Genomic DNA, 67,868 nt, shown 5'->3' on the forward strand with positions numbered 1-67,868 from the left:
GTTTCATGGAACTGCTCGGCTTTCGTTATTAGATAATAAAAGTCTAATTCTTGGATTCACAGGCTCCAGTTTCTTGTGAGATATGTTTGAGTTGACTACTTTCGAGTCATATATATTTCTACGACATATTTGGCGAGCTTTGCCAGGAGTTGATAACAGGGGCCATAGACGGTGTACATCTGCAGTTATGAAACGGCTTGGACGGACCATACAAACAAAAGCGGCCGCATTTAATAGGTAAGCCAAGTTCTTACTTATATAGTATAAAGTTGTATGGTTCGATCCGGGGCCCGGCCTCAGCAGCAGAATCCCAAGTAGGTCTCTCCAAATTTAAGAACCTGAAAATAAGAGACTGGAGCTTTTGGATTTAAGAATACATGTCGATGTCACTCTGTTGTTCGTCTGAACCGTTTGTTCAAATCATATGATTCATTTGTTCATTCCGTCTGTTCGATTCAGTCGACTCATTTGATTAATCTTGCTGATCGCTCTGTCTGGGTCATTTCGGCACGGGCGGCTGTCTAGCTGGTTGAGCGATCAGACAATAACATGTTAAAAAGACGTACAGATACCGCTCTAGACGTGTAGTGGAGGTGAATCGTCTTGAGGACTGCTTAGGTAGGCGAAATCCTGTACAATAACGCTCTTTCTCTGTGTCGTGGAAGTGTATCAGAGAAAGAGGGCCGAATTTACAGGTCGCTTAGGAAAGCGTAGTAGAAGTCCAGGTGTGTAGAGGAAGTGTAACACCTAGGGGGCTAAATAAATAGAAATCCTGTGGATACCGCTTTGGAGAGCTAAAATTAGCGCTCCAGAGGGCTGAACGGGCAGGTGGCTAGCTAAATTTGGAACCTACGGTTACCGCTCTAATGAGGAATTCATTGTTAGAGGTCTGCTCGGGTAGGTGGGGCATCATCCTGTGTTGTGGTGATGCCAAAGTTAGACAGGGTCGATTAGGTAAAAAAGTTAGGTCATCCTGAGTAGGTGAACGGGTTAAATAGCCACAAGGGCTTCAGAATATAGAGAAAGTGATAAATAGAGTAGGTCTGCTCATCTTGTGTGGGTGAATGGTTTGATTGGGCGGCTGTGAGTCATTCAACTGTCTGATTCATTTAGGCACAAGTGGCTGCTCATCTGTGTGAGTGAGAATAATAAGAAATCCTGCAAGTAAATAGCCTTTCTGTAAGGAAAGGAAATATATTTGAGGTCGTTTGAAGCTTCTGTCTGATGGAGAAAGTGCGTGCCGAATCTCACATTAGGAAAGAGAAGAATAAACGGTGCGTGGATATTCATTGACAAACTAAGCGTAGAAAATTCACGTTACCAGGAGGCGTAGAATAAATCCTGTTGGAGGAGCAGGTCACATGTACCGGTGTGATCATATGACATCTTTGCATTGTATTCTGATCAATCTTTTAGGGTATGTTTCTGACATTATATTTGGAAACTTTAGAGGTGATGTAATATTATGATAAATTGACTACAGTAAAATAATAACTGGGATAGGGTTAATATTCCAAATTTAGGCCCTCTGATAGAATAAAATATTCCTGTAGGTTATACAAATAGTAATTAAGCGCGTTTGAGAATAACATTGTATAAATATGGAATAAGAGTGGTATAAATGGTGTAAGTGAGTCGCACTCTGAAGTTTGAATGATGAGATATAGAGGTGTGTAAGATAATTATATATACGGTGGAATAATAAGCTATTCTTGTAAATTATATCTTGGAGTTTCGTGCAACAATGCCTGTCATAGAATTTTGTAAGATTAGGGAATAGTGACCAGCATATACGATTCTGGGAGGATTCTATGACTGAGAGGAAGGATTTGGGTAATTTGTTGTTCGTTCCGCTGAGACTAGATTGTGATTAATTGATTTGTGGCAATAAAGAATCATTAGAAACATTAATGGTTTGGTAGATGTGAATATATTAGAATATAATGAATTTTATGGGAGTGTAATTTATTACGAGGGATTGGATAAAATTGTAGGTGTTGACTTGTACGCCCAAACACGTAGACTTACGTGGAGATGAGAGAAAGTACATAGGGCATGTGGTAGAATTAAGCATTATAATAAGTTATCTATTATTTCAGAAGCAGAGGTGATATAGTCAAGGAATTTAGTATATTAGGGGGAAAATATAATTCATTTGGTTAGGTTATTAGATCTGTTTCCAAATCAATGAATGTGGGTTTGACTCGTTGACTGCTAAGTTGTTTACGTTGAGCGTGTGAGATATGTGTCCTTCAAAGCTATTTTCTGATAAAGTGTGGTATGTGCCAGATACTAAAACTACTGACCATTATCATTGGAATAAAGGAGGATTAACTTGTCATTTCAATAAAGCATAGATTCTGCATCGCTGATTAGAGTCTAGGTTTTTAAGTATAGTTAAACTATGGTTGTGGGTTGTTTAGATTGACGGAACAGTCAGGATAAGAATGGACAATTTAGCAGCCTGGGTCTTTTCAGACTGAAGGACTCACTTATTCAACGGGAAAGAGGGAGGAGTGACTATAGTCTAATCAGAAAGGACAGTTACATACATTTGAATAGCGGACTGGCAATTGCGATAGAGTTATGGCCATGATTTGAATTGTTTAGGTAGTGTAGTGTATGGAGAATTATGACTTTGCTAATGTTTTTAAGTGGAACCTGAGAGGATGTTTATTCAGTTTCAGAGGGAGCCGTTTTAGAGTAACACCTCATAGAACAGAGGGAGTCTGTTTGTTGGAGACAGGTGATTGGACAGTAGAGGGAGCCACCCATATTTTGGGAAAGATTATAAGTACTGGGTTTGAACAAAGAACATTAGAGCAGACATATTCTTTTCGGACACTGCTCTCCGGATGATCTTGACATCTGTAAACTTATGCTGAAATCTTGTGATATGAATAAAACTTATGATCAAAGCTCAGTATAAGCGGACTCCTTTGTTTCAGAGCATAATTAGCAACATTAACTCGACACTACAGTAGACTGGAATAAAAGTAAGGCCTTTTATTAATATGAATATAAATATACTATTAGTTATTGTTGGGTTGTGAATATACTTTTGTAAAGCCATGATCTTGTTCTCGGGTGGAGGAGAGTCGTGCTTGCTTGACCGTGTCGAGCTGAAGGAGATGTTTGAAGCGGGTTTGGGTAGTTGGATGGAGGACATTTGTGTGACAGGTTCTGGTTGTTGTTGCTTTGTTCTGTGGTTTGCGTGACACCAGTGATGGTGAATTCTAGAACGATAATTTATTTTCGTTACGTGAACCAGGGGATGCAAGGAGCTTTGGGTATTATGCTGAGGGAATAGCACCAACTTATAGTGGGTTCTAGATTTGTTGAATAAACAAACGTATATTTTAAACTAAAGTAATGCAATAGGCTACAATTATAACATTATCAGTAAAAGGCACTATACTGTGGTCCTGTGGTCCTCTGTAGCTCAGCTGGTAGAGCATGGCGCTTGTAACGCCAGGGTAGTGGGTTCGATCCCCGAGACCACCCATATACAAAAGTGTATGCATGCATGACTGTAAGTTGCTTTGGATAAAAGTGTCTGCTAAATGGCATGTTATTATTATTACTATCTGGAAAATGCAAATTTAAGACACAGAAGGACAATTTTTTTTTTAAACAGAAAAATAATGGATACTAGGGATGCCCAGAGAATCCTAGAGGGGAGGGTCAGCTAGTGGCAGTAACTATGCAGGCTGATGAAGAACCTATGCTGCAGGTTCAGGTGAATAATAGAGGCACACCCATGATGATAGATACTGGAGCAATTTACTCATGTGTAAATCCAAATTATGCCTCTCACCAACCCCATGTCAGGCAAAGATGCACAGCCAGTAGAATTTTCATGACAAACGTAGGTAATACATATGACAGTTCCAGTAGAATAAAAAGCAGGAAAAAGCTACGTGTACATATATTAGTGTCAGAACAAATTCCAGTTAATTTAGTAGGAAGAGATACACTGTGTAGAATTGGGGTCCAGATTAAATGCAGATCAGAGGGACTAATAATAGTTAAGGAAGGGGTATGTCCACAGAAGGTAATGGGGAAACCATCATCACATTAGTAAACTATTTTGGTAGAAGGGCTGCGACTTTTGTGGAGCGACGGGTAACGGTGCTTCGAGGGTGACTGTTGTCGATGTGTGCAGAGGGTCCCTGGTTCGAGCCCAGGTAGGGGCGAGGAGAGGGACGGAAGCAACATTGATGCTGTTGACCCTGATCGCTGGTTGCTGCGGAAAAGGAGGAGGTCAAAAGGGGGGTGAGTGTAACCGGTGTGAAATGGCTAGCTAGTTAGCGGTGCGCGCTGGTGGCATTTCGATCGGTGACGTCACTCGCTCTGAGATCTTGAAGTAGTTGTTTCCCTTGCTCTGCTAGGGCCACAGGCATGTGGGAAAGTAAAACAAACGAGGCAAGGGACAGCATATTTGAGTTTTCGATGTCACAAAGCATGTTGGAGTGATTAAGTGGTAGCAGTGCGGCTAAGGAAAAGCCTAGGGGTTTAAATCTTATGGGATTTTATTTCGTTTTATGTGCGATGAATTGTGGAATTCACCGGAGAAGGGAGCAGTCACAAGTGATGTTCTTGAGGGTTTTCGGAAAGGAGGGATCAGGAGATGTGGCAAGACAGTGATAATTTCGAAACCAACTAAATTTGTACTTTTTCTTCCAGAAAAAAGGGGGAAGTGATTCTCTTTTCTTAGAAATATTTTCTGAGACTATAAATAAGGCCTGGCCATTTTTTGTTTGTTTATTGTTTTACTATATGGTGTTCAAATAACCACAAACAAACTACTTCGTATGAAATGTTAGCTGTATAGGATTTTTATTTCTATTTTCGTTTTTTTGATGGGATGGAAGTGAAATATCTTAAAGGGGCATACACATGTAATGTGGTTTTTATTTACTGAGGGATAAGTAAATATGTGTGATTTATTTTGAAAAGAGCTGTACTAAGGACTTACTGTACACTCGGGATACAACATTTATCCAATTATCTTGATGGTTGTTAAGAGTAGTATACTATTGGATGGAACAATTCATTGAATGATTTCAATGACCTCTGAAATCTGTCCTGGCTTTATAGTGTGACCTGATCACCGCACTGTAAATTCTAGAGGCATGCTGAATTAGGGGGTTAGATATAATAAGGATAATTGTAAAGAAGTATATAATTTGCAAAAAATCCTATATATAAATTAGTCCAAACAGGACAAGGATGAAGTGAGAGAGTTAGTCCTGAAGGAGAGGTATTCCTTGAATAGTGATATGGGATACAGTTCAGTAAAGATATGCTCAAGGGTTGTTATTTTAAGTTTAGTTATTATTTTTGGTTTAACAAGCAGTGTTGTTGTTCTTTTGTTTTTTGAACACATGAATCACGATGTGATGCATGTGTCCAAAGGGGGGAAGGTGTTAACTATTTTGTTTTTTGGGTTTACAGGGGTTTTAAAGGTGTTTTAATATTTGTTGGGTTTACAGGAGTTTTAATGGTTTAATGTTTTTAATGTTTTTGTGGTAAGATATGCAAATTGTATTAAGGATATGAGCAGTAGTAATAATATGTTATGGGTTAGGTTAAATCTTTTTTGTTTTTGTGATGGGAGGCAGGGTGTAGAGGAGGTCTGTCTACAACAAGCTGGAAGCAGGTGTGCTTCATAATCTCAAGGCTTCTCTTGACGGATGAGAGGACATAAGTAGCATACTGTGTCTCACCTAACCTAACAATGCTCCTAAGATTTTATTTTCATGGGTGAAGATAACTCTGCCCAACTGAGTAGGAGAGTCTGAGCATTCTCTGCGCCTTGGAGACTATGTGATGGCAAAATACTACAGAAGAAAGAGCTGGAAAGACCCTATGTGGAGGGGCCTGTACCAGGTGTTGTTGGTTACCTTAATGATGGTAAAAGTGGTGGAGACAGATACTTAGATCCATGTTTTCACTATAGGAGTGTTCCAACCTCAGCCATTGGGTAGCATTGTTGTCTTGTGTGTGTGTCTGTGCTTGTATGTCTTTGCAGCAGTAACTCCGAGCTTCCCTATGGGTAGGCTGGTAGAAGGACACTCTTCGCAGACCGATGTTGATAGACTGAGAGGGACTCTGGCTGATCCGGAGACCCTAGTGACGGGGAAAGGTTAACAACTGAAGTGACCATACATCGTTGTCCAGGTTACACCAACGACGGTACGGATAGAGGGGAGCGTGATCGGGTATCATCTAAACCATTGTACCAGAGTGAGGGAGCTGATGATTAAGAGAGATTCCAGACCACCGAGAGATTCCAGATCACCGAGAGATTCCAGACCTCCAAGACGCACCAGATATCCTTATCATTGATTTCTCTACACTTGACTAGTTCCCTGAGAATAAGGGGAATGGGGTACTGATAATAGTAGAGAGCAGAAGAACAAGACATAGAAGGGATATAGACAGGATTAGAATGTATATTCTTGCACAGGCAGGAACCATAACTAAAATGCAGGAAGGGATCACTATTAAAATACAAGGGTTAAAATATTATTGGTGTGTGAGGAACCAGCACAAAGAGTATGGGGAAGTCACATGGGGTAGTGTGACCTTAAGATAATGAAAGAAAGAGACAGGTGAATCATGGACATAAGGAGAACAGTCCAAGACTTAGATAAACAATTTGATGTAGTATTTGGTGTTAGATTTCCAGGGGGAAGTGTTATTGGAGTAGTTATTCCTTGGGAAAGTGCACTAAACCCTGTACATGTTAGAGCTATACCAAATACAGAAGAAAGGGAATTGAAGGAGCCGTTAAACAATGATTGATATAGATGAGTACAATATATTATATTACAATTAAATAAAGAAAATAGTCTAATATGCACCACATCTCCGTTTAAAGAATTAACAGTAGTTCAAAATCTTCACAGTTACTAGGACTGTGTTATGATTCAACTACAACTTATGTCATATAAGGAACTCGGAAAGACCATATTGGCCAGCAGAATGTTTGTAATATTTAGGAAATCCTAAATATAAACAATTTTATGATCAACCAGGATGAGGAGAGAAGTGTAAGCAATTGTTAGAATAGGATCAAGGAAAGGGAAACACCAGAGTAATGTCAAATAGAGTATGAACAAAAATATAGGAATATTACAATAAAACAGTTGGGTTATATAATTTGGGAGAATTCAAGGGAGAATGTGAAACTAGGGGGTGTTTAAACAGATAGCCTTTGGAATACAGGGACCCCTCAAAGGAAAATATATCAGGCATTAGATAGAAATGGGTATAAGAATGAGTGATGAAACATAATGATTTGTCATGTAGACAATGTTAATAGGGATGTTTTGGATTGGAAATTAACTCAACTGAACTGTTATGATCTGTCCTTTCCTGAGGTTACTACGGATGGTGTCGTAATGCATAAACAGAGATAATTCGGTCCAGAACAGTGTAAACCTCAATAAAAACCAAAAACCCTCTACCCGGCTGAAGAGGAACAACAAAGGCGTTGAAGACGTTCCTGTCTGACACCACCTCTGCCAGGAGACCTGAATCCAGCATCAAATCAAAGCAATCAATTGCCTTCTCTTTTGTGCATTTTCTCTCAAGAATGTGACAGGAGTCCATGTGGAGTGAGCAGGAGGAGAGTGGTCAATGCAAATGCAACGTTCTTTGTAGTTTGGGTATACTGGTTTGCAAATGAACAAAACAGAATGATGGTGGAGGTGGGGAGGCTCAGGTGTGATATTGGAATTGGGGCATTGCCATGGGCAATCCAATATGAACTATGAAGCTATCTGAAGAACATAATGAAGACGCCAGAAGATTGAGTGCCGGTAGAGGAAGGGAGTGTTAGTTGAGGTAGTATGTTGATTAAGGAGGTATTATACACTGCTACATTTATAGTAATTTAGACTAGGAATGCATTGGGATACTGATCTGTTGTAATTCTTGTTATGAGGAAGTTAATGCTAGAATTCTGATAATATAAATATACATTCTGCCAGTGTCAATATGTGCCAATGTGAGAGGTTTAACTTTGAATGATGGAACCAAGGTGACTAATTAAGAATTGTCATTCTAAAGTTGTTTTGGGTAATACATTTGATTATGATTATAAATTATAAGTGGACTAATTGATCTGAATAAGTTATTAATATTAATGCCTAGTGATGTTGACATTGCAATTAATGGATTAGATATTGATATTGATTATTTTGATGGTTATAATACTTGTGATATGGGTGAAAAAATATTATGTAAGCTAAAGATGTTGACACCATTCTTAACATGTCCTAGATATTATTGTTAAGATAAAGTTGCATATGTTGATATGTTAGGATACTAATACATATATGGGAAATGCTACAATTAAACAGAAGTGGGGAGCAATGTTTACAAAGATGGCAATCATGATAGGCATAGCACTTGTAGTAATGGGAATGGTTTTTTGCTGTATACTACCTCTGTTAAAATCGTTTGTTGATCCAAACCACAGTAAAACAAATAACTGTACAGATCATTGTTACTAGTTCAGCCAAAGAAATGCACCCAGTTCAGGGAGCTCCAGGACAGTATGTAAATGAATATGGGAAATTTTGTAAACGTTAAGGGAGGACCAATGGATTGTCCTTTTGGGAATTTTGAATGTTTTTTTATGGAGTTGTTCCTGGGGGTGGATGGGCTTGCCATGGTTACAAAGCCAGATAGAAAAATTTGGAGGTTAATTTAGAGGAAAACCTTCTAGACTTGTAATCAATACCTGACTGGGCTCTGGGTCCTCATCAGGATGAGTCAAGTAATGAGGAAGATATATTGGTTTAAATATATGCACGTAAAATGTAGCCACATATGGCAAGGTTAGGAATAAGTAAATGCACATGCTTATATTCATTTTTACAATTAATCTTTGTATTGTTGGGACATTGTTGGAATGTCCCAAAGGGGGGATTATATGGTATTATTTTATGTATCATTAAGGCAAATATAGGGAGAGGTCAAAGGTAAAATAATAATATTAGTAATAAACATGACTATGTTTAAATGAATGTATGTGCTCTGTCACAGGGGCTCTCAAACTGTGGCCCATGGGCTTATTATGGACACATTGTATGCATTACCTTAGTTCTTTTTTAAGAAGGGGCCTAGGCCACGCAGCCAATAGAATGATAGAATGAGAGGCTTCATATAGAAAAAAGCATTCATGACCTTTTGGAGTGGAGATTGTGTGACAGCTGGATGTTGAAAAAGAAGGGAGGTGCAGAACTAAAATAAGTTAGGAATTTGCCATAAGGGGGTAACTGAATATGCCATGGAGGTATGTTTGTGCATTTGTGTATGTGTATAAAAGGGAGCTCTAAGCCAAAGAGAGACAGCCGTTTCATGGAACTGCTCGGCTTTCGTTATTAGATAATAAAAGTCTAATTCTTGGATTCACAGGCTCCAGTTTCTTGTGAGATATGTTTGAGTTGACTACTTTCGAGTCATATATATTTCTACGACACTGTCCCGAGGGAGGGTATTTCCATAGAGAAGGTGCTTTGTATTGGCAGCTCATGCTTCAGTGCTCTGGGAGTGTTTATAGCCCTGGGAGTTTCAGACTGCAGGACTGAGAGCGCTCCTTCAACACAACAGAAACCACGACAACCATGACTCTGATCACCATCTTCATCTGGACACTGGTCTGCTGCTGCCTCAAAGGTCTGTTGTTTTCTAACTCTTACAATGGAAAAAGGACATATTGTTGAGTACCTTGTATAATCATTGAAATGGCTATCATTAAATACAATGAAATATAAATTATTACTTATTCATTGATCAATTTATATTTTTCCTCTTCAGGATCCAGAGGTCAGGTGACTGTGACTCAGCCTCCTGTAGTGACATTCCCTCCAGGAGACCCCGTCACTCTGACCTGTACAACCAACCCTAAAGTGTACAAACGGAGTGATGGAGATGAGTGTGCGTTCTGGTATCAACAGACCTGGAGAAGCTCCCAAACTCCTGATAAAATATGCAAAGAAACTGCTAGATGGGATTCCTGCTAGATTCAGTGGCAGTGGGTCTGAGAGTGACTTCACTCTGACCATCAGTGGAGTCCAGGCTGAAGATGCAGCAGTTTACTACTGTCAGAGTTACCACAGTGGTGGTGTGTTCACACAGTGATTTAGAGCCGTACAAAAACCTCCTGCATGAAATGACATACATCACTGGTCCACTGAACACACAACTAAGGGTCTTGTTATATGACATCAGCAAGTTTAACCACTTTACTAACTCACAGAAATAATGGTTACAAACTAGTATCATAACCCTCCCTACCTCCCATGGCTACAAATATCCTCCTTATCAGAAAGATACAGGTGAAATAGTCCTATTGAGGATTAATAATCCATATCATGTCAACATAAAGTAATGTGTGTAGCTTCAGGGAAGCAGTTCAGTGTGTGTGTTTGTGTGTGTGTGTGTGTGTGTGTTGTTTGTGTGTGTTTGTGTGCATGCGACAGAGAGAGAGCACTGTGAAACAGAAACATATATTTGCATGCCCCCTCTCCCAGAATAGAGCAGTACACTCCCCAGATGTTCCCCCATCCTTAACACCACACCAGAACTAGACCAGAGGAGGTTGGCCAGTGGACATCAGACTGGTAGAGGTCAAAGATCAAAGTCAGAGGTCAGATGTCAGTCAGTTCACTAGAATTGTGGTGTGGTGTGGAAAGGGTTGGGCACCGGAAGTCAGCCAGACTGGTTGAGCTCAAAGGTCAAAAGGTCAGAGGCAGTGACGTACCGCAGTTTGGCAGGCCCTCGTCAAGGGGGGGTGGAGCTACCTTCCTACAATTCTACATATTTTGCCATGGGGCACAGAGAGAAAATGTGCAGTTTTATTGCTTATCTCATGCTATTCTACACATTTTGCCATGAGGATGAGAGAAAATTTTGCTGTTTTAAAGCTAATTTCCTGCAACTCTACACATACAGTGCCATGCAAAGGTATTCAGACCCCTTGGATTTCTTCACATTTTATTGTGTTACAAAGTGGAATTAAGATTTTAAAAATCAAACTAAAATATAATTGATGCGTAAGTATTCATCCCCTTTGTTTAGTCAAGCATAAATTAGTTCAGGGGTAAAATGTCGCTCAACAAATCACATAATAAGTTACGTGGACTCACTCTGTGTGAAATAACAGGGGTTGACAAGATTTTTAATGATTAACTCTTCCTCTGTCCCCATACATACATATTAGTCATTTAGCAGACGCTCTTATCCAGAGCGCCTTACAGGAGCAATTAGGGTTATGTGCCTTGCACAAGGGCACATCAACAGATATTTCACCTAGTCGGCCCTGGGATTCAAACCAGCAACCTTTCAGTTACTGGCCCAACGCTCTTAAGTGCTAGGTTACCTGTCGCTCAGCTGTAAGACCCCTTAATCAAGTATTGAATTTCATGCACAGATTCAACTACAAAGACCAGGAAGCTTATCTAAAGCCTCATAAAGAAGGGCAGTAATTGATAGATGGGTATCAATAACAAATCAGACATTAATTATCTCTTTAAGCGTGGTCAAGTTAATAATTATGCTGTGGATTATGTATTAAACCACCCAGACACATCAAAGATACAGTCGTCTTTCTGAACTGTGTTGAAGGACAGGAATGAAACTGCTCAGGGATTTTACCATGAGGACATTGGTGATTTTAAAACAGCTACAGAGTTCAGTGGTTGTGATGGGAGAGAATTGAGGAAGGATCCACAACATTGTAGTGACTCCACAATAATGACCTAAATGACAGAGTGAAAAGAAGAATGCTAATATGCAAAAATATGCAAAAACATGCATCTTGTATGCAACAAGGCTCTATAGTAACACTGCAAAATGAACACACCAAAGGAATACCCTTTTTGGCCAAAGTGCATAGGCTTATGTTTGGGGCAAATCCAACAAAACACATCACTGAGTAACTGCCTGCTTATTTTCAGGAAAACCTGCTTAAGTCTGCTTTACACCAGAGACTGGGAGAGGAATTCACCTTTCAATAGGACAATAACCTACAACACAAGGCCAAATCTACACTGGATTTGCTTACCAAGAAGACAATGAATGTTCCTGAATGGCCAAGTTACAGTTTTGACTTAAATCTGCTTGAAAATCTATGGCAAGTTTAGAAAATTGCTGTATAGCCATGATCCCCAACATCTTGACAGAACTTGAAGAATTTGGAAAAGAATGATGTGCAAATATTGCACAATGCAGGTGTGGAAAGCTCTTAGAGACTTACCTAAGAAGACTCATAGCTGTAATCGATGCCAAAGGTGTTTGTAACTCAGGCAGCTGAATACTTATGCAACGACTATATTTTAGTTTTTAAATTGTAGTAATCTTTACAAAATATTAAAATGTTCTTGCACTTTGTGTAGATTGTTGACAACAACATTTCAATTAAATCCATTTGAAACCACTTTGTAGTACAATAACATTTAAAGAAATCCAAGGCGTCTGAATACTTTTGCAAGACACTGTATTGCCATTGGGCAGAGAGGAACATTTGCAGTTTATAGCTAATCTCATGCTATTCTACACATTTTGCAATGAGGCTGAGAGAATATGGCATTTTGAAAGCTAATTTCCTGTCATTCTAAACATTTTTGCCATGGGTTATGATGTGTTTATATCCTATCTGAGGAGGGTGGGGCGACCATAGAGCTTGGTTCAAAATATACAGGTTAAGACAAGAGGATTCTAATATCCCATAACTCTTTGCAATTCATGGGACCAGCGTTGCTAGTTAGCAATGGCGCTAGTAGTTATAAATGGAACTGGTCCCATTAATTAGTTTACGCTTCCGCATGGAATTACTTAATTGTCTTAAACTTCCCATCTTCAACCTAGCCATAGAGAACCTATTACATTACTAGAGGGGCTATGTCATAAACCCTCAAAGTTCCAGAATGGGGTGAAAATGGCAACCATTGTGGTCATGGAGAAATCCAAACCAGTCAAATTGGAATTAATGGTAGTAGAGGCATAATCCTGGTTTTACATATATAGGAAAATAAAAGTAAGGTATGTGATATGTTGGAAATTGTGTAACAGAATTACTGTCAACCTAAATTATTGTCATATAATCATAAATACTGTTTATATGGGTTTTATACAAGTTCTGTACAAGTAGCCTCTAAAATATATGTAAACAAGACCATAAATGTCTAAATTGTTGTTTTCTTGGAAAGCTGAGAGTGCTATTATATGATACAATATCAGTACTTGTTGCATTTACAACTTGTCTGTCCTATCATCAACTGATTTCAGCCGGTGTATGGCTGTGGATTGACTGGATTGTTTAAATGGACTGTGGGCATATTGGCAGTTAATTTGAACAATTAATGCAATCATTCCTTTAAAACTGTCTGGCTAGCTAGCTAACAAAAATACAGTGTAGATAAATTCTACAAATTCATTATTTTACACAAAATCTTATCACAGCACTGGCAAGCCATGGTTGACCAACTCCCTGACCAAAATGTCAAACCTTCATCCCTTCATAAGAAGGTTCATGTCATAGAGAATGATAGAGGTCTCTAGTGGCTAAAATAACATGTTAGCATGGGCAGCGCCATGGAGGGTTTCCACCATCCCTCCGCCATTTTAAAGTAGTCAAAGTAGTCAACTGGGTGTAGCCTGAATGGCACTGCCCATGCTGTCACATATGATACAATGGCACAAATATAAAGATGAGTCCTCTATCTGTCTGTATGGTTCATGTCCGTTCAAGTGAAACTTCCCAGTCAGAACTCCTTACTTTTGATAACTCTGACAGCATGTGTACACCCCACTAGTTAAAGCAACAAGTGATGAAATTCACTTTTTATTGCCAGCAGTCAAATTCAGTTAACCAGTATGCTACTAATATCTGGTGACGTTGATACTTTTCTGTCATTGCACACCTATTAATAATGCAATAAACAGTTTGCAGGCCCGGTCTGTAATTCCACCAACAGCCCGACCCTGACACTGTTTAATAAATAACTATTTATTCTCTGTCTGAACTGATCATCAGCATTACGCCATTTTAGCACAAGAGGGAGCCAACAACCTGAAAATATCAGAGCCATTAATTTACTGTGGATAGTAAGGCTCCAGCAAGCATCCCCTGTATCCATTGGTCTAGTCTTGGACCACGGCTATTAACATTAGTGGAACAGCAGAGCAGTGTGAGGTTCATCCTGAAATCAAATGAAATTTGAGCTCAGCTTGACATAACACGCTTTGGATGTAATACAATGTCTGACACATTTTTATTTGGGAGTGAACCTACCCTTTAATACACAATACACAATACACTAATTTCCTACTGTTTCCATTTCAGAGTCATCTGCACAACGTATCCTGAATCAAGATAATTAATCAACATCTGTTGCAGGAGATTACTATGGTATGGGTTACTATGGCAGCCCAGAGCGTTTCACACAGTGATTTAGAGTTGTACAAAAACCTCCCTCAGTCAGATTGCACAGAGACTGTACTTCTGCAACTGGGACCTACTGCAGGTGTTGAGGAGCAACAGACTCTGACATGAAACACACAGCTTTAGACAGTCCCACACCAGGACAACGTTACTCTGGTTACATCATGACAGGACCATAGTTCACCAAACCACCTCCTCTACACAACCATAACCATTACTTCACCTCCATATAGAAACCACCACTTTACTACCACACCAATGACCTTCACCTCTGGAACGTTCAGATATAAATTAATTGTATAGAACAGACATCATTATCTGTCAAATAGAACATGGAATGTTAGCTCTATTCATTGTATTTCTATCTTTAACGTTCAAAACGTTTCACCTCACTGAATGCAGCCCTGATATGCATGGTCCGGGTGGGACGGTTTTGCCTCTCCTAGAATAGAGCAACTCTGTCCCCAGGGTGTCAGAGAAGAGAGAGAGAGAGAGAGAGAGAGAGAGAGAGAGAGAGAGAGAGAGAGAGAGAGAGAGAGAGAGAGAGAGAGAGAGAGAGAGAGAGAGAGAGAGAAAGAGAAGGAGAGGGAGACAGAAAATGAAACAGCAGAACACCTACAACAAACAGTCACTATAGGACAGATGACATATTTTACTCACACTTGGAGGAGAAATATAGTTATGACAAAAACTACAACCTAGCTGTAGCTACATTTCCATTCGTTGTCACGGTAAATAAATGAGTCAACTAATCCATCATGTTATTTTCCAAATCAAACTTTATTAGAACTGAGGCAGATAGCAACATCACAGTAACAGTCTGAGTAGAGAACACATAGAAGTCTCCTCTACTCTATACAATACACATTACTACCCAGACAATGGTCTCCCCAGCAGTACTAGAGTTTACTCAGGACACTACTCTACCACTCCAACACACTACTACTGCTCCAACCAGGCCCCAGCCCAGACCAGAGCCTCTTGTCTATTCTCCTGCTTCCCCAGACAGAGCTCCTGTTGTGGGCCTCCCGTACACCCTAGCCCAGACACTGGCTCCTGCGAAGGGGGGAGGCCTGGGTGTGTTGGAAGTGGGAGACCCTGCAATTGTAGACCTCTCCCTGCTCCCAGCCTGCCTTGCTCAGTGTCATGGTGCTGCTGCGTCTGTAAAGGCCTTCCTTCTCTTCTTCTGGACTGGTCACGACCCCCTTGCTCACCTCCACCTTAGTCATTTAGCAGACACTCTTATCCAGAGCATCTTCGTGCATTCCTTTTAAGATAGCTCGGTGGGACAACCACAATAATGAAGCACTTTATGTACCTATAGCATACTTTGATTAATGAAGTCACTGATTTGAGCCTCTTCAATGTCTCTTCACCCAAATTCATTGCAAAATGTTTTTTCATCCAATGATGTCATATGGTATCATATTGCATATGGGCAGAGTGAGACATTGTCATTTGCTGCAAATATCAATATTGACAATTGTGCCATTTTACTGTCTTCAACAGAAATATAAAGCAATTCACATGATTATTATTTGCAGATTCATCATCTGTCCTGAGGTAGGGTATTTCCATAGAGAAGGTGCTTTGCATTGGCAGCTCATGCTTCAGTGCTCTGGGAGTGTTTATAGCCCTGGGAGTTTCAGACTGCAGGACTGAGAGCGCTCCTTCAACACAACAGAAACCACGACAACCATGACTCTGATCACCATCTTCATCTGGACACTGGTCTGCTGCTGCCTCAAAGGTCTGTTGTTTTCTAACTCTTACAATGGAAAAAGGACATATTGTGGAGTACCTTGTATAATCATTGAAATGGCTCTCAATTAATAAATGTCCCTGCATTAAATATAATGAAATATAAATTATCTCTTATTTATATTCATTGATCAATGTATATTTTTCCTCTTCAGGATCCAGAGGTCAGGTGACTGTGACTCAGCCTCCTGTAGTGACATTCTCTCCAGGAGACCCCGTCACTCTGACCTGTACAACCAACCCTAAAGTGTACAGAGACAGTGATGAAGATGAGGTTATGTTCTGGTATCAACAGAGACCTGGAGAAGCTCCCAAACTCCTGATAATATATGGAACCACACTGTTAGATGGGATTCCTGCTAGATTCAGTGGCAGTGGGTCTGAGAGTGACTTCACTCTGACCATCAGTGGAGTCCAGGCTGAAGATGCAGCAGTTTACTACTGTCAGAGTTACCGTGAGCTCAATGGTGAAGATGTGTTCACACAGTGATTTAGAGCCATACAAAAACCTTGTGTACAAAATGACACACATCACTGGTCCACTGAACACAGAACTAAGGGTCTTGTTATACGACATCAGCAAGTATAGCCACTTTACTAACTCACAGAAATAATGGTTACAAACTAGTTTCATAACCCTCCCTACCTCCCATGGCTACAAATATCCTCCTTATCAGAAAGATACAGGTGAGATAGTCCCATTGAGGGATGAATAATCGATTTCATGTCCATATAAAATCATGTGTGAAGCGTAAAAGTTGGTGTGCCTCAATGCTTGGTTGATCAACCAGACATACAGCTGGCCAACACTTCTGTGGAGCAGTATAGTGTGTGTGTGTGTGTGTAAGTACATGTGTGTGTTCGACAGAGAGAGAGCCCTGTGAAACAGAAACTTAGATTTCCCAGAATAGAGCAGTACACTCCCCAGATGTTCCCCCATCCTTAACACCACACCAGAACTAGACCAGAGGAGGTTGGCCAGTGGACATCCGACAGACTGGCAGAGGGTAAAAGTTCAACGTCATAAGTCAGACTTCAGTTACAGGTCATTTTATAGGTCACTGCACTAATCTTGTGTGGTGTCGACAGGAAGAGGTTGGCCAGCGGACGTCAGCCAGACTGGTAGAGGTCAAAGATAAAAAGGTCAGAGGTCAGTTCCCCAGGGAAGAGAGTCAGTCCAACCCCAACATGCCACCAGACTGCCTGTCACTTTATTGTAGTCAGCTTTTAGTTTTCTTGACAAAGAGACTAGATGAAGAGAGCACCATTATCTAAGGTCAGATTTTACATCCCTGGTGCCCACTAGAATGGCATGAGGAAGTATTAGATAACTAGTGATGTATATCTGAAGATTCATCAGGAATTCATCAGGAATCAGCACTGAGCCAGATTCATCAGGAATTCATCAGGAATCAGCACTGAGCCAGATTCATCATGAATTCATCAGGAATCAGCACTGAGCCAGATTCATCATGAATTCATCAGGAATCAGCACTGAGACAGATTCATCATGAATTAATCAGGAATCAGCCCTGAGACAGATTCATCATGAATTCATCAGGAATCAACACTGAGCCAGTTTCATCATCAATTCATCAGGAATCAGCACTGAGCCAGATTCATTATGATTTCATCAGGAATCAACACAGACAGATGGCAGTCTAGAATACCTCCAGGGTCACTGAAAGGTCAGCAAGTGGCAGAGGTCAACAGTTCCAAAGTCACACGCTCAGACAAACACACAACCTCCTAATGCCTCCACCAGGACCTGTCCTGTACCGCACTGCAGCATCTCCCAGACCTAATCCTGAGTAAACTAGACTGGACATCAGTCAGAGGATAACAGTAACCTCCAGGTGATATGTCTGACCTAACAAGGTCATAGGTCAGATATGAAAGGTTGCACCTTGCCTCTGTGCCAGTACGTTTAGGACATTACAGCACATAACCATTCCTTACATCACTGGAGTCTGAAGCGGTGTATGTTCTCTGTATCCCAGCTATCTCCTCCATCACAACTAGGAGATCTGTCACAATGTTATTTTCATTCAGAAAAGCCTAATAATGGTTATGAAGTTGGGCAAACAATGTTGTAGTGGCGCGGTGTTGAACTTGTTGATTTTTGTCAGTGTAGCCTACACAAACTTAAACCAAAACAAAATGTTATTGTCAAGTAAACAAGCGATAAAGGTAAAAATATTTTGTTTGGTTAAAGCTTGTTGTATTATCCACGTGTGCCTACAAGCTGCTGGGCATATGGTTCCAGGCGAAGAGAAGCGAAAGAGCGAGTGGGAGGAGTTTGATTAAGATACAACCAATCAGAAAACTATTTTGTTGCCACCTAGTTGAAGCAACAGATGATGACATTCACTCTTTATTGCCCGCAGTAAAATTCAGTTAACCATTATGCTACTAATATCTGGTGACTTTGAAACTGTTCTGTCATTGCACACCTATCTAGATATGAATGTCAAAAGCGATAAAAGAGCTTGCTGGCCCAGTCTGTAATCCAACCAACAGCTGACCCTGAAACTGTTTGACTAATAACTCTTTATTTTCTGTCTGAACCATAGACTTAGATAAACAACAACATTATTGTATCTGTCCCAGTATGGCGTCTGTGAGAGCACAGGCAGTACCATTGAGGCCATCTCCATTGTGAAGTCATCCATTTTCTTCCTCTACTACTTCTGAGATGGTTAACCAACTAAAAGTGTACATACTGCCACCTGTACTGTGTTGTTTGAACAGGTATAAAGCCAAGGATGGCAATTTACTGCCACCTGAAGTAATGGAATGTTTCCTCATTAGTATAATTCATTGGCTGATCCCTCCTGATGACCAGGATGGATTTATGTGATCCTTCCTTAATCCACAGGAAGTCCCACCCAGTTGACTACTTAAAAATGGTGGAATCCCTCAATGGCAATGTCCATGCAAAAACGGTTATATCCATCTGAGGCCTCAATAATTTTTTATGGTCTGAACTGAACTTCAGCATGATGCCATTTTAGCACAAGGCCCACCCATGCTGAACCACTTCCCAGTCATGTGAAATCCGTAGATTAGGGCCTAATTTATTCACTTCAATTAACCGATTTCCTTATATGAACTGCAACTCAGTAAAATCATTGAAATTGTTGAGTGTTGTGTTTATATTTTAGTTTAGTATAGAATTGTCAAAGACTCCATCCACCCAAGTCATAGACTGTTCTCTCTGCTATCGCATGGCAAGCGGTACCGGAGCGCCAAGTCTATGTCCAAAAGGCTCCTTAACAGCTTCTACCCCCAAGCCATAAGACTGCTAGACTGCTGAACAATTAATAAAATGGCCACCTGGCCCCCCTTGTTTTTACACTGCAGCTACTTGCTGTTTATTATCTATGCATAGTCACTTTACCCCTACCTACATGTACAAATTACCTCGACTAACCTGTACCCCCGTACATTGACTCGGTACCGGTACCCCCTGTATCTAGCCTCGTTATTGTTATTTTATTGTGTTACTTTTTATTTTATTTTATTTTTTACTTTAGTCAATTTAGTAAATATTTTCTTAACTCTGTTTTCTTATAACTGCATTGTTGGTTAATGGCTTGTAAGTAAGCATTTCACGGTAAGGTCTACACCTGTTGTATTCGGCGCATGTGACCAATTCAATTTGATTTTATTTCATTTCAATAGCAATACACTAGTATTGAATGAAAACACATACATGTAACTAAATACTATGGTCAATTCCAGGCCTTCCACAGATGTATTAAGCTATTGTATTCCACGTTTAAGATTAATGTGTTTATGTCATTGTATGAACAGTTTCATCATCTGTCCTGAGGAAGGGTATTTCCATAGAGAAGGTGCTTTGCATTGGCAGCTCATGCTTCAGTGCTCTGGGAGTGTTTATAGCCCTGGGAGTTTCAGACTGCAGAACTGAGATCTGTCTTGACACTTTAAGACTGCAGTGTTATTATCGTTGGGTCCAGTCTGTTCAGTCTTCTCAGAGCCACAGATGATGATGAAGATGATGAAGTCAATATCACTGATTCCACTGCTGATCATGCTGGGGTTCCTGACTCAGGGTGAGAAACTCTCAGCATCTCTCCCTGTGGTCTACTGGTTTGAAAAGGTTTTAATGGGCTTGTACATGGAAAAAGTTTCCAATGCCTTTTATGTGGATTTTTAAGACTAATCAAAGCTAATTTCCCCGTTTCAATTTCAGAGTCCTCTGCACAACGTGTCCTGAATCAAGCTAATGAATCAAAGTCAGTTTGTCTGGGAGAGAATGTGTCTATCAAGGTTGTTGCAAGTTCAACTGGTATTGATGATGACATGAGCTGGTACCTGCTGAAACCTGGACAGGCTCCTAAACTCCTCATCTATAGAGTAAATACACTTCAGTCTGGAACACCATCTAGATTCAGTGGCAGTAGATCAACATGTCCCTGACTGAGTCTGTAATACCAACATGTTTCAAGCAGACCACCATAGTCCCCGTGCCCAAGAACTCTAAGATAACCTGCCTAAATGACTACCGACCCGTAGCACTGACGTCTGTAGCCATGAAGTGCTTTGAAAGACTGGTCATAGCTCACATCAACAGCATAATCCCAGAAACCCTAGACCCACTCCAATTTGCATACCGCCCCAACAGATCCACAGATGATGCAATCTCTATCGCACTCCACACTGCCCTTTCCCACCTGGACAAGAGGAACACCTACGTGAGAATGCTATTCATTGACTACAGCTCAGCATTCAACACCATAGTGCCCTCTAAGCTCATCACTAAGCTAAGGATCCTGGGACTAAACACCTCCCTCTGCAACTGGATCCTGGACTTCCTGACGGGCCGCCCCCAGGTGGTAAGGGTAGGTAACAACACATCTGCCACACTGATCCTCAACACGGGGGCCCCTCAGGGGTGCGTGCTCAGTCCCCTCCTGTACTCTCTGTTCACCCATGACTGCATGGCCAGGCACGACTCCAACACCATCATTAAGTTTGCCGACGACACAACAGTGGTAGGCCTGATCACCGACAACGATGAGACAGCCTATAGGGAGGAGGTCAGAGATCTGGCCGTGTGGTGCCAGGACAACAACCTCTCCCTCAACGTGACCAAGACAAAGGAGATGATTGTGGACTACAGGAAAAAAAAGAGGACTGAGCACGCCCCCATTCTCATCGACGGGGCTGTAGTGGAACAGGTTGAGAGCTTCAAGTTCCTTGGTGTCCACATCACCAACGAACTATCATGGTCCAAACACACCAAGACAGTCGTGAAGAGGGCACGACAAAGCCTATTCCCCCTCAGGAGACTAAAAAGATTTGGCATGGGTCCTCAGATCCTCAAAAAATTATACAGCTGCACCATCGAGAGCATCCTGACTGGTTGCATCACCGCCTGGTATGGCAACTGCTTGGCCTCTGACCGCAAGGCACTACAGAGGGTAGTGCGTACGGCCCAGTACATCCCTGGGGCAAAGCTTCCTGCCATCCAGGACCTCTATACCAGGCGGTGTCAGAGGAAGGCCCTCAAAATTGTCAAAGACTCCAGCCACCCTAGTCATAGACTGTTCTCTCTGCTACCGCACGGCAAGCGGTACCGGAGTGCCAAGTCTAGGTCCAAAAGACTCCTCAACAGCTTCTACCCCCAAGCCATAAGACTCCTGAACAGCTAATCATGGCTACCCGGACTATTTGCACTGCCCCCCCACCCCATCCTTTTTACGCTGCTGCTACTCTGTTAAGTATTTATGCATAGTCACTTTAACTCTACCCACATGTACATATTACCTCAACTACCTCAACTAGCCAGTGCCCCCGCACATTGACTCTGCAACGGTACCCCCCTTTATATATAGCCTCCCTACTGTCACTTTATTTTACTTATGCTCTTTTTTTCTCAACACTTTTTTTTGTTGTTTTTTTGTTTTGTTTTATTCTTACTTTTTTTGTTTAAAATAAATGCACTGTTGGTTAAGGGCTGTAAGTAAGCATTTCACTGTAATGTCTGCACCTGTTGTCAGTGGCGGCTCCTGAAAAAATTCTCAGGAGGGGCAATTTTTCTGATGATTTAGGTGACCTACACACATTTTAAAAAAGATATGTCCAGCAACAACATGAAGACAGGGGCAGCATATAAGTCAATACCAGAAGCATTTATTGACTGATCTGGGGAGATGGATTCCAGTTTCTGTGACAGATTATAAATAATCTCTGATGCCTTTGTTATATTAGCTTTTGGTTGAATGTACTGTCGTAGTAAATATATAATGTTATAGCTTGGTCTGACTAAAATCTTGTGCATGACCCATTTTGTGTTGGGCGTTTGTTTTCAATCAATGCTGTTCCTATCCTATAACAATGGACAAAAGAGTCCTATCTTGTCAGCCTTGTCAGCAGGTGGCCAAGGACAACACCCACGCCATAGGTCTCTCAGTTCTTCCAACTCACGAGTTCTTGCTCTGAGGACACACACACACACACACACACACATCATCACTGATAACACACACACACACACACATCATCACTGTTAAACACACACACACACACACACAAAAATCCCCTCTCTTTAGGCTGAACATTTGAAGACAGAGAACCCGACTCAGAGCCAATGCAACAGTGGAGGGGACCTCGCCCAACTCATCAGGACCAATCAGAAGATCAGAACTACTAGATTCAACCTACATCATTTATTGTATAAAATGTCTGCACACAATGTTTTCGGGGCTCTCTTCAGATAGCTCCCTAAGAGTTTGACGAACGAGTCCGTGCACGCGATTCCAGATATCTTTACCTCTGAATAAACTGCCTTTATTATACCATATCCACCCTGTCCAAAGTCTCTACTTGGTCTCAGTTCTCCAGTAAACTTGTGATTATCAACAGTACACAACGGTAACAAACAATTGGGGGAACTCACGGGGCGGATAGTAAGGTCGCAGTGACACAGAAAGCAGTTCAATGTCGGGGGTACAGAGTCGCTCTCTTACCAGGATCGATTTTCCCTGTGACTGTGTCAGATCGCGGTCCGCTCTGACCAGGGTGAAGCCGGCCGGCTCCACTTCTCTGTCCGGGACTCTGTCATCCAGCCAAGTCTCCCAGCTGTATTGGATTCCGCTGCCAGCAGCGTTTTCATTATTTAGTCCGTTCGTAGCGGGTATGTACACGATCAACAAGATCAGTCCAAAACCCACCACTGGAAATCCATGGTTGGCAGAATGTTTGTAAACTAAGTGTACAAATTAAAAACATAAAATAACGCCACTAAGTGTACAAATTAAAAACATAAGATAACGCCACACTGCAGGTCGCAACAGAGACGCTGCTAGCCGCTATTTTCTTAGTTACGTTCATGGTTACGTCACGTATGACGAAAGCGCGTAAGTGCAAGCCCACAGACACTCATAGAGATTGTATTGAAAGATTTGAAATTTGAAAAAAATAGATTTTACATGGGAGTCTATGACAGACTTCTGGGCGATTTTCAACATGACTGAAATCGCCCCAAAAACGGGCGGGGCCATTTGAAGCACGACTTTAGCCTGATTTGACATTTAGTGGCAGTCAGATCAGATTACAACACTGATAACTACTGTTGCCGTGATATAATTGATTAGAAAAAAAATCCCTTCCTTTTCCCGTTTGGCAGTGCGTCGCCCATATCGCCCTATTGAACACACCGCCCCTGCCTGTTGTATTCGGCGCATGTGACCAATAAAATTTGATTTGATTTGATTTGATTTGATTTCGAGTACACTCTTACAATCACTGGTGAAGAGCTGAAGATGCAGGAGATTACTATGGTATGGGTAATTATGGAGGCAGAGAGCGTTTCACACAGTGATTTAGAGTCGTACAAAAACCTCCCTCAGTCAGACTGTACTGCTGCAGCTGGGACCTACTGCAGGTGTTGAGGAGCAACAGACTATGACATGAAACACTGGTTTACTGAACACACACCTCAAGTCCTGGTTATATGACATCAACAAGCATAAATAACCACTACATTACCACCATACAGAACATCTGGTTACAACTCAAATACACCAAATAGTTTAGTCATGATAAAAACCAACAGCTATATCCCATAACCCCCTTCCATGTCTATAATGGTCAGATGATGTGGTTCTGCTCATGTCCCCAGATATTCACTGTCCCAAGGGGGTCTTCCCAGTACCCACCCTCCCTCACCCCCTATCAACCTTCTAATGTTCATTTTGAAACAGAGCAGTTTAGTCTTTGTTTAACAACCACAAGGGCACAGATATTCACAATTATATTCATAATAAAAATCAGGGACACCTTGTTGGACATTAATACAAAGTATTTTATTTTGTTAACATTTCCAATCTAAAAGCAATAAAACTACACATACAGATTTAAAGATTCAGAAACACAAATTGATGACCAAAGCTGAAGCTATAGATAGATATTTAGAATGATAGAATGACAGACAGATAGGTGTTCTCTGTGTACAGGGGGTCTACTGGGAGCAGTGGTGTGGCTCCAGTGTGTGAGTGACGGGGGTCTGGTCCTTTAGGGTGGCCTCACAGGTGACTGAGCCAGCATTCCTCCACTGGTCAGTGGGGAGGGTGAGGCTGCTGCTCCAGCTGTAGTGACCGTCCTTCTCCAGGACCTCCAGACTCTGGCTGCCCTGCAAGGCTCCCCCGGCCCCCAGCCTCCAACCCAGCTTCCAGCCCCCTGGGAAGCCTCTGTTGGCCAGGCACACTAGGGCAACATTCCCCTGGTCCTGCTCCTCACTGGAGGGGAGTAGGACGGTCAGGGAGGGACGTACCACACCCACTAGGAGAGAGAAGGGGAGGGGGGAAAGGAGAGATGACATGTAAGGGTTAAACTGGACAAGAACCTTGAAGAACTTTCAACAACTTTAACATGAAGAAACAAATCTGATATTTGTATTATATAAAATAGTTTGTGAAAATGACAGGTTATCTATAAATATATACTACACACTCTTTTACTTCCCTCTAATAACATCTATGAAGCATGAACACACACTAAGTTCAGTGATGCGTTAAAGTACAGTACATAAACAAAACTTACGTGCTTACAATGAAAATGTTTTTATAATGCTGCTGAACTGTTTTTGTGTATTTAAAGACATCGAACACATCAAACTATTATTTTCTAATGGTGGATATTTGGTATATGAAGTTTCTGTCCTTGAATGATCATTACAGTATATATAAACATTGCAACTAATAGGTATAAAATAAATTAAACATTCAAAACGACAACTATTTAACAATTTTGACTTTTTGTGATTTTATAAATGTTCAATTGAATGTATTATAAAAAGGAATGAACCTCTTGTACTTACAGTCAATGATGAGTTTGGTACCGCCACCGAAAGTCCACCACAGTGATACAGACTCATTGAACGGCCGTACAAAAACCTCCTGCACTTTATACACACCAGTAACTCTCTACACAACACACATTCAACCCTACCACTGATAGTCAGTCGAAAAACACCATATACAGGTCATAACATTCAAATTAATTTGTTAGATTTTTCAGATTATACATTTTAGCTGATTTCCCCCATGACTTTAAAATATAAATGTTGGAGATATCAAATATCTCTGACAAACTCACTAAGTACAATAAGGCAGCCATATAGAACAGCAAAACACTAGTATTTAATTATATGTATTTAAAAACTATGGTCAAGTCCTTCCACAGATTTAGGTAAGCTCTTTCCTTCCATGTTCAAGATTATTATTGTGTTGCATTAACAGTTTCATCATCTGTCCTGAGGGAGGGTATTTCCATAGAGAAGGTGCTTTGCATTGTCAGCTCATGCTTCAGTGCTCTGGGAGTGTTTATAGCCCTGGGAGTTTCAGACTGCAGGACTGAGATCTGTCCTGACACTTTAAGACTGCAGTGTTATTATCGTTGGGTTCAGTCTGTTCAGTCTTCTCAGAGCCACAGATGATGATGAAGATGATGAAGTCAATATCACTGATTCCACTGCTGATTATGCTGGGGTTCCTGACTCAGGGTGAGAAACTCTCAGCATCTCTCCCTGTGGTCTACTGGTTTTAACAGGTTTTAATGGGCTTGTACATGGAAAAAGTTTCAAATTCCTTTTATGTGGATTTTTAAGACTACTCAAAGCTAATTTCCCCGTTTCAATTTCAGAGTCCTCTGCACAACGTGTCCTGAATCAAGCTGATGAATCGAAGTCAGTTCGTCTGGGAGAGAATGTGTCTATCAAAGCTGTTGCAAGTTCAACAGGTATTGATGATGACATGAGCTGGTACCTGCAGAAACCTGGACAGGCTCCTAAACTCCTCATCTATAAAGTAAATAGACTTCAGTCTGGAACACCATCTAGATTCAGTGGCAGTAGATCAGGTACTGAGTACACTCTTACAATCACTGGTGTCCAAGCTGAAGATGCAGGAGATTACTATGGTATGGGTGTACTATGGCAGCCCAGAGGTTTTCACACAGTGATTTAGAGTCGTACAAAAACCTCCCTCAGTCAGACTGAACAGAGACTGTACTGCTGCAGCTGGGATCTACTGCAGGTGTTGAGGAGCAACAGACTCAGACATGAATCACTGGTTTACTGAACACACACCTCAAGTCCTGGTTATATGACATCACCAAGCATAAATAACCACTACTTTACCACCATACAGAACATCTGGGTCCAACTCAAATACACCAAATAGTTTAGTCATGATAAAACCAACAGCTATATCCCATAACCCCCTTCCATGTCTATAATGGTCAGATGATGTGGTTCTGCTCCTGTCCCCCAGATATTTACTGTCCCAAGGGGTCTACCCAGTACCCACCCTCCCTCACCCCCTATCAACCTGCTAATGTTCATTTTGTTACAGAGCAGTTTACTCTTTGTTTAACAACCACAAGTCCACAGATATTCACAATTATATTGATAATAAAAATCAGGGACACCTTCTTTGACATTAATACAAAGTACTTTATTTTGTTAACATTTCCAATCTAAAAGCAATACAACCACACGTACAGATGTAAAGATGCAGAAACACAAATTGATGACCAAAGCTGAAGCTATAGATAGATATTTAGAATGATGGAATGACAGACAGATAGGTGTTCTCTGTGTACAGGGGGTCTACTGGGAGCAGTGGCGTGGCTCCAGTGTGTGAGTGACGGGGGTCTGGTCCTTTAGGGTGGCCTCACAGGTGAATGAGCCAGCATTCTTCCACTGGTCAGTGGGGAGGGTGAGGCTGCTGCTCCAGCTGTAGTGACCGTCCTTCTCCAGGACCTCCAGGCTCTGGCTGCCCTGCAAGGCCCCCCCATCCCCCAGCCTCCAACCCAGCTTCCAGCCCCCCGGGAAGCCCCTGTTGGCCAGGCACACTAGGGCAACATTCCCCTTGTCCTGCTCCTCACTGGAGGGGAGTAGGACGGTCAGGGAGGGACGTACCACACCCACTAGGAGAGAGAAGGGGAGGGGGAAAGGAAAGATGACATGTAAGGGTTAAACTGGACAAGAACCTTGAAGAACTTTCAACAACTTTAACATGAAGAAACAAATCTGATACTTTAAAAAAACATTTTTTATTTTTATTTCACCTTTATTTAACCATGTAAGCCAGTTGAGAACAAGTTCTCATTTACAACAGCGACCTGGCCAAGATAAAGCAAAGCAGTGCGATAAAAACAACACAGAGTTACATATGGGGTAAAAAAACATAAAGTCAAAAATACAACAGAAAATATATATACAGTGTGTGCAAATGTAGCAAGTTATGGAGGTAAGGCAATAAATAGGCTATAGTGCAAAATAATTACAATAGTATTAACACTGGAATGCTAGATGTGCAAGAGATTATGTGCAAATAGAGATACTGGGGTGCAAAAGAGCAAAATAAATAACAATATAGGGATGAGGTAGTTGGGTGGGCTAATTTCAGATGGGCTGTGTACAGGTGCAGTGATCGGTAAGGTGCTCTGACAACTGATGCTTAAAGTTAGTGAGGGAGATAAGAGTCTCCAGCTTCAGAGATTTTTGCAATTCGTTCCAGTCATTGGCAGCAGAGAACTGGAAGGAATGGCGGCCAAAGGAGGTGTTGGCTTTGGGAATGACCAGTGAGATATACCTGCTGGAGCGCAGACTACGGGTGGGTGCTGCTATGGTGACCAATGAGCTAAGATAAGGCGGGGATTTGCCTAGCAGTGATTTATAGATGGCCTGGAGCCAGTGGGTTTGACGACGAACATGTAGTGAGGACCAGCCAACAAGAGCGTACAGGTCACAGTGGTGGGTAGTGTATGGGGCTTTGGAGACAAAACGGATGGCACTGTGATAGACTACATCCAGTTTGCTGAGTAGAGTGTTGGAGGCTATTTTGTAAATGACATCGCCGAAGTCAAGGATCGGTAGGATAGTCAGTTTTACGAGGGCATGTTTGGCAGCATGAGTGAAGGAGGCTTTGTTGCGAAATAGGAAGCCGATTCTAGATTTAACTTTGGATTGGAGATTCTTTATGTGAGTCTGGAAGGAGAGTTTACAGTCTAACCAGACACCTAGGTATTTGTAGTTGTCCACATACTCTAGGTCAGACCCGTCGAGAGTGGTGATTCTAGTCGGGTGGGCGGGTGCCAGCAGCGTTCGATTGAAAAGCATGCATTTAGTTTTACTGGTGTTTAAGAGCAGTTGGAGGCTACTGAAGGAGTGTTGTATGGCATTGAAGCTCGTTTGGAGGTTTGTTAACACAGTGTCCAATGAAGGGCCAGATGTATACAAAATGGTGTTGTCTGCGTAGAGGTGGATCTGAGAGTCACCAGCAGCAAGAGCGACATCATTGATATACACGGAGAAAAGTGTCGGCCCAAGAATTGAACCCTGTGGCACCCCCATAGAGACTGCCATAGGTCCAGACAACAGGCCCCCCGATTTGACACACTGAACTCTATCTGAGAAGTAGTTGGTGAACCAGGCGAGGCAGTCATTTGAGAAACCAAGGCTATTTAGTCTGCCAATAAGAATGCGGTGGTTGACAGAGTCGAAGGCCTTGGCCAGGTCGATGAAGACGGCTGCACAGTACTGTCTATTATCAATCGCGGTTATAATATCGTTTGGGACCTTGAGCGTGGCTGAAGTGCACCCATGACCAGCTCGGAAACCGGATTGCATAGCGGAGAAGGTACGGTGGTATTCGAAATGGTCGGTGATCTGTTTGTTAACTTGGCTTTCAAATACTTTCGAAAGGCAGGGCAGGATGGATATAGGTCTGTAGCAGTTTGGATCTAGAGTGTCACCCCCTTTGAAGAGGGGGATGACCGCGGCAGCTTTCCAATCTCTGGGGATCTCAGACGTTATGAAAGAGAGGTTGAACAGACTAGTAATAGGGGTTGCGACAATTTCGGCGGCTAGTTTTAGAAAGAAAGGGTCCAGATTGTCTAGCCCAGCTGATTTGTAGGGGTCCAGATTTTGCAGCTCTTTCAGAACATCAGCTGTCTGAATTTGTGTGAAGGAGAAGCGGGGGGGGGGGCATGGGCAAGTTGCAGCGGAGGGTGCAGAGTTGGTGGCCGGGGTAGTGGTAGCCAGATGGAAAGCATGGCCAGCTGTAGCAAAATGCTTGTTGAAATTCTCGATTATTGTAGATTTATCGGTGGTGATAGTGTTTCCTGGCAGGTTATCTATATTAATATTAATTAATATGCCATTTAGCAGACGCTTTTATCCAAAGCGACTTACAGTCATGCGTGCATACATTTTTGTGTATGGGTGGTCCCGGGGATCGAACCCACTACCTTGGCGTTTCAAGCGCCGTGCTCTACCAGCTGAGCTACAGAGGACCACATATATATATCTTCTACAGACTGTTTCACTTACCTTCTGTCACGATCGTTAGAGTGAGTGGACCAAGGTGCAGCGTGATGAACGAACATACTTTATTTAAAGAGAGTAAACACTCGAAACAAAACAATAAACGATACCGTGACGTCCAAAGGTACAACCCAAAAGGAACAAACCAACTGGAACAAGATCCCACAACTATTGTGGGAAAACAGCCTGTATAAATATGGCTCCCAATCAGAGACAACCAGCAACAGCTGACACCCGTTGCCTCTGATTGGGAACCACTCAGGCCAACACAGAAATACAATGCATAGAATATACACACCCTGGCTCAACATATAGAGTCCCAGAGCCAGGGTGTGACAGTACCCCCCCCTAAAGGCGCGGACTGCGACCGCGCCTAAACATAAACAAACCAGGGGAGGGCTGGGTGGGCATTCCTCCTCGGAGGCGGTTCCGGCTCCGGGCTTGCCCACCACCCTCCAATAATCCCCCCGTAGCGCCCCTGATCCGGTCTGGCCCCACTGGCTGGAGCTGGACTGGACATCGTAGGAGCGGATTGCTTAAGCTCCGGTGTGGAGCAGCTGACCGGTACCTGACCAGGCACCGGTGACCCAGGCACGGGTTGTGCCGGACTGACGACGCGCACCCCTGGCTTGGTGCGTGGAGCAGGAACGGGCCGGACCGGGCTGACGATGCGCACCCCTGGCTTGGTGCGTGGAGCAGCAACGGGCCGGACCGGGCTGACGATGCGCACCCCTGGCTTGGTGCGTGGAGCAGCAATGGGCCGGACCGGGCTGACGATGCGCACCCCTGGCTTGGTGCGTGGAGCAGGAACGGGCCGGACCGGGCTGACGATGCGCACCCCTGGCTTGGTGCGTGGAGCAGGAACGGGCCGGACCGGGCTGACGATGCGCACCCCTGGCTTGGTGCGTGGAGCAGGAACGGGCCGGACCGGGCTGACGACTCGCACCCCTGGCTTGGTGCGTGGAGCAGGAACGGGCCGGACCGGGCTAACGATGCACACCCCTGGCCTGGTGCGTGGAGCAGGAACGGGCCGGACCGGGCTGACGATGCGCACCCCTGGCTTGGTGCGTGGAGCAGCAACGGGCCGGACCGGGCTGACGATGCGCACCCCTGGCTTGGTGCGTGGAGCAGGAACGGGCCGGACCGGGCTGACGATGCGCACCCCTGGCTTGGTGCGTGGAGCAGGAACGGGCCGGACCGGGCTGACGATGCGCACCCCTGGCTTGGTGCGTGGAGCAGGAACGGGCCGGACCGGGCTGACGACTCGCACCCCTGGCTTGGTGCGTGGAGCAGGGACGGGCCGGACCGGGCTAACGATGCGCACCCCTGGCCTGGTGCGTGGAGCAGGAACGGGCCGGACCGGGCTGACGATGCGCACCCCTGGCTTGGTGCGTGGAGCAGGAACGGGCTGGACCGGGCTGACGACTCGCACCCCTGGCTTGGTGCGTGGAGCAGGAACGGGCCGGACTGGGCTAACGATGCGCACCCCTGGCCTGGTGCGTGGAGCAGGAACGGGCCAGACCGGGCTGCCGACGCGCACCGTAGGCTTGGTGCGAGGAACAGGAACAGGCCGAGCCGGGCTGGCGACGCGCACCGTAGGCTTGGTGCGAGGAGCAGGAACAGGCCGGGCCGGGCTGGCGACGCACACCGTAGGCTTGGTGCGAAGGGCAGGAACAGGCCGGGCCGGGCTGGCGACGCGCACCGTAGGCTTGGTGCGAGGAGCAGGAACAGGCCGGGCCGGGCTGGCGATGCACACCGTAGGCTTGGTGCGAAGGGCAGGAACAGGCCGGGCCGGGCTGGCGACGCGCACCGTAGGCTTGGTGCGAGGAGCAGGAACAGGCCGGGCCGGGCTGGCGACGCACACCGTAGGCTTGGTGCGAGGGGCAGGGACAGGCCGGGCTGGGCTGGCGACGCGCACCGTAGGCTTGGTGCGAGGAGCAGGAACAGGCCGAGCCGGGCTGGCGACGCGCACCGTAGGCTTGGTGCGAGGAGCAGGAACAGGCCGGGCCGGCGATGCACACCGTAGGCTTGGTGCGAAGGGTAGGAACAGGCCGGGCCGGGCTGGCGACGCGCACTGTAGGCTTGATGCGAGGAGCAGGAACAGGCCGGGCCGGGCTGGCGACGCACACCACTTGCTTGGTGTGAGGAGCGGGACTGGGATTCGTCATAACCCTCCGCTCCCTCAGCTGCCTACACAGATCCTCTCGCCGTGCCTCTACTCTCACCTTCTCCCTTATCGCCTCCAGTAGCTCCACCCTCTGCACCACTAACTCCTGCTCCCTCTGCACCAATAGCCCCCTTAACCTGGTGGCCTCCTCACCTAACCTCCTAATACGCCCTGTAGCTGCCTCCTGCTGCCCCGTCGCCCATGCCGTGTGCCCCCCCCTAAAAATTTTTTGGGGTTGCCTCTCGTCCGTCCGACGACGACCCTGTTGACGCCGTTGCTCCTCTCTCCGTCGCGCCTCTACCGTCTCCCTCCATGGACGGCGATCCATCCCGGCCTGGATTTCCTCCCAGGTCCAGGACCCCTGCCCGTCCATTATCTGCTCCCACGTCCAGGCTGCCTGCTCCTGGACACGCTGCTTGGTCCTGGTATGGTGGGATCTTCTGTCACGATCGTTAGAGTGAGTGGACCAAGGCGCAGCGTGATGAACGAACATACTTCATTTAAAGTGAGTAAACACTCGAAACAAAACAATAAACGATACTGTGACGTCCAAAGGTACAACCCAAAAGGAACAAACCAACTGGAACAAGATCCCACAACTATTGTGGGAAAACAGCCTGTATAAATATGGCTCCCAATCAGAGACAACCAGCAACAGCTGACACCCGTTGCCTCTGATTGGGAACCACTCAGGCCAACACAGAAATACAATGCATAGAATATACACACCCTGGCTCAACATATAGAGTCCCAGAGCCAGGGTGTGACACCTTCAAGAACATCTATGAAGCAAGACCACACACTATAGTCAGTGGTGTGTTAAATTACTGTACATATATGAAACTTAGATGCTTACAATATAAAAAGTTGAATAATGCAGCTGAACTGGTTTAGTGTACTTAAAGACATCAACCACTAAAACTATCCTTTTCTGTTCACAGATGTTTGGTACATGAAGTTCTTGAAAGATTATCAGAGCATATGGAAACATTGCAAATAATCTGAAGTAAATAAATTAAACATCCAGAACTACAACTTTTTCTTAACGATCACTTTTTGGGACTTTATTAATGTTAAAATGTATGTATTATAAAAAGGAATGAACCTCTTGTACTTACAGTCAATGATGAGTTTGGTGCCGCCACCAAAAGTCCACCACAGTGATACAGACTCATTGAACGGCCGTACAAAAACCTCCTGCACTTTATACACACCAGTAACTCTCTATACAACACACATTCAACCCTACCACTGATTGTCAGTCAAAAACACCACATGTAGGTCATAACTTTTGAATTATTTTATGTTTGATATTTTAGATTATTAATTTTAGTTGATTTCCCCCATTAATATAAAATAAAAATGTTGGAGATGTCAAATATCTCTGACAAACTCACTAAGTACAAGTCGGCAGCCATATAGAATAGCAATACACTAGTATTGAATGAAAACACTTACAGTGAGGGAAAAAAGTATTTGATCCCCTGCTGATTTTGTACGTTTGCCCACTGACAAAGAAATGATCAGTCTATAATTTTAATGGTAGGTTTATTTGAACAGTGAGAGACAGAATAACAACAACAAAAATCCAGAAAAACGCATGTCAAAAATTTTATAAATTGATTGCATTTTAATGAGGGAAATAAGTATTTGACCCCCTCTCAGTCAGAAAGATTTCTGACTCCCAGGTGTCTTTTATACAGGTAACGAGCTGAGATTAGGAGCACACTCTTAAAGGGAGTGCTCCTAATCTCAGTTTGTTACCTGTATAAAAGACACCTGTCCACAGAAGCAATCAATCAATCAGATTCCAAACTCTCCACCATGGCCAAGACCAAAGAGCTCTCCAATGATGTCAGGGACAAGATTGTAGACCTACACAAGGCTGGAATGGGCTACAAGACCATCGCCAAGCAGCTTGGTGAGAAGGTGACAACAGTTGGTGTGATTATTCGCAAATGGAAGAAACACAAAAGAACTGTCAATCTCCCTCGGCCTGGGGCTCCATGCAAGATCTCACCTCGTGGAGTTGCAATGATCATGAGAACGGTGAGGAATCAGAGCCCAGAACTACTCGAGAGGATCTTGTCAATGATCTCAAGGCAGCTGGGACCATAGTCACCAACAAAACAATTGGTAACACACTACGCCGTGAAGGACTGAAATCCTGCAGCGCCCGCTTTTTTGTTGTTATTCTGTCTCTCACTGTTCAAATAAACCTACCATATAAATTATAGACTGATCATGTCTTTGTCAGTGGGCAAACGTACAAAATCAGCAGGGGATCAAATACTTTTTTCCCTCACTGTACATGTAACTAAATACTATAGTAAAGACTATAGTCCCCTGTAGCTCAGTTGGTAGAGCATGGGTGAACATGGGTTCATTTCACACGGGGGTTCAGTATGAAAAAAATGTATGCACTCACTTACTGTAAGTTGCTCTGGATAAGAGTGTCTGCTAAATGACTAAAATGTAAAGTCCTTCCAGGAATTTAGGTAAGATATTTCCTTCCATGTTTCTGTCATTGCATTAACAGTTTCATAATCTGTCCTGAGGTAGGGTATTTCCATAGAGAAGGTGCTTTGCATTGGCAGCTCATGCTTCAGTGCTCTGGAAGTGTTTATAGCCCTGTGAGTTTCAGACTGCAGGACTGAGAGCGCTCCTTCAACACAACAGAAACAACGGCAACCATGACTCTGATCACCATCTTCATCTGGACACTGGTCTGCAGCTGCCTCAAAGGTCTGTTGTTTTCTAACACTTACAATGGAAAAATGACATATTGTTGAGTACCTTGTATAATCATTGAAATGGCTCACAATTAATAAATGTCCCTGCATTAAATATAATGAATTATAAATGATCTCTTATTTATATTCATTGATCAATTTATATTTTTCCTCTTCAGGATCCAGAGGTCAGGTGACTGTGACTCAGCCTCCTGTAGTGACATTTTCTCCAGGAGACCCCGTCACTCTGACCTGTAAAACCAACCCTAAAGTGTACAAATGGAGTGATGGAGATGAGGGTGCGTTCTGGTATCAACAGAGACCTGGAGAAGCTCCCAAACTCCTGATAAAATATGCAAAGAAACTGCTAGATGGGATTCCTGCTAGATTCAGTGGCAGTGGGTCTGAGAGTGACTTCACTCTGACCATCAGTGGAGTCCAGGCTGAAGATGCAGCAGTTTACTACTGTAAGAGTTTCCACCAACTCAATAGTAAAAATGTGTTCACACAGTGATTTAGAGCCGTACAAAAACCTCCTGCATGAAATGACACACATCACTGGTCCACTGAACACAGAACTAAGGGTCTTGTGATATGACATCACCAAGTATAACCACTTTACTAACTCACAGAAATAATGGTTACAAACTAGTTTCATAACACTCCCTACCTCCCATGGCTACAAATATCCTCCTTATCAGAAAGATACAGGTGAAATAGTCTCATTGAGGGATGAATAATCCATATCATGTCCACATAAAATCATGTGTGAAGCGTAAAAGTTGGTGTGCCTCAATGCTTGGTAGATCAACCAGACACACACAGCTGGCCAACACTTCTGTGGAGCAGTATAGTGTGTGTGTGTGTAAGTACATGTGTTTGACAGAGGGAGAGTCCTGTGAAACAGAAACTGAGATTTGCGTGGTCCCTCTCCCAGAATAGAGCAGTACACTCCCCAGATGTTCCCCCATCCTTAACACCACACCAGAACTAGACCAGAGGAGGTTGGCCAGTGGACATCAGACAGACTGGCAGAGGGTAAAAGTTCAACGTCATAAGTCAGACTTCAGTTACAGGTCATTTTATAGGTCACTGCACTAATCTTGTGTGGTGTCGACAGGAAGAGGTTGGCCACCGGACGTCAGCCAGACTGGTAGAGGTCAAAGATAAAAAGGTCAGAGGTCAGTTCCCCAGGGAAGAGAGTCAGTCCAACCCCAACATGCCACCAGACTGCCTGTCACTTTATTGTAGTCAGCTTTTAGTTATCTTGACAAAGAGACTAGATGAAGAGAGCACCATTATCTAAGGTCAGATTTTACATCCCCGGTGCCCACTAGAATGGCATGAGGAAGTATTGGATAACTAGTGATGTACATCTGAAGATTCATCAGGAATTCATCAGGAATCAGCACTGAGCCAGATTCATCATGAATTCATCAGGAATCATCCCTGAGCCAGATTCATCATGAATTCATCAGGAATCATCCCTGAGCCAGATTCATCATGAATTCATCAGGAATCATCCCTGAGCCAGATTAATCAGGAATTCATCAGGAATCAACACTGAGACAGTTTCATCATCAATTCATCAGGAATCAGCACTGAGCCAGTTTCATCATCAATTCATCAGGAATCAGCACTGAGCCAGTTTCATCATCAATTCATCAGGAATCAGCACTGAGCCAGATTCATTAAGAATTCATCAGGAATCAACACAGACAGATTCATCATGAATTCATCAGGAATCAGCACTGAGCCAGGTGGAAGTCCGTCATCCCAGTCTAGAATACCTCCAGGGTCACTGACAGGTCAGCAAGGGTCAGAGGTCAACAGTTCCAAAGTCACACGCTCAGACAAACACACAACCTCCTAATGCCTCCACCAGTACTTGTCCTGTATCGCACTGCAGCATCTCCCAGACCTAATCCTGAGTAAACTAGACTGGACATCAGTCAGAGGATAACAGTAACCTCCAGCTGATATGTCTGACCTAGCAAGGTCATAGGTCAGATATGAAAGGTTGCACCTTGCCTCTGTGCCAGTACGTTTAGGACATTACAGAACATAACCATTCCTTACATCACTGGAGTGTGAAGCGGTGTATGTTCTCTGTATCCCAGCTATCTCCTCCATCGTAACTAGGAGATCTGTCACAAAGTTATTTTCATTCAGAAAAGCCTCATAATGGTTATGAAGTTGGGCAAACAATGTTGTAGTGGCGCCGTGTTGAACTTGTTGATTTTCGGCTGTGTAGCCTACACAAACACAAATCAAAACAAAATGTTATCGTCAAGTAAACAAGCGATAAAACGTAAAAATATTTTGTTTGGTTAAAGCTTGTTGTATTATCTGTGTGTGCCTACAAGCTGCTGGGCATATGGTTCCATGCGAAGAGAAGCGAAAGAGCGAGTGGGAGGAGTTTGATTAAGATACAACCAATCAGAAAACTATTTTGTTGCCACCTAGTTGAAGCAACAGATGATGAAATTCACTTTTTATTGCCAGCAGTAAAATTCAGTTAACCATTATGCTACTAATATCTAGTGACTTTGATACTGTTCTGTCATTGCACACCTGTCTAGATATGAATGTCAAAAGCAATAAAAGAGCTTGCTGGCCCAGTCTGTAATCCAACCAACAGCTGACCCTGAAACTGTTTGACTAATAACTCTTTATTTTCTGTCTGAACCATAGACTTAGATAGACAACATCATTATTGTATCTGTCCCATTATGGTGTCTGTGAGAGCAGAGCCATCTCCATTGTGAAGTCGTCCATTTTCTTCCTCTACTACTTCTACTGGTAAACAAACTAAAAGGGTACATACTGCCACCTAGAATGTGTTGTTTGAACAGGTATAAAGACAAGGCTGGCGATTTACTGCCTCCTGCAGTAATGATATCTTTCCTCATTAGTATAATTAATTGGCTGATCCCTCCTGATGACCAGGATGGATTTATGTGATCCTTCCTTAATCCACAGGAAGTACCACGCAGTTGACTACTTCAAAATGGTGGAATCCCTCAATGGCAATGTCCATGCAAAAACGGTTATATCCATCTGAGGCCTCAATAATTCTTTATGGTCTGAACTGAACTTCAGCATGATGCCATTTTAGCACAAGGCCCACCCATGCTGCACCAATTCCCAGTCATGTAAAATCCGTAGATTAGGGCCTAATTTATTTATTTCAAATGACTGATTTCCTTATATGAACTGTAACTCAGTAAAATCGTTGAAATTGTTGCATGCTGTGTATATATTTTAGTTTAGTATAGAATTGTCAAAACTCTAGTCACCCAAGTCATAGACTGTTCTCTCTGCTATCGCATGGCAAGCGGTACTGGAGCGCCAAGTCTATGTCCAAAAGGCTCCTTAACAGCTTCTACCCCCAAGCCATAAGACTGCTAGACTGCTGAACAATTAATAAAATGGCCACCCTGCCCCCCTTGTTTTTACACTGCAGCTACTTCCTGTTTATTATCTATGCATAGTCACTTTACTCCTACCTACATGTACAAATTACTTCGACTAACCTGTACCCCCGTACATTGACTCGGTACCGGTACCCACTGTATATAGCCTCGCTATTGTTATTTTGTTGTGTTACTTTATATTTTATTTACTTTAGTTAATTTAGTAAATATTTTCTTAACTCTATTTTCTTATAACTGCATTGTTGGTTAATGCTTGTAAGTAAGCATTTCACTTTGTATTCGGCGCATGTGACCAATTGTATTTTATTTTATTTTATTTTATTTGGATAGCAATACACTAGTATTGAATGAAAACACTTACATGTAACTAAATACTATGGTCAATTACAGGCCTTCCACAGATGTATTAAGCTATTGTATTCCACGTTTAAGATTAATGTGTTTATGTCATTGCATTAACAGTTTCATCATCTGTCCTGAGGGAGGGTATTTCCATAGAGAAGGTGCTTTGCATTGGCAGCTCATGCTTCAGTGCTCTGGGAGTGTTTATAGCCCTGTGAGTTTCAGACTGCAGGACTGAGATCTGTCCTGACACTTTAAGACTGCAGTGTTATTATCGTTGGGTTCAGTCTGTTCAGTCTTCTCAGAGCCACAGATGATGATGAAGATGATGAAGTCGATATCACTGATTCCACTGCTGATCACAGTGGGGTTCCTGACTCAGGGTGAGAAACTCTCAGCATCTCTCCCTGTGGTCTGCTGGTTTTAACAGGTTTTAATGGGCTTGTACATGTTTGTACATGGAAAAAGTTTCCAATGCCTTTTATGTGGATTTTTAAGACTACTCAAAACTAATTTCCCCTTTTCAATTTCAGAGTCCTCTGCACAACGTGTCCTGAATCAAGCTGATGAATCGAAGTCAGTTCGTCTGGGAGAGAATGTGTCTATCAAAGCTGTTGCAAGTTCAACAGGTATTGATGATGACATGAGCTGGTACCTGCAGAAACCTGGACAGGCTCCTAAACTCCACATCTATAAAGTAAATACACTTCAGTCTGGAACACCATCTAGATTCAGTGGCAGTAGATCAGGTACTGAGTACACTCTTACAATCACTGGTGTCCAAGCTGAAGATGCAGGAGATTACTATGGTATGGGTAATTTTGGCAGCCCAGAGGTTTTCACACAGTGATTTAGAGTCGTACAAAAACCTCCATCAGTCAGACTGAACAGAGACTGTACTGCTGCAGCTGGGATCTACTGCAGGTGTTGAGGAGCAACAGACTATGACATGAAACACTGGTTTACTGAACACACACCTCAAGTCCTGGTTATATGACATCACCAAGCATAAATAACCACTACTTTACCACCATACAGAACATCTGGTTACAACTGAAATACACCAAATAGTTTAGTCATGATCAAAACCAACAGCTATATCCCATAACCCCCTTCCATGTCTATAATGGTCAGATGATGTGGTTCTGCTCCTGTCCCCAGATATTCACTGTCCCAAGGGGTCTACCCAGTACCCACCCTCCCTCACCCCCTATCAACCTGCTAATGTTCACTTTGTTACAGAGCAGTTTACTCTTTGTTTAACAACCACAAGTCCACAGATATTCACAATTATATTCATAATAAAAATCAGGGACACCTTCTTTGACATTAATACAAAGTACTTTATTTTGTTAACATTTCCAATCTAAAAGCAATACAACCACACGTATAGATGTAAAGATGCAGAAACACAAATTAATGACCAAAGCTGAAGCTATAGATAGATATTTAGAATGATGGAATGACAGACATATAGGTGTTCTCTGTGTACAGGGGGTCTACTGGGAGCAGTGGCGTGGCTCCAGTGTGTGAGTGACAGGGGTCTGGTCCTTTAGGGTGGCCTCACAGGTGACTGAGCCAGCATTCCTCCACTGGTCAGTGGGGAGGGTGAGGCTGCTGCTCCAGCTGTAGTGACCGTCCTTCTCCAGGACCTCCAGACTCTGGCTGCCCTGCAAGGCTCCCCCGGCCCCCAGCCTCCAACCCAGCTTCCAGCCCCCTGGGAAGCCCCTGTTGGCCAGGCACACTAGGGCAACATTCCCCTTGTCCTGCTCCTCACTGGAGGGGAGTAGGACGGTCAGGGAGGGACGTACCACACCCACTAGGAGAGAGAAGGGGAGGGGGGACAGGAGAGATGACATGTAAGGGGTAAACTGGACAAGAACCTTGAAGAACTTTCAACAACTTTAACATGAAGAAACAAATCTGATATTTGTATTATATAAAATAGTTAGTGAAAATGACAGGTTATCTATAAATATATACTACACACTCTTTTACTTCCCTCCAATAACATCTATGAAGCATGAGCACACACTAAGTTCAGTGATGCGTTAAAGTACAGTACATAAACAAAACTTACGTGCTTACAATGAAAACATTTTTATAATGCTGCTGAACTGTTTTTGTGTATTTAAAGACATCGAACACATCAAACTATTATTTTCTAATGGTGGATATTTGGTATATGAAGTTTCTGTCCTTGAATGATCATTACAGTATATAGAAACATTGCAACTAATAGGTATAAAATAAATTAAACATTCAAAACGACAACTATTTAACAATTTTGACTTTTTGTGATTTTATAAATGTTATATTGAATGTATTATAAAAAGGAATGAACCTCTTGTACTTACAGTCAATGATGAGTTTGGTACCGCCACCGAAAGTCCTCCACAGTGATACAGACTCATTGAACGGCCGTACAAAAACCTCCTGCACTTTATACACACCAGTAACTCTCTACACAACACACATTCAACCCTACCACTGATAGTCAGTCAAAAACACCATATACAGGTCATAACATTCAAATTAATTTGTTTGATTTTTCAGATTATACATTTTAGCTGATTTCCCCCATGACTTTAAAATATAAATGTTGGAGATGTCAAATATCTCTGACAAACTCACTAAGTACAATAAGGCAGCCATATAGAACAGCAAAACCCTAGTATTTAATTATATGTATTTAAAAACTATGGTCAAGTCCTTCCACAGATTTAGGTAAGCTCTTTCCTTCCATGTTCAAGATTATTGTTGTGTTGCATTAACAGTTTCATCATCTGTCCTGAGGGAGGGTATTTCCATAGAGAAGGTGCTTTGCATTGTCAGCTCATGCTTCAGTGCTCTGAGAGTGTTTATAGCCCTGTGAGTTTCAGACTGCAGAACTGAGATCTGTCTTGACACTTTAAGACTGCAGTGTTATTATCGTTGAGTTCAGTCTGTTCAGACTTCTCAGAGCCACAGATGATGATGAAGATGATGAAGTCGATATCACTGATTCCACTGCTGATCACAGTGGGGTTCCTGATTCAGGGTGAGAAACTCTCAGCATCTCTCCCTGTGGTCTACTGGTTTTAACAGGTTTTAATGGGCTTGTACATGGAAAAAGTTTCAAATTCCTTTTATGTGGATTTTTAAGACTACTCAAAGCTAATTTCCCCGTTTCAATTTCAGAGTCCTCTGCACAACGTGTCCTGAATCAAGCTGATGAATCGAAGTCAGTTTGTCTGGGAGAGAATGTGTCTATCAAAGCTGTTGCAGGTTCAACAGGTATTGGTGATGACATGAGCTGGTACCTGCTGAAACCTGGACAGGCTCCTAAACTCCTCATCTATAAAGTAAATAGACTTCAGTCTGGAACACCATCTAGATTCAGTGGCAGTAGATCAGGTACTGAGTACACTCTTACAATCACTGGTGTCCAAGCTGAAGATGCAGGAGATTACTATGGTATGGGTTACTATGGCAGCCCAGAGGTTTTCACGCAGTGATTTAGAGTCGTACAAAAACCTCCATCAGTCAGACTGAACAGAGACTGTACTGCTGCAGCTGGGATCTACTGCAGGTGTTGAGGAGCAACAGACTCAGACATGAAACACTGGTTCACTGAACTCACAACTCAAGTCCTGGTTATACGACATCACCAAGCATAAATAACCACTACATTACCACCATACAGAACATCTGGTTACAACTGAAATACACCAAATAGTTTAGTCATGATCAAAACCAACAGCTATATCCCATAACCCCCTTCCATGTCTATAATGGTCAGATGATGTGGTTCTGCTCCTGTCCCCAGATATTCACTGTCCCAAGGGGTCTACCCACTACCCACCCTCCCTCACCCCCTATCAACCTGCTAATGTTCATTTTGTTACAGAGCAGTTTAGTCTTTGTTTAACAACCACAAGTCCACAGATATTCACAATTATATTCATAATAAAAATCAGGGACACCTTCTTTGACATTAATACAAAGTACTTTATTTTGTTAACATTTCCAATCTAAAAGCAATACAACCACACGTACAGATTTAAAGATGCAGAAACACAAATTGATGACCAAAGCTGAAGCTATAGATAGATATTTAGAATGATGGAATGACAGACAGATAGGTGTTCTCTGTGTACAGGGGGTCTACTGGGAGCAGTGGCGTGGCTCCAGTGTGTGAGTGACGGGGGTCTGGTCCTTTAGGGTGGCCTCACAGGTGACTGAGCCAGCATTCTTCCACTGGTCAGTGGGGAGGGTGAGGCTGCTGCTCCAGCTGTAGTGACCGTCCTTCTCCAGGACCTCCAGACTCTGGCTGCCCTGCAAGGCTCCCCCGGCCCCCAGCCTCCAACCCAGCTTCCAGCCCCCCGGGAAGCCCCTGTTGGCCAGGCACACTAGGGCAACATTCCCCTGGTCCTGCTCCTCACTGGAGGGGAGTAGGACGGTCAGGGAGGGACGTACCACACCCACTACAAGAGAGAAGGGGAGGGGGGACAGGAGAGATGACATGTAAGGGGTAAACTGGACAAGAACCTTGAAGAACTTTCAACAACTTTAACATGAAGAAACAAATCTGATACTTTTTAAAATAGGACAGGGTCTGTGAAAATGGCAGGTTATGTATATATATTCTACAGACTTTCACTTCCCTCCAATAACATCTATGAAGCAAGACCACACACTACAATCAGTGATGTGTTAAATTACAGTACAGATATTAAACTTAGATGCTTACAATATAAAAAGTTGAATAATGCATCTTAACTGGTTTAGTGTACTTAAAGACATCAAACACTAAAACTATCCTTTTCTGTTCACAGATGTTTGGTATATGACATTTTTATCCTTGAAGGATCATTAGATAATATGGAAACAATAATAGGAATTAAATCAATTAAACATCAACAAATACAACTATTTCTCAAGAATGACTTTTTGTGACTTTTTAAATGTTTAAAACGAATTTATTATAAAAATGATAAATCTCAAGGTACTTACAGTCAACGATGAGTTTGGTGCCGCCACCAAAAGTGTACCACAGTGATACAGACTCATTGAACGGCCGTACAAAAACCTCCTGCACTTTATACACACCAGTAACTCTCTACACAACACACATTCAACCCTACCACTGATTGTCAGACAAAAACAGCATATGTAGGTCATAACCTTTCAAATAAATGTTTTGATATTTTTAGATGAATTATTTTAGCTTGCTATAAAATATGACTATAAAATATAAATGTTGGAGATTTCAAATAATTATCTCTGACAAACTCACTATGTACAAGAAGGCAGCCGTATAGAATAGCAATACACTAGTATTGAATGAATACACTTACATGTAACTAAATACTATGGTCAATTCCAGGCCTTCCACAGATGTATTAAGCTATTGTATTCCACGTATAAGATTAATGTGTTTATGTCATTGCATTAACAGGTTCATCATCTGTCCTGAGGTTGGGTATTTCCATAGAGAAGGTGCTTTGCATTGGCAGCTCATGCTTCAGTGCTCTGGGAGTGTTTATAGCCCTGGGAGTTTCAGACTGCAGGACTGAGATCTGTCTTCACACTTTATTACTGCAGTGTTATCATCGTTGGGTTCAGTCTGTTGTCTTCTCAGAGCCACAGATGATGATGAACAATATGAAGATAAAAATACAGCTGATTCCAATGCTGGTCACATTGGGGCTCCTGACTCAGGGTGAGAAACTCACAGCATCTCTCACTGTGGTCTGCTAGTTAATAGGTTTGAATGGGTCTCCTCTCTGACCACCCCAAGCTGTCGTTTCAGACAGGATCTGTAAAGAGACAGAGAAGCTTTGAGAACGTTAAGATAGTTTGAGAAACCTCTATGCTACTGTTTGTGCGTGTGTGGTGTTTACAATGCTTCTATTTTGATTATTATGACTAATCAATGCTGTTTCCATTTCAGAGTCATCTGCAAATAATTTCCTGAATCAAGCTGATAAATCGAAATCTGTTATTCTGGGAAAGACTGTATCTATCAGAGCAACAGGAGGTTCAGGTATTGGTAGTGACATGAGCTGGTACCTGCTGAAATCTGGACAGGCTCCTAAACTCCTCATCTATAGAGTAAATACACTTCAGTCTGGATCACCATCTAGATTCAGTGGCAGTAGATCAGGTACTGAGTACACTCTTACAATCACTGGTGTCCAAGCTGAAGATGCAGGAGATTACTATGGTATGGGTTACTATGGCAGCCCAGAGGTTTTCACACAGTGATTTAGAGTCGTACAAAAACCTCCCTCAGTCAGACTGAACAGAGACTGTACTGCTGCAGCTGGGACCTACTGCAGGTGTTGAGGAGCAACAGACTCTGACATGAAACACACAGCGTTAGACAGTCCCACACCAGGACAACGTTACTCTGGTTACATCATGACAGGACCATAGTTCACCAAACCACCTCCTCTACACAACCATAACCATTACTTCACCTCCATATAGAAACCACCACTTTACTACCACACCATTGACCTTCACCTCTGGAATGTTCAGATATAAATTAATTGTGTAGAACAGACATCATTATCTGTCAAATAGAACATGGAGTGTTAGCTCTATTCATTGTATTTCTATCTTTAACGTTCGAAACGTTTCACCTCACTGAATGCAGCCCTGATTTGCATGGTCATGGTGGGATGGTTTTGCGTCTCCCAGAATATAGCAGCTCTGTCCCCAGGGGGTCAGAGAAAGAGAGAGAGCGAGAGAGAGAGAGAGAGAGAGAGAGAGAGAGAGAGAGAGAGAGAGAGAGAGAGAGAGAGAGAGAGAGAGAGAGAGAGAGAGAGAGAGAGAGAGAGAGAGAGAGAGAGAGAGAGAGAGAGAGGAGAGAGGGAGACTGAGCATGAAACAGCAGAACACCTACAACAAACAAACAGTCACTATAGGACAGATGACATATCTTACTCACACTTGGAGGAGAAATATAGTTATGACAAAAACTACAACCTAGCTGTAGCTACATTTCCATTCGTTGTCACAGTAAATAAATGAGTCAACTAATCCATCATGTTATTTTCCAAATCAAGCTTTATTAGAACTGAGGCAGATAGCAACATCACAGTAACAGTCTGAGTAGAGAACACATAGAAGTCTCCTCTACTCTATACAATACACATTACTACCCAGACTGTGGTCTCCCCAGCATACTAGAGTTTACTCAGGACACTACTCTAACACTCCAACACACTACTACTGCTCCAACCAGGCCCCAGCCCAGACCAGAGCCTCGTCTACTCCTGCTTCCCCAGACAGAGCTCCTGTTGTGGGCCTCCGGTAGACCCTAGCCCAGACACTGGCTCCTGCGAAGGGGGGAGGCCTGGGTGTGTTGGAAGTGGGAGACCCTGCAGGTGTAGAGCTCTCCCTGCTCCCAGCCTGCCTTGCTCAGGGTCAAGGTGCTGCTGCGTCTGTAAAGGCCTTCCTTCTCTTCTTCTGGACTGGTCACGACCCCCTGGCTCACCTCCAGCCCGTCCACCTCCCAGCTCACCAGCGCCCCCTGAGGGGAGTAGCCAGTCAGCAGGCAGGCCAGTGTGGCAGAGCCCCCAGAGAGCTGCTCAGAGGAGGGGGGGAGCAGAGACACTGTGGGACTGACAGTAGGACCAGCTGGAAAGGAGAGAACGTTTTAATGTTACATTCCATAGGAGAGAGAAATAGAGTGCTCTATAAAATACATAACTTATTAAGGTTCACAGAGAACACAACACCAACCAACTCAACAACAATTACATAAATGCACAATAAAGTACATCACCGTTGCTCTTTTTTTTTTTGTCATGCATTTGCTCAGCCTATGAAATATCTTTGCTGTAAAAGGTACATGGACCCCATTCATTAAGCAATCTTATCGCCCAATATCACTGCTAAATGCAGATATGAAGTAACTTAATACTCTGCTGTGCGTTGTGGTGCACCTTCCGTGTTCCATACTTCACTAACGCGTTTGTGCCATTTAAAGGGGCAATCTGCTGTTCAAACAACAACAAAGAAGCCAACCCCACCGGTGTTTTTGGTAAACAGCTGAGGGATGGAGCTTGAGAAATGTAACCTCTCTCAAATCCATAGACAGAGCTATGGATGCAAGGACTGACCATCCATAAGATAAAAAATATCACTTCAACCATGATTTGAGGCTATATAGTGTTTGTTTAAAATTACATTGTTCACAAACAATTGAGTAAAGCATGATTCTATTTTGGGTTCTGATAAGAGTATGGCAGTTGAACTAAGCTCATGAGGCATGTACAAAAATAGTTATATTCTTCAAGAATAAATGGGTATATATCATTAATTTAAAAGTCACAAAATGGATTTTGGAATCGCAGATTGCTCTTTTAAAGTCGGTCTACTTTACTATAATATCAGACAAGAAAACAAGGTTTGCTAGGGACCAGATCTTTTTCTGTTATATTCATAAGATTCTCTGTGTAATTCACTTGTCATAGCAGGGAACTTAACCTAATTTTAGCTCTTCCAATAAAACATCTGTTTCTTTTGTATAACTTTTTCAAAGACATGTTGTGTGACTGCATAACTGAAAGTCTCCCACTGGCTGTAGATAGTATTATGCATTCAAACCCTCCATTGTAAAATAAATACTAATAGTCTGGTGTTGAGTATTTCTATATTCTGTAGTGTTTTGTAAGAAGTAGTTAATTAAAAAACACTTACTTTTCAGCAGCAGTTTGGTCCCTCCACCGAACGTGTTCCACGGTGAGACAGTCTAGTTAAGACGCCTTACAAAAACCTCCTTCACACAAGAGTGAGCACACCCTGAACAGAACCACTCATATAGCTCCACACAGCTTTGTAGAACTTTGCTATACTCATAAAGCCTTACACATCTTTACACACAATTACAGTATCAGTATTTGAATCTCTTAACATAGGAAATATTATAGCAAGTAATTAGCATGTTTTATCATTTACATTTACATTACATTTGAGTCATTTAGCAGACACTCTTATCCAGAGAATTTTAATGCATTAATCTTAAGATAGCTAGGTGGGACAACCACAATAATTAAGCACTTTATGTACCTATAGCATACTCTGATTAATGAAGTCACTGATTTGAGCCTCTTCAATGTCTCTTCACCCAAATTCACTGCAAAATGTTTTTTTATCCAATGATGTCATATGTTATCATATTGCATATGGGCAGAGTGAGACATTGTCATTTGCGGCAAATATCAATATTGACAATTATGCCATTTTACTGTCAACATCAGAAATATAAAGCAATTCACATGATTATTATTTGCAGATTCATCATCTGTCCTGAGGCAGGGTATTTCCATAGAGAAGGTGCTTTGCATTGGCAGCTCATGCTTCAGTGCTCTGGGAGTGTTTAAAGCCCTGGGAGTTTCAGACTGCAGGACTGAGAGCGCTCCTTCAACACAACAGAAACCACGACAACCATGACTCTGATCACCATCTTCATCTGGACACTGGTCTGCTGCTGCCTCAAAGGTCTGTTGTTTTCTAACTCTTACAATGGAAAAATGACATATTGTTGAGTACCTTGTATAATCATTGAAATGGCTCTCAATTACTAAATGTCCCTGCATTAAATATGATGAAATATAAATGATTTCTTATTTATACTCGTTGATCATTATATATTTTTTCTCTTCAGGATCCAGAGGTCAGGTGACTGTGACTCAGCCTCCTGTAGTGACATTTTCTCCAGGAGACCCCGTCACTCTGACCTGTAAAACCAACCCTAAAGTGCGAAAATGGGATAATGGAAATGAGGGTGCGTTCTGGTATCAACAGAGACCTGGAGAAGCTCCCAAACTCCTGATAAAATATGCAAAGAAACTGCTAGATGGGATTCCTGCTAGATTCAGTGGCAGTGGGTCTGAGAGTGACTTCACTCTGACCATCAGTGGAGCCCAGGCTGAAGATGCAGCAGTTTACTACTGTCAGAGTTACCACTTTCTCAATAGTAAACGTTTGTTCACACAGTGATTTAGAGCCGTACAAAAACCTCCTGCATGAAATGACACACATCACTGGTCCACTGAACACAGAACTAAGGGTCTTGTTATATGACATCAGCAAGTATAACCACTTTACTAACTCACAGAAATAATGGTTACAAACTAGTTTCATAACCCTCCCTACCTCCCATGGCTACAAATATCCTCCTTATCAGAAAGATACAGGTGAAATAGTCTCATTGAGGGATGAATAATCCATATCATGTCCACATAAAATCATGTGTGAAGCGTAAAAGTTGGTGTGCCTCAATGCTTGGTAGATCAACCAGACACACAGCTGGCCAACACTTCTGTGGAGCAGTATAGTGTGTGTAAGTACATGTGTGTGACAGAGAGAGAGCCCTGTGAAACAGAAACTTATATTTGCATGGCCCCTCTCCCAGAATAGAGCAGTACACTCCCCAGATGTTCCCCCATCCTTAACACCACACCAGAACTAGACCAGAGGAGGTTGGCCAGTGGACATCCGACAGACTGGCAGAGGGTAAAAGTTCAACGTCATAAGTCAGACTTCAGTTACAGGTCATTTTATAGGTCACTGCACTAATCTTGTGTGGTGTCGACAGGAAGAGGTTGGCCACCGGACGTCAGCCAGACTGGTAGAGGTCAAAGATAAAAAGGTCAGAGGTCAGTTCCCCAGGGAAGAGAGTCAGTCCAACCCCAACATGCCACCAGACTGCCTGTCACTTTATTGTAGTCAGCTTTTGGTTGTCTTGACAAAGAGACTAGATGAAGGGATTTACATCCCTGGTGCCCACTAGAATGGCATGAGGAAGTATTAGATAACTAGTGATGTTCATCTGAAGATTCATCAGGAATTCATCAGGAATCAGCACTGAGCCAGATTCATCATGAATTCATCAGGAATCAGCCCTGAGACAGATTCATCATGAATTCATCAGGAATCAGCACTGAGCCAGATTCATTAAGAATTCATCAGGAATCAACACAGACAGATTCATCATGAATTCATCAGGAATCAGCACTGAGCCAGGTGGAAGTCCGTCATCCCAGTCTAGAATACCTCCAGGGTCACTGACAGGTCAGCAAGTGTCAGAGGTCAACAGTTCCAAAGTCACACGCTCAGACAAACACACAACCTCCTAATGCCTCCACCAGGACCTGTCCTGTACCGCACTGCAGCATCTCCCAGACCTAATCCTGAGTAAACTAGACTGGACATCAGTCAGAGGATAACAGTAACCTCCAGGTGATATGTCTGACCTAACAAGGTCATAGGTCAGATATGAAAGGTTGCACCTTGCTTCTATGCCAGTACGTTTATGACATTACAGAACATAACCATTCCTTACATCACTGGAGTCTGAAGTGGTGTATGTTCTCTGTATCCCAGCTTTCTCATCCATCGTAACTATGAGATCTGTCACAACGTTATTTTCATTCAGAAAAGCCTCATAGCGGTTATGAAGTTGGGCAAACAATGTTGTAGTGGCGCCGTGTTGAACTTGTTAATTTCCGGCTGTGTAGCCTACACCAACACAAATCAAAACAAAATGTTATCGTCAAGTAAACAAGCGATAAAACATACAAATATTTTGTTTGGTAAAGCTTGTTGCATTATCCACGTGCGCCTACAAGCTGCTGGGCATATGGTTCCAGGCAAAGAGAAGCGAAAGAGCGAGTGGGAGGAGTTTGATTAAGATACAACCAATCAGAAAACTATTTTGTTGCCACTTAGTTGAAGCAACAGATGATGACATTCACTTTTTATTGCCAGCAGTAAAATTCAGTTAACCATTATGCTACTAATATCTGTTGACTTTGATACTGTTCTGTCATTGCACACCTGTCTAGATATGAATGTCAAAAGCAATAAAAGAGCTTGCAGGCCCAGTCTGTAATCCAATCAACAGCTGACCCTGAAACTGTTTGACTAATAACTCTTTATTTTCTGTCTGAACCATAGACTTAGATAGACAACATCATTATTGTATCTGTCCCATTATGGCGTCTGTGAGAGCACAGAAGGTACCATTGAGGCATCTCCATTGTGAAGTCGTCCATTTTCTTCCTCTAATACTTCTACTGGTATACAAACTAAAAGGGTACATACTGCCACCTAGAATGTGTTGTTTGAACAGGTATAAAGCCAAGGCTGGCGATTTACTGCCACCTGCAGTAATGACATCTTTCCTCATTAGTATAATTCATTGGCTGATCCCTCCTGATGACCAGGATGGATTTATGTGATCCTTATTTAATCGATAGGAAATCCCACCCAGTTGACTACTTCAAAATGGTGGAATCACTCAATGGCGCTGGCCATGCTAAAACGGTTATATCCATCTGAGGCCTCAATAATTTGTTATGGTCTGAACTGAACTTCAGCATGATGCCATTTTAGCACAAGGCCCACCCATGCTGCACCAATTCCCAGCCATGTGAAAAGCGTAGATTGGGCCTAATTTAATTTATTTAAATTGACTGATTTCCTTATATGAATTGTAACTCAGTAAAATCGTTGAAATTGTTGCGTGCTGTGTTTATATTTTAGTTTAGTATAGAATTGTCAAAGACTCCAGTCACCCAAGTCATAGACTGTTCTCTCTGCTATCGCACAGCAAGCGGTACCGGAGCGCCAAGTCTATGTCCAAAAGGCTCCTTAACAGCTTCTACCCCCAAGCCATAAGACTGCTAGACTGCTGAACAATTAATAAAATGGCCACCTGGCCCCCCTTGTTTTTACACTGCAGCTACTTCCTGTTTATTATCTATGCATAGTCACTTTACCCCTACCTACATGTACAAATTACTTCGACTAACCTGTACCCCCGTACATTGACTCGGTACCGGTACCCCCTGTATATAGCCTCGCTATTGTTATTTTGTTGTGTTACTTTATATTTTATTTACTTTAGTTAATTTAGTAAATATTTTCTTAACTCTATTTTCTTATAACTGCATTGTTGGTTAATGCTTGTAAGTAAGCATTTCACTTTGTATTCGGCGCATGTGACCAATTTTATTTTATTTTATTTTATTTTATTTGGATAGCAATACACTAGTATTGAATGAAAACACTTACATGTAACTAAATACTATGGTCAATTACAGGCCTTCCACAGATGTATTAAGCTATTGTATTCCACGTTTAAGATTAATGTGTTTATGTCATTGCATTAACAGTTTCATCATCTGTCCTGAGGTAGGGTATTTCCATAGAGAAGGTGCTTTGCATTGGCAGCTCATGCTTCAGTGCTCTGGGAGTGTTTATAGCCCTGGGAGTTTCAGACTGCAGGACTGAGATCTGTCTTGACACTTTAAGACTGCAGTGTTATCATCGTTGGGTTCAGTCTGTTCAGTCTTCTCAGAGCCACAGATGATGATGAAGATGATGAAGTCGATATCACTGATTCCACTGCTGATCACGCTGGGGTTCCTGACTCAGGGTGAGAAACTCTCAGCATCTCTCCCTGTGGTCTGCTGGTTTTAACAGGTTTTAATGGGCTTGTACATGTTTGTACATGGAAAAAGTTTCCAATGCCTTTTATGTGGATTTTTAAGACTACTCAAAACTAATTTCCCCTTTTCAATTTCAGAGTCCTCTGCACAACGTGTCCTGAATCAAGCTGATGAATCAAAGTCAGTTCGTCTGGGAGAGAATGTGTCTATCAAAGCTGTTGCAAGTTCAACTGGTGTTGATGATGACATGAGCTGGTACCTGCTGAAACCTGGACAGGCTCCTAAACTCCTCATCTATAAAGTAAATAGACTTCAGTCTGGAACACCATCTAGATTCAGTGGCAGTAGATCAGGTACTGAGTACACTCTTACAATCACTGGTGTCCAAGCTGAAGATGCAGGAGATTACTATGGTATGGGTGTATATGGCAGCCCAGTGCATTTCACACAGTGATTTAGAGTCGTACAAAAACCTCCCTCAGTCAGACTGCACAGAGACTGTACTGCTGCAGCTGGGATCTACTGCAGGTGTTGAGGAGCAACAGACTATGACATGAAACACTGGTTCACTGAATACACACCTCAAGTCCTGGTTATATGACATCACCAAGCATAAATAACCACTACTTTACCACCATACAGAACATCTGGGTACAACTGAAATACACCAAATAGTTTAGTCATGATCAAAACCAACAGCTATATCCCATAACCCCCTTCCATGTCTATAATGGTCAGATGATGTGGTTCTGCTCCTGTCCCCAGATATTCACTGTCCCAAGGGGTCTACCCACTACCCACCCTCCCTCACCCCCTATCAACCTGCTAATGTTCATTTTGTTACAGAGCAGTTTACTCTTTGTTTAACAACCACAAGTCCACAGATATTCACAATTATATTCATAATAAAAATCAGGGACACCTTCTTTGACATTAATACAAAGTACTTTATTTTGTTAACATTTCCAATCTAAAAGCAATACAACCACACGTACAGATGTAAAGATGCAGAAACACAAATTGATGACCAAAGCTGAAGCTATAGATAGATATTTAGAATGATGGAATGACAGACAGATAGGTGTTCTCTGTGTACAAGGGGTCTACTGGGAGCAGTGGCGTGGCTCCAGTGTGTGAATGACAGGGGTCTGGTCCTTTAGGGTGGCCTCACAGGTGACTGAGCCAGCATTCTTCCACTGGTCAGTGGGGAGGGTGAGGCTGCTGCTCCAGCTGTAGTGACCGTCCTTCTCCAGGACCTCCAGGCTCTGGCTGCCCTGCAAGGCTCCCCCGGCCCCCAGCCTCCAACCCAGCTTCCAGCCCCCCGGGAAGCCTCTGTTGGCCAGGCACACTAGGGCAACATTCCCCTTGTCCTGCTCCTCACTGGAGGGGAGTAGGACGGTCAGGGAGGGACGTACCACACCCACTACAAGAGAGAAGGGGAGGGGGGACAGGAGAGATGACATGTAAGGGGTAAACTGGACAAGAACCTTGAAGAACTTTCAACAACTTTAACATGAAGAAACAAATCTGATACTTTTTAAAATAGGACAGGGTCTGTGAAAATGGCAGGTTATGTATATATCTTCTACAGACTTTCACTTCCCTCCAATAATATCTATGAAGCAAGACCACACACTACAGTCAGTGATGTGTTAAATTACAATACAGATATCGAACTTACACGCTTACAATATAAAAAGTTGAATAATGCATCTTAACTGGTTTAGTGTACTTAAAGACATCAAACACTAAAACTATCCTTTTCTGTTCACAGATGTTTGGTATATGACATTTTTATCCTTGAAGGATCATTAGATAATATGGAAACATTGTACATAATTGGAATTAAATCAATTAAACATCAACAAATACAACTATTTCTAAATAATGACTTTTTGTGACTTTTTAAATGTTTAAAACGAATGTATTATAAAAAGGAATTGACCTCTTGTACTTACAGTCAATGATGAGTTTGGTGCCGCCACCAAAAGTGTACCACAGTGATACAGACTCATTGAACGGCCGTACAAAAACCTCCTGCACTTTACACACACCAGTAACTCTCTACACAACACACATTCAACCCTACCACTGATAGTCAGTCAAAAACAGCATATGTAGGTCATAACCTTTCAAATAAATGTTTTGATATTTTTAGATGATTTATTTTAGCTTACTATAAAATATTACTATAAAATATAAATGTTGGAGATTTCAAATAATTATCTCTGACAAACTCACTAAGTACAAGAAGGCAGCCGTATAGAATAGCAATACACTAGTATTGAATGAATACACTTACATTTAACTAAATACTATGGTCAATTACAGGCCTTCCACAGATGTATTAAGCTATTGTATTCCACGTTTAAGATTAATGTGTTTATGTCATTGTATTAACAGTTTCATCATCTGTCCTGAGGTAGGGTATTTCCATAGAGAAGGTGCTTTGCATTGGCAGCTCATGCTTCAGTGCTCTGGGAGTGTTTATAGCCCTGTGAGTTTCAGACTGCAGGACTGAGAGCGCTCCTTCAACACAACAGAAACCACGGCAACCATGACTCTGATCACCATCTTCATCTGGACACTGGTCTGCTGCTGCCTCAAAGGTCTGTTGTTTTCTAACACTTACAATGGAAAAAGGACATATTGTTGAGTACCTTGTATAATCATTGAAATTTAAATGAAATATAAATTATTTCTTATTCATTGATCAATTTATATTTTTCCTCTTCAGGATCCAGAGGTCAGGTGACTGTGACTCAGCCTCCTGTAGTGACATTTTCTCCAGGAGACCCCGTCACTCTGACCTGTACAACCAACCCTAAAGTGTACAAATGGGATGATGGAGATGAGGGTGCGTTCTGGTATCAACAGAGACCTGGAGAAGCTCCCAAACTCCTGATAAAATATGCAAAGAAACTGCTAGATGGGATTCCTGCTAGATTCAGTGGCAGTGGGTCTGAGAGTGACTTCACTCTGACCATCAGTGGAGTCCAGGCTGAAGATGCAGCAGTTTACTACTGTCAGAGTTACCACAGTGGTCGTGTGTTCACACAGTGATTTAGAGCCGTACAAAAACCTCCTGCATGAAATGACACACATCACTGGTCCACTGAACACAGAACTAAGGGTCTTGTTATATGACATCAGCAAGTATAACCACTTTACTAACTCACAGAAATAATGGTTACAAACTAGTTCCATAACCCTCCCTACCTCCCATGGCTACAAATATCCTCCTTATCAGAAAGATACAGGTGAAATAGTCCTATTGAGGATGAATAATCCATATCATGTCAACATAAAATAATGTGTGTAGCTTCAGGGAAGCAGTACAGTGTGTGTGTGTTTGTGTGTGTGTGTGTGTGTGTGTGTGTTGTTTGTGTGCGTGTGTGTGCATGCGACAGAGATAGAGCCCTGTGAAACAGAAAAATAAATGTGCATGGCCCCTCTCCCAGAATAGAGCAGTACACTCCCCAGATGTTCCCCCATCCTTAACACCACACCAGAACTAGACCAGAGGAGGTTGGCCAGTGGACATCAGACTGGTAGAGGTCAAAGATCAAAGTCAGAGGTCAGATGTCAGTCAGTTCACTAGTATTGTGGTGTGGTGTGGAAAGGGTTGGGCACCGGAAGTCAGCCAGACTGCTTGAGCTCAAAGGTCAAAAGGTCAGAGACAGTGACGTACCGCAGTTTGGCAGGCCCTCGTCAAGGGGGATGGAGCTACCTTCCTACAATTCTACATATTTTGCCATGGGGCACAGAGAAAAATGTGCAGTTTTATTTCTTATCTCATGCTATTCTACACATTTTGCCATGAGGATGAAAGAAAATGTTGCTGTTTTAAAGCAAATTTCCTGCAACTCTACACATACAGTGCCATGCAAAGGTATTCAGACCCCTTGATTTCTTCACATTTCATTGTGTTACAAAGTGGAATTAAGATTTTTTAAATCAAACTAAAATATAATTGATGCGTAAGTATTCAACCCCTTTGTTTAGTCAAGCCTAAATTAGTTCAGGGGTAAAATGTGGCTCAACAAATCACATAATAAGTTAAGTGGACTCACTCTGTGTGAAATAACAGGGGTTGACAAGATTTTTAATGATTAACTCTTCCTCTGTCCCCATACATACATATTAGTCATTTAGCAGACGCTCTTATCCAGAGCGCCTTACATGAGCAATTAGGGTTATGTGCCTTGCACAAGGGCACATCAACAGATTTTTCACCTAGTCGGCCCTGGGATTCAAACCAGTAACCTTTCAGTTACTGGCCCAACGCTCTTAAGTGCTAGGTTACCTGCCACTCAGCTGTAAGACCCCTTAGTCAAGTATTGCATTTCAAACACAGATTCAACTACAAAGACCAGGGAGCTTATCTAAAGCCTCATAAAGAAGGGCAGTGATTGATAGATGGGTAACAATAACAAATCAGACATGAATTATCTCTTTAAGCATGGTCAAGTTAATACTTATGCTGTGGATTATGTATTAAACCACCCAGACACATCAAAGATACAGTCGTCTTTCTGTACTGAGTTGCAGGACAGGAATGAAACTGCTCAGGGATTTTACCATGAGGACATTGGTGATTTTAAAACAGCTACAGAGTTCAGTAGCTGTGATGGGAGAGAACTGAGGAAGGATCCACAACTTTGTAGTGACTCCACAATAATGACCTAAATGACAGAGTGAAAAGAAGAATGCAAATATGCAAAAATATGCAAAAACATGCATCTTGTATGCAACAAGGCTCTATAGTAACACTGCAAAATGAACACACCAAAGGAATACACTTTTTGGCCAAAGTGCATAGGCTTATGTTTGGGGCAAATCCCACAAAACATATCACTGAGTAAATGCCTGCTTATATTCAAGCATGGTGGTGGCTGCGTCATGGTATGGGTATGCTTGACAACGGGAAATACTGGGGAGTTTTTCAGGATAAAAAGAAACAACATGGAGCTAAGCACAGGTAAAGTCCTAGAGGAAATCCTGCTTCAGTCTGCTTTACACCAGAGACTGGGAGAGGAATTCACCTTTCAATAGGACAATAACCTACAACACATGGCCAAATCTACACTGGAGTTGCTTACCAAGAAGACAATGAATGTTCCTGAATGGCCAAGTTACAGTTTTGACTTAAATCTGCATGAAAATCTATAGCAAGTTTTGAAAATTGCTGTATAGCCATGATCCCCAACATCTTGACAGAACATGAAGAATTTGGAAAAGAATAATGGGCAAATATTGCACAATGCAGGTGTGGAAAGCTCTTATAGACTTACCAAAAAAGACTCACAGCTGTAATCGATGCCAAAGGTGTTTGCAACTCAGACAGCTGAATACTTATGCAACGACTATATTTTAGTTTTTAAATTGTAGTAATCTTTGCAAAATATTAAAATGTTCTTGCACTTTGTGTAGATTGTTGACAACAACATTTCAATTAAATCCATTTGAAACCACTTTGTAGTACAATAAAATTTGAAGAAATCCAAGGCGTCTGAATACTTTTGCAAGACACTGTATTGCCATTGGGCAGAGAGGAACATTTGCAGTTTATAGCTAATATCATGCTATTCTACACATTTTGCAATGAGGCTGAGAGAATATGGCATTTTGAAAGCTAATTTCCTGTAATTCTAAACATTTTTGCCATGGGTTATGATGTGTTTATATCCTATCTGAGGAGGGTGGGGCGACCATAGAGCTTGGTTCAAAATATACAGGTTAAGACAAGAGCATTCTAATATCCCATAACTCTTTGCAATTCATGGGACCAGCATTGCTGGTTAGCAACTGCGCTAGTAGTTATCAATGGAACTAGTCCCATGAATTTGTTTACGCTTCCGCATGGAAATACTTCATTGTCTTAAACTTCCCATCTTCAACCTGGCCATAGAGATCCTATTACATTACTAGAGGGGCTATGTCATAAACCCTCAAAGTTCCAGAATGGGGTGAAAATGGCAGCCATTGTGGTCATGGAGAAATCCAAACCAGTCTAATTGGAATGAATGGTAGTAGAGGCATAATCCTGGTTTTACATGTATAGGAAAATAAAAGTAAGTTATGTGATATGTTGGAAATTGTGTAACATAATTACTGTCAACCTAAATTATTGTCATATAATCATAAATACTGTTTATATGGATTTTATACAAATGTTCTGTATAAGTAGCCTCTAAAATATGTGTAAACAAGACAATAAATGTCTAAATTGTTGTTTTCTTGGAAAGCTGTGAGTGCTATTATATGATACAATATCAGTACTTGTTGCATTTACAACTTGTCTGTCCTATCGTCAACTGATTTCAGCAGGTGTATGGCTGTGGATTGACTGGATTGTTTACATGGACTGTGGGCATATTGGCAGTTAATTTGAACAATTAATGCAATCTTCCTCTAAAACTGTCTGGCTAGCTAGCTAATAAACATACAGTGCAGATACATTCTTCAAATGTATTATTTGACACAATATCTTATCACAGCACTGGCAAGCCATGGTTGACCAACTCCCTGACCAAAATGGTGAACCTTCATCCCTTCATAAGAAGGTTCATGTCATAGAGAATGATAGAGGTCTCTAGTGGCCAAAATAAAATTTTAGCATGGGCAGCGCCATGGAGGGTTTCCACCATGCTTCCGCCATTTTAATGTAGCCAAAGTAGTCAACATGGTGGCAATTCCTATGGGTTGTAGCCTGAATGGCACTGCCCATGCTGTCACAGATGCTGTAATGGTACAAATATAAAGATGAGTCCTCTATCTGTCTGTATGGTTCATGTCCGTTCAAGTGAAACTTCCCAGTCAGAACATCTAACTTTTGATAACTCTGACAGCATGTGTATGCCACACTAGTTAAAGCAACAAGTGATGAAATTCACTTTTTATTGCCAGCAGTCAAATTCAGTTAACCAGTATGCTACTAATATCTGGTGACGTTGATACTTTTCTGTCATTGCACACCTATTAATAATGCAATAAACAGTTTGAAGGCCCAGTCTGTAATTCCACCAACAGCCTGACCCTGACACTGTTAAATAAATAACTATATATTCTCTGTCTGAACTGATCATCAGCATTACGCCATTTTAGCACAAGAGGGCGCCATTCCTGAAAATATCAGAGCCATTAATTTACTGTGGATAGTAAGGCTCCAGTAAGCGTCACCTGTATCCATTGGACTAGTCTTGGATCCCGGCTATTAACATCAGAGAAACAGCATACCAGTGGGAGGGTCATCCTGAAATCAAATGAAATTTGAGCTCAGCTTGACATAACGCGCTTTGGATGTAATATAATGTCTGACACACTTTTTTATTTGGGAGTGAACCTACCCTTTAATACACAATTTATTTGTCCTCCTATAGTTGACCCTTAGATTGGAATGACTCACAACAGCAAAATAATAGTAATATAAGTATCTCACTCTCTGATTCTTTCTTTATCCTTATATTTCTCTCTCTCTCTCTCTCTCTCTCTCTCTTCTATCTCTCTCTCGCTCTTCTCCTCTTTTCCTCTCTCTCTCTATCTGTCTCTCTCTCTCTCTTTCTATCTCTCTCTCTCTCTCTCTTTCTCTCTCTCTCTCTCTCTCTCTCTCTCTCTCTCTCTCTCTCTCTCTCTCTCTCTCTCTCTCTCTCTCTCTCTCTCTCTCTCTCTCTCTCCCCTCTCTCTCAATCTCTCTTTCGCTTCTCCCTGTCTCATCTCTCTTTCCCCCTTTCTGTTTCTTATACACAGCAGGTGTGTGTCTGCCAATAAAGTGGTGTTTGCGTTGCTGTTGAGCCTCACTGGTCCTAACACTTTAAGACTGCAGCGTTATCAACGTTGGGTCCAGTCTGTTCAGTCTTCTCAGAGCCACAGATGATGAAGATGATGACGAAGATGATATCACTGATTCCACTGCTGATCACAGCGGGGTTTCTTCTGACTCAAAGTGAGAAACGCTCAGCGTACTGGTTTTAATAGGTTTTAATGGGCTTCTACATATTTGGACATGAACATGTTTCAAATGCATTTATATTGATTATTTTGACTAATCAAAGCTAATTTCCCACTGTTTCCATTTCAGAGTTATCTGCACAACGTATCCTGAATCAAGATAATTAATCAACGTCTGTTCGTCTGGGAGAGAGCGTCTATCTTAGTGGTTAAGAGCGTTGTGCCAGTAACCGAAAGGTCGCTGGTTCTAATCCCCGAACCGACTAGGTGAAAAATCTGTCAATGTGCCCTTGAGCAAGGCACTTAACCTAATTGCTCCTGTAAGTTGCTCTGGATAAGAGCGTCTGCTAAATGACTAATTATATAATTATATTATCAGTGCTGTTGCAAGTTCAACTGGTATTGATGATGACATGAGCTGGTACCTGCTGAAACCTGGACAGGCTCCTAAACTTCTCATCTATAAAGTAAATAGACTTCAGTCTGGAACACCATCTAGATTCAGTGGCAGTAGATCAGGTACTGAGTACACTCTTACAATCACTGGTGTCCAAGCTGAAGATGCAGGAGATTACTATGGTATGGGTGATTATGGAGGCAGAGAGTGTTTCACGCAGTGATTTAGAGTCATACAAAACCTCCATCAGTCAGACTGTACTGCTGCAGCTGGGATCTACTACAGGTGTTGAGGGAGCAACAGACTCTGACATGAAACACACAGCGTTAGACAGTCCCACACCAGGACAACGTTACTCTGGTTACATCATGACAGGAGCATAGTTCACCAAACCACCTCCTCTACACAACCATAACCATTACTTCACCTCCATATAGAAACCACCACTTTACTACCACACCATTGACCTTCACATCTGGAATGTTCAGATATAAATTAATTGTGTAGAACAGACATCATTATCTGTCAAATAGAACATGGAGTGTTAGCTCTATTCATTGTATTTCTATCTTTAACGTTCGAAACGTTTCACCTCACTGAATGCAGCCCTGATTTGCATGGTCAGGGTGGGATGGTTTTGCCTCTCCTAGAATAGAGCAACTCTGTCCCCAGGGGGTCTGAGAAAGAGAGAGAGAGAGAGAGATAGGAGAGGGAGACTGAGCATGACCAGCAGAACACCTAAAACAAACAGTCACTATAGGACAGATGACATATCTTACTCACACTTGGAGGAGAAATATAGTTATGACAGAAACTACAACCTAGCTGTAGCTACATTTCCATTCGTTGTCACAGTAAATAAATGAGTCAACTAATCCATCATGTTATTTTCCAAATCAAACTTTATTAGAACTGAGGCAGATAGCAACATCACAGTAACAGTCTGAGTAGAGAACACATAGAAGTCTCCTCTACTCTATACAATACACATTACTACCCAGACTGTGGTCTCCCCAGCATACTAGAGTTTACTCAGGACACTACTCTAACACTCCAACACACTACTACTGCTCCAACCAGGCCCCAGCCCAGACCAGAGCCTCGTCTACTCCTGCTTCCCCAGACAGAGCTCCTGTTGTGGGCCTCCGGTAGACCCTAGCCCAGACACTGGCTCCTGCGAAGGGGGGAGGCCTGGGTGTGTTGGAAGTGGGAGACCCTGCAGGTGTAGAGCTCTCCCTGCTCCCAGCCTGCCTTGCTCAGGGTCAAGGTGCTGCTGCGTCTGTAAAGGCCTTCCTTCTCTTCTTCTGGACTGGTCACGACCCCCTTGCTCACGTCCAGCCCGTCCACCTCCCAGCTCACCAGCGCCCCCTGAGGGGAGTAGCCAGTCAGCAGGCAGGCCAGTGTGGCAGAGCCCCCAGAGAGCTGCTCAGAGGAGGGGGGGAGCAGAGACACTGTGGGACTAACAGTAGGACCAGCTGGAAAGGAGAGAACGTTTTAATGTTACATTCCAGAGGAGAGAGAAATAGAGTGTTCTATAAAATACACAACTTATTAAGGTTCACAGAGAACACAACACCACACAACTCAACAACAATTACATAAATGCACAATAAAGTACATCACCATTGCTAATTTTTTATTTAGTCATGCATTTGCTCAGCCTATGAAATATCTTTGATGTAAAAAGGACAAGGACCCCATTAATTAAGCAATCATATCGCCCAATATAACTGCTAAATGCAGATATTAAGTAAGTTTATACTCTGCTGTGCGTTGTGGTGCACCTTCCTTGTTCCATACTTCGCTAACGCGTTTGTGCCATTTAAATGGGCAATCTGCTGTTCAAACAACAACAAAGCAGCCAACCCCACCGGTGTTTTTGGTAAACAGCTGAGGGATGGAGCTCCTTTACAGAGTTTGAGTCTTAAAATGTCTGGTCTTCAGTATGTCTATATTCTGTAGTGTTTTGTAAGAAGTAGTCAATTAAAGAACACTTACTTTTCAGCAGCAGTTTGGTCCCTCCACCGAACGTGTACCACTGTGAGACAGTCTAGTTAAGATGCCATACAAAAACCTCCTCCACACAAGAGTGAGCACACCCTGCACTAACAGAACCACTCATATAGCTCCACACAGCTTTGTAGAACTTTGCTATACTCATAAAGCATTACACATCTTTACACACAATTACAGTATCAGTATTTGAATCTTTTAATATAGGAAATATTATATCAAGTAATTAGCATGTTTTATCATTTACATTTACATTACATTTGAGTCATTTAGCAGACACTCTTATCCAGAGCATCTTAGTGCATTCATCTTAAGATAGCTAGGTGGGACAACCACAATTATTAAGCACTTTATGTACCTATAGCATACTCTGATTAATAAAGTCACTGATTTGAGCCTCTTCAATGTCTCTTCAACCAAATTCACTGCAAAATGTTTTTTTATCCAATTATATCATATGTTATCACATTGCATATGGGCAGAGTGAGACATTGTCATTTGAGGCAAATATCAATATTGACAATTGTGCCATTTTACTGTCAACAACAGAAATATAAAGCAATTCACATGATTATTATTTGCAGATTCATCATCTGTCCCGAGGTAGGGTATTTCCATAGAGAAGGTGCTTTGCATTGGCAGCTCATGCTTCAGTGCTCTGGGAGTGTTTATAGCCCTGGGAGTTTCAGACTGCAGGACTGAGAGCGCTCCTTCAACACAACAGAAACCACGACAACCATGACTCTGATCACCATCTTCATCTGGACACTGGTCTGCTGCTGCCTCAAAGGTCTGTTGTTTTCTAACTCTTACAATGGAAAAAGGACATATTGTGGAGTACCTTGTATAATCATTGAAATGGCTCTCAATTAATAAATGTCCCTGCATTAAATATAATGAAATATAAATTATCTCTTATTTATATTCATTGATCAATTTATATTTTTCCTCTTCAGGATCCAGAGGTCAGGTGACTGTGACTCAGCCTCCTGTAGTGACATTTTCTCCAGGAGACCCCGTCACTCTGACCTGTACAACCAACCCTAAAGTGTACAAATGGGATAGTGGAGTTGAGGGTGCGCTCTGGTATCAACAGAGACCTGGAGAAGCTCCCAAACTCCTGATAAAATATGGAACCACACTGTTAGATGGGATTCCTGCTAGATTCAGTGGCAGTGGGTCTGAGAGTGACTTCACTCTGACCATCAGTGGAGTCCAGGCTGAAGATGCAGCCGTTTACTACTGTCAGAGTTACCATGAGCTCAATGGTGAAGATGTGTTCACACAGTGATTTAGAGCCATACAAAAACCTTGTGTACAAAATGACACACATCACTGGTCCACTGAACACAGAACTAAGGGTCTTGTGATATGACATCACCAAGTATAACCACTTTACTAACTCACAGAAATAATGGTTACAGACTAGTTTCATAACACTCCCTACCTCCCATGGCTACAAATATCCTCCTTATCAGAAAGATACAGGTGAAATAGTCTCATTGAGGGATGAATAATCCATATCATGTCCACATATAATCATGTGTGAAGCGTAAAAGTTGGTGTGCCTCAATGCTTGGTTGATCAACCAGACACACAGCTGGCCAACACTTCTGTGCAGCAGTATAGTGTGTGTGTAAGATTGAGACAGTTTCATCATCTATTCATCAGGAATCAGCACTGAGCCAGATTCATCAGGAATTCATCAGGAATCAACACAGACAGATTCATCAGGAATTCATCAGGAATCAGCACTGAGCCAGATTCATTAAGAATTCATCAGGAATCAACACAGACAGATTCATCAGGAATTCATCAGGAATCAGCCCTGAGCCAGGTGGAAGTCCGTCATCCCAGTCTAGAATACCTCCAGGGTCACTGACAGGTCAGCAAGTGTCAGAGGTCAACAGTTTCAAAGTCACACGCTCAGACAAACACACAACCTCCTAATGCCTCCACCAGGACCTGTCCTGTACTGCACTGCAGCATCTCCCAGACAAAATCCTGCGTTAGCTAGACTGTCAGAGGATAACAGTAACCTCCAGCTGATACCTCTGACCTAGCTAGGTCATCAAATCAAATCCAGCTTTATTTATACAGATTATTTCAGACATGTAATGCAACACAATGTGCTTCACAGGAAAAACAAATAGAAACAATGAGAATAAAAACTGAAATATTTAAATATTTACTACACAACAAACATAAGAATAACAATTAAAAAGGAACAAATAAAAAGCACCCTGCGGAAAAGCAACACTAAAAAGGGGTGTTTTAAGATCTCCTTTAAATATGTCCATAGTTTTGGCCCCCCTCAGGTTCTCTGGCAGGCTATTCCAGAGGCTGGCTGCATAGTAACTAAAAGCTGCCTCTCCGTGCCTCTTGGTCCTAGGCTTTGGTATAATGTGTGTGTGTGTCATAGACCAGATATGAAAGGTTGCACCTTGCCTCCATGCTACTAAGTGAAGGGCATTACAGCACATTACCATTCCTTACATCAGTAGAGGGTTTGAACAGGCTCCTGCAGTGGAGAGGAAATGGAGTTACTGATAATCTGCTTTTCTAGGAATCAAGGAAGAGGTCACAATGAATCACTTGTCTCCTGACCCCCACCATGTGTATGTCAGGGCAAGGAGGTACAGGAGGGTCAAGATGTTTGTCTGTGTGCCTGTGTGTGTGTGTGTGTGTGTGTGTGTGTGTGTGTGTGTGTGTGTGTGTGTGTGTGTGTGTGTGTGTGTGTGTGTGTGTGTGTGTGTGTGTGTGTGTGTGTGTGTGTGTGTGTGTGTGTGTGTGTGTGCACGTGTCCTGTATGTGCATAAGTGTGTGTGTGTGTGTGACACTAACTGTAGATGTAGAAACCCAGGAGTTGACCCAGGCAGGCTAATGGAGCTGATGTGTTTACTCACCAGGTGTCCTTCATGTCAAGGCTGCCGCTCGCAGGAAGTGCCTTAGTCAGAGGTGAAGTGATATCCTCTTTGCGCTTGTTTCTGACTGACAGAGTCCTGACAGTAAGCAGAACACCCACCTGTTGGATCGTGCCACGCCCACTAATGACTCTTAGCATTTTCCTGTTCACCTGTTACACGTTTGTATTCTGCTTCCAAAGACATACAGAACACCTGTCTGGAACAACGCTATGAAAATGGAAACTATAAAGATCATGTAACTTAGCGTCTGCTACATTTTTATTTTTTTATTTCACCTTTATTTAACCAGGTAAGCCAGTTGAGAACAAGTTCTCATTAACAACTGCGACCTGGCCAAGATAAAGCAAAGCAGTGCGATAAAAACAACAACACAGAGTTAGATATGGGGTAAAACAAAACATAAAGTCAAAAATACAACAGAAAATATATATACAGTGTGTGCAAATGTAGCAAGTTATGGAGGTAAGGCAATAAATAGGCCATAGTGCAAAATAATTACAATTAGTATTAACACTGGAATGATAGATGTGCAAGAGATGATGTGCAAATAGAGATACTGGGGTGCAAATGAGCAAAATAAATAACAATATGGGGATGAGGTAGTTGGGTGGGCTAAATGACTAAAATGTCAAACGTAATGAAATAATGGGATACTCAGTAACCTTGAGATACTCAGGCTGCTAAAGCTGGATACAAGGAGAACTTCCCAGCGTCACATTTTCCACCCTGTGGCATCATCTCATGCCATGTTGAATCTTTCCACTGCCAATGGTTCTCCTAATCTTTTTACTGATGGTGTGTGTCTAAGAGGTCAGTGTGTGCATGCATGTGTGTGTATGTGTGTGTATGTGTGTGTATGTGTGTGTATCTGTGTGTATGTGTGTGTCCTAGCGGTCATCCTTCATCATGTCTATTGTCCAGGGAAGGATTAGGTGATTGAATTGGCGTTAGTGGCCATTGTCTGATCGACAGTTCACGTGGAATGGACATGGCATGTCTCTACATGCAGGCAGTACACACGGATAGAACATGGGATGGACATGACATAAACATGGGAAAACACATTGTATAGACAGACATTTGACAAACGTGAGATAGCCAGGATATGGGATTGACATGACATTAAAAGTCAGGCAGCGATGTCAGAGGAAGGCCCTAAAAATTGTCAAAAACTCCAGCCACCCTAGTCATAGACTGTTCTCTCTGCTACCGCATGGCAAGCGGTACCGGAGCGCCAAGTCTAGGTCCAAGAGCTTCTACCCCAAAGCCATAAGACTCCTGAACATCTAATGAAATGGCTACCCAGACTTTCACACCCTTCTTTTACGCTGCTGCTACTCTCTGTTTATTATCTACAGTGAAGGAAAAAAGTATTTGATCCCCTGCTGATTTTGTGCGTTTGCCCACTGACAAAGAAATGATCAGTCTATCATTTTAATGGTAGGTTTATTTGAACAGTGAGAGACAGAATATCAACAAGAAAATCCAGAAAAACGTGTTATAAATTGATGTTATATTAAATGTTATAAATTGATTTGCATTTTAATGAGGGAAATAAGTGTTTGACCCCCTCTCAATCAGAAAGATTTCTGGCTCCCAGGTGTCTTTTATACAGGTAACGAGCTGAGATTAGGAGCACACTCTTAAAGGGAGTGCTCCTAATCTCAGTTTGTTACCTGTATAAAAGACACCTGTCCACAGAAGCAATCAATCAATCAGATTCCAAACTCTCCACCATGGCCAAGACCAAAGAGCTCTCCAAGGATGTCAGGGACTAAATTTTTGTCCTACACAAGGCTGGAATGGGCTACAAGACCATCGCCAAGCAGCTTGGTGAGAAGGTGACAACAGTTGGTGCGATTATTCGCAAATGGAAGAAACACTCAGCCCAGAACTACATGGGGGGATCTTGTCAATGATCTCAAGGCAGCTGGGACCATATTCACCATGAAAACAATTGGTAGCACACTACGCCGTGAAGGTCTGAAATCCTGCAGCGCCCGCAAGGTCCCCCTGCTCAAGAAAGCACATATACAGGCCCGTCTGAAGTTTGCCAATGAACATCTGAATGATTCAGAGGAGAACTGGGTGAAAGTGTTGTGGCGAGATGAGACCAAAATGGAGCTCTTTGGCATCAACTCAACTCGCCGTGTTTGGAGGAGGAGGAATGCTGCCTATGACCCCAAGAACACCATCCCCACCGTCAAACATGGAGGTGGAAACATTATGCTTTGGGGGTGTTTTTCTGCTAAGGGGACAGGACAACTTCACCGCATCAAAGGGACAATGGACGGGCCATGTACCATCAAATCTTGGGTGAGAACCTCCTTCCCTCAGCCAGGGCATTGAAAATGGGTCGTGGATGGGTA

General features: G+C 42.5%; 1 long non-coding RNA gene and 2 gene segments (V, D, J or C); all 3 read right to left on the minus strand.

The window, feature by feature from the left end:
• Window positions 1-27,362: 27,362 nt before the first annotated feature.
• On the minus strand, window positions 27,363-33,085 carry LOC311120671 (Ig lambda-3 chain C region-like). The segment is given in 2 exons: window positions 33,079-33,085; window positions 27,363-27,682 (listed from the first exon to the last, which is right to left on the minus strand).
• Window positions 33,086-40,234: 7,149 nt separating this feature from the next.
• Window positions 40,235-42,408, minus strand: LOC311120672 (Ig lambda-3 chain C region-like). The segment is given in 3 exons: window positions 42,384-42,408; window positions 41,119-41,202; window positions 40,235-40,580 (listed from the first exon to the last, which is right to left on the minus strand).
• Window positions 42,409-45,799: 3,391 nt separating this feature from the next.
• LOC311120675 lies at window positions 45,800-47,501 on the minus strand. The gene is made up of 2 exons (XR_014612180.1): window positions 47,456-47,501; window positions 45,800-46,390 (listed from the first exon to the last, which is right to left on the minus strand). It is a non-coding gene; the product is annotated as an uncharacterized lncRNA (long non-coding RNA).
• Window positions 47,502-67,868: the final 20,367 nt, after the last annotated feature.

Source organism: Coregonus lavaretus, assembly GCF_964263955.1.
Source record: "Coregonus lavaretus genome assembly, contig: HAP1_SCAFFOLD_579, whole genome shotgun sequence".
In the NCBI taxonomy this organism is placed as follows: Eukaryota; Metazoa; Chordata; class Actinopteri; order Salmoniformes; family Salmonidae; genus Coregonus; species Coregonus lavaretus.